This window comes from Talpa occidentalis, unplaced genomic scaffold, assembly GCF_014898055.3.
Source record: "Talpa occidentalis isolate TD23 unplaced genomic scaffold, MPIMG_talOcc4v2.1 talOcc4.5, whole genome shotgun sequence".
NCBI classification, from domain to species: Eukaryota; Metazoa; Chordata; class Mammalia; order Eulipotyphla; family Talpidae; genus Talpa; species Talpa occidentalis.
Window position 1 is genome coordinate 131,887,106 of NW_023604861.1, and position 71,663 is coordinate 131,958,768.

At 48.0% G+C, this 71,663-nt stretch overlaps 1 protein-coding gene across 11 annotated transcripts; it reads right to left on the reverse strand.

Annotated features, from left to right (window-relative positions):
• Positions 1-19,070: 19,070 nt before the first annotated feature.
• Positions 19,071-56,536, reverse strand: KCNS3 (potassium voltage-gated channel modifier subfamily S member 3). 11 transcript variants are annotated; one of them, XR_008554162.1, is made up of 7 exons: positions 55,590-55,635; positions 53,997-54,057; positions 47,049-47,104; positions 40,584-40,688; positions 32,559-32,742; positions 23,583-23,651; positions 19,071-20,260 (listed from the first exon to the last, which is right to left on the reverse strand). XR_008554162.1 is itself a non-coding variant. In XM_054701353.1 (7 exons), the coding sequence occupies exon 7, from the start codon at positions 23,590-23,592 to the stop codon at positions 22,117-22,119; it is 1,476 nt and encodes a 491-aa protein (XP_054557328.1). In that variant the 5' UTR covers positions 23,593-23,651; positions 24,008-24,124; positions 32,559-32,742; positions 40,584-40,688; positions 47,049-47,104; positions 53,997-54,057; positions 55,590-55,635; the 3' UTR covers positions 20,277-22,116. The 11 variants fall into 11 exon arrangements, 10 of the variants coding, with proteins under 10 accessions (XP_054557328.1, XP_054557327.1, XP_037384372.1 ...); XM_054701353.1 differs by lacking the exon at positions 19,071-20,260 and adding an exon at positions 24,008-24,124 and having other exon boundaries at positions 20,277-23,651; XM_054701352.1 differs by lacking the exon at positions 19,071-20,260 and adding an exon at positions 33,526-33,573 and having other exon boundaries at positions 20,277-23,651.
• Positions 56,537-71,663: the final 15,127 nt, after the last annotated feature.

Sequence of the window (71,663 nt, forward strand, 5' to 3'; positions counted from 1 at the left end):
TCCAGCTTTCAGCATGCTATTGGGGTTCCAGATCAGCAGAACTGGTAGGCAGGATGCATTGGCCAATTTCTCTCTCTCTCTCTCTCTCTTTCACCCTGAGTTATTCCTGTCTTCATTTTCCCTTTTTGTAAATAAACCCTTTATTAACCTTTTTGTGTGTGCCTGCAGAGGAGTTGCATTATAAGTCCCTTTTAAGCACGGCGGTAAGGACCCACAGTCAGGCCACCCTATTTCACATTGGATTTGTCCTGTAACAAATACAGAAATCGATACATGGTTTCACCTAACAGGAATTAAGAATCCAAACTGATATAGGGGTACCATATTGTTTTGATTCTTGCTCAAATATCAATGTATAGTGTCTACAATATCTCGAGTTCCCTTAGTTGTGGTGACACATATTTTTCAGTTCAACAGTCTGTGAACAAATTTCTATGTGGTCAAATAGGTACAGAGCTGTAAAAATACCAAGTTGAATGAAAACTGGTGTCAGCTCCTAGGGATCTCACGTTGTTTAGAGAGTAACAGACTAGGGTAAAAGGAAAAGAAAAGTGCGTGTACTCCCACTCCATAGAGTCCCTGTGCTTAACCAGGGCAGACTTGAGCTGTAAGAAACCTGTCAAATTCCAAAGTATCTGCATTTTGATTCTTTTTGCAGCCACGGGTGGAATAAGAATAGATGGCTCTGCTGTCTGGGCGATGTAGCAGCCTCTCCTTTTTTTTTTTTAAGAGTTATTTATGCATACAGGAACTGGGGTGCAGACCAGAGGTGCAGGAGGTAAGATGATTCACCAGAGACAGAGTGGGGAACAGAACAGGCAGAATGACCGAAATACACTGCTGAGGGGAGCAGTGGGTGAGACAGGAGAGGTCTGCTGAGCCATGTGGGTCAGCTCCCTGACTGGGGATGGAACTCGTGCTTCAGTGACTGTCAATATGGTGGCACAAGGGGTTAAGTCTCAGCAGACTGTCATTTCCTATGCACAGAAAGTGTCCTGCATGTGAACCTGGGAGCAGGAGGAAGCGCAGGGAAGGGTGGAAAGCAGCTGCATGGGGTGCTGGAGGATTACTAATCACATCACCTTAGAAAAACAGTTCTCACAGAAAATGTAGAATGAGTGGGAACTACTGAGACATTTGTGTGCCCTGGGGGGAAGGTGGGGGTGTGACCATGCACTGCCTCTTGACTGGAAGACTGAGGAAGAGCCACCTTCTCCTCACGTCAGGAGCTAGAGGAGGCCTCCCAGCAGACTTGGTTTGCCAAGACCATTCCCCGGCACACAACCAAATCTGGGGCATGAACTATTGTTGCCAATAGTTGGTAAGTGTTTGATGTTTAAGTCACCCAGCCTAAAGTAACTCAGAAGGAGGAGACTTAGGACAGAGGCTTGGACAAAACAACTTCTGTGAGCAGAAAATGGTGGTTTCCTTAAACGGGGAAGAGATTTATACTATAAAATGTTGAAGAAAGACTATCTCTGTGAAAAAGGATACAAGACGGGAGAGAAACTCAAGGCAAAGCACAGGGTCATCCTGAGAGGCTCTCTGTGAAGCAATTAACCTTTTTCTCTTCCCACTGGGTGATGGATGCAGTGATATTTAATGCCATTATTTCTTGTGATGATCTCATTATACCAAATGCTTAGCAAACTATTGCAGTGTAGCTTTATATTACTAGTACTGTGAGAAATAAAAGGACAGGGCAATTTAAAAAAAAAGCATCTGACCTATTGGGGCCAGCATGCTGGTGGCACAAGGTATGGAGGGAGAAAGGAGACCCAAGAGGTCTAAGAGATGAAGTAGAAAGTTGTCCCGACCCGCGGGATTCATAGGCACGAAAAGAGAAGGGCTGAGGATTGAAATGAGGGGCTTGAGACAACTTGATGCTAGCGGATGCTTCTTTATTGTTTTCTCTCTCTCTCTCTCTTTCTTCCCTGGCCTTCTTTCTGCTCCTCTCGCCTCGCCTCTCTCCTGGTTCTCCTCTTATATCCTGGTAGCTCCTCCCCCCGTACCTCCCAGTCTCATGTGATTTACAGGAAAAACCTGTGGTTTCTCAGAAGGCAAAACGGTAAAGCAAAACTTAACTGATGGCACGTGTTGCGCAACACTGCGCATGCTCCGGACAGAAAGTGGCCTCAGAAGAATGTGTCACAAAGAAGCAGCTGGTTGTGAATCAACTGGGGAATAGACTTTACTCCCAAATGCACTGGATTTTTGGTCATCCAAGGGACATTCATTGGACGGTGAGAGCAGGGTCATGACAGTTCCAAGAAGTGAATGGCAACAGACAGGAGGAATACCTCACCCAGGGAGGTGTGAGGAATGGTTAGGAAAAGTTGCTGGGGTCGTGGATACCTGAGCTGGGTTTTGAGGGATGAATAGGAGTCTTCCAGAAGAAGAAGGTGGACAGATCATTCTATCATTCTGGGCAATAAAACGAGTATTGTAGATTGATCATCTCATCTCCATCATCAACCACATTTTTCTCTCAGTGACTCTAGAACATCTCTGCCGCTAAGTCCACAGGATGCAATTGCTTGGTGCCATATAACTTAATTTTCCTATTATTTTTCTCTGCTTGAATAACTGTAAAATACTATTGGATCCTTGCTTGTACTCATATACTCTTCTTCACCTTAAGGCACAGGGATTTTGAGGGTAAGATGGTCCAGAATATTCCTAGGGTTAAGCTTTAGAACATCAGAAATTAAGCATAAACTTGAGATCATATTTATTGCATGAACAATACAAGCACAAAGAATTTATGACAGGATTGCTGTTTTCATGTATTCAAATAATTTTTAAATTAAAACAGTTTAATAGGGAGTTGTTGTGAATATTTTCCTTTGAAAAGGGTCTATATATGACTCAACTTGAGAAACATTTTTCCCAGGCTGCTTTGGACATCTAAAGGTGATCCTTAGGGGCCTGCCTTGTGGCGCAAGGGGTTAAGATGCAACCTGTGAAGCAGACTGCAGCCTCTGCAGCACAAGTTCGATCCCCAGCCAGAGAGCAATCCACAAGGTGCAGCAGATCTCTCCTATCTCGCCCACTGCTCCCCTCAGCAGTGTATTTCAGTCAGTCTGCCTGTTCTGTTCTCAGCTCTGTCTCCTACCCCAGGCCCAGCACCTCTGGCCTGTGCCCCAGTTCTTGTGTGTATAAATAATAAATCTTTAAAAAAAATAAAGTTGATCCTTAGATTGTCCCCCAAAACACTAGCCTCCCTCTGGCCTCTCCCCTTATCCACTGTAGCCTCTGAGTCATCTTTTCTCCCTATGTCCCAGCTCACACACCACAATCTCCACAATCTACTAGAATGTAGATCGGGTTATCTCTGTGTGGGTCTGCACAGAAGAATGAGAAAAAGCAGAAGGGGGGAGGCAGAGGGAAGAGAAGGAGGGACAGGACGGAAGGGAGACTCGGAGGAGGGCCTCCTGCTGTCTGCACTGAAGACTAATCCTTTAGAATAAGGCATCTCAGCCGCCCTCAATCAATGGAAAACAAAACTTAGTGCTCTGGTGATTTACACAGGATTACATGATTGCCATAATAATAACATAAAAGAGTATCATTCATTCAAACTGGGATCATGACCCTATACCATGAGAAGTAGACAAATACAGCGGGAAGGTCACCAGCGCAAAGCCAGATGAGGCTGACTCAAATCCAGGCTCTGCCATTTGCCTGCTGTGTGTGTTTCGGGCAAACCACAACCTCTCGGAACCTCCGTTTCCCCATCTAGGAATTTAGAAAACCCAAATAACGGACCAGGAAAAAGGCTAATTATAATAAAGTAAAAATCAAAATCAACAAGCAACTATAAACCAGAGATACACTACAGGGGGGGAGGAGGGAGTAGCATCAAAACAAGGAAGGTGAGAATTATATGGGAACTATAACCAAGATGAAAATGCATACGTTGTGCAAAAATGAAAAATGATGTAAAAAATACAAAAAAAATTTTAAAAATAAAAATTTTTTAAAACGATGGGGTAACAATCTCGGTTTTAGAGACTCTCAAGGATTTTTGAGCGTATTATACACGACAATAAGTGTAAAAATACGTGGCAAGCTGTACAGGTCTCCGCGTATTTGCATGTGTGGGTGACAATGCGGATGGGGTGGGGCTCCGGGCTCCGCCTCCTCGGCACACCCCCACTTCGGGCCAGCCCAGCGGCTCTGCAGGCCCCGGGCTGCTGACTCCACAGACTCGCTCAGCTGCTGGCTCGGCAGACTGGGATGACTCAGGGAACAGCTGAAGTGTTTTCAATTGCACATCCAAATCTCCAGATCCAATCTGCACTAGCCACCTAATTCTTTTGTTGTCTTTCAGTTTGGAGCATGCTAGGAATGGCAATTATGAAATTTTGAAAGCCTCATTGGCACCATTAGAATGAAATTCATCTGCAGAACAAAGAAGACTTGGTTGCTTTTGCATACAAATAAAACCCGCACAAAAGCCTGGGATAACTTCCATTTTTCTCCTTGGCAGAGATTCTGTCCTCTAGAAATACAAGTAATTCTGAGGCAGCCTGCTTTGCAACTTTATTCTTCTTCATTGGCAATCGCCTGGGGAATAGATAGGGTAGATGCTATGCTAAGAATTAGTAGTGCTTGTCAAATGGCAACAATCGCTTGTTCAATGCCTATTATCTTTTGGACAATAATTTTATGAAAAGTATGACTGGCCCTAGTTGATCGGAAAGAACACTGAGGTATGGATAAATGATACTCATTTATCCAAGGAAACAGATTTGACACAGGACTCCTATGTATTCCCAAGACAGTGCTCTTTTCTAAATGCAAATGTGACCTTCCCATGAAAAGACAAGAGGGAAGTTCCTGACATTGCCCCCTGGTGTGCCAAGGTCTTCAGTCCTAAAGTGTCAGAAGTGGCCCGGTGAGGTTTATTCTGAGGCCTCCTGCAAGACTAATCTTGCAAGAACTGACAGAGGAAGCAAAATGAGTCACAAGTGTTGGCGAGGGTGTGGAGGAAAAGGAGCCCACCTACATTGTTGATGGGAATGTAAGCTGTTCATCCCCTATGAAAAACAATATGGGGGCTTCGCAAAAGATTAAAAATAGATCTGCTATATGACCCAGCAATTCTACTCCTCAGTATCTGTGCAAAAAAAAAAAAAAAAAAACTAATTTGAAAAGATGTCTCCTAAGTTCACCATGATGGAGGACAAGAATAGACAAACACAAGGAGGTGGGGGCCAAGGGGAATAACATGACCATTAACACAGCTATAGAGGTCATGACCCTCAGGCAACAGGGCCTTATCACAAGGCATGAGACCCAAGGGTAAAGATATGGAGATTGGGCCTCCCTGGAATCTCTGGTCCCTTCCTGGTTTTGCCTACATATCCCAAATCAGCAACAAGCAGGCCACTCCACAGAGGAGTGACCCCTCCCAAACAGAAAAGGACTATCTCAGTGCAGTCTCTGCACAGGCTTGGGGCAGCACTCAGTCTGCCCACCTGTGACTATGCAGGTGCCTCTTTCACCAACTCTCTCCATCTGCAGGGCAGCAGCCTCCTGCCTGCCCGTGATCTGTACCTGCCAGGGCTTCTCTTCACTGACCTCCCTCAGAAGAGGCCGCTCTCCTCAAGGCCGACTGCCTGTAACTATGCAGGCCTCTCATAGCAAAACCTGTCCCTCTCCCTTTCCGTAATAAACCTGCTCTTTGAATATGACTACCATCTCTGTCTCATGGAGAAACTCACCTGGGAAACTCGCCACGTGTCACTGAAATGGGAACTCTGGTGAAACCTTTCCCAGAGTGAACCCAAGGACCCCGCAACTCTACAAAACTCCACCAATTGCAGCACTATACAAAAGCCAAGCTGTAGAAACAAACTAAATGCCCAACGACAGAGGAGTGGATGAAGATGTGGTAAATACATGCAATGGAATACTACTCAACTGTAAAAAAGGTGAAATCATGCCATTTGTGACAACATGGATGAAACTGGAGGGGATTTTGCTAACAGAAATAAGTCAGAAGGAGAAAGAAAAATACTAAATGATCTCACTCATGTAGAATATAGAGGAACAAAGCAAAGAAACAGAAAAAAATAAAGACGCTTGGAATCTGACTATTGAATGAGGCTACTGGAGGAGTGTAGGGTAAAGAAAATGTCAGGCTTTTCTGCCCTTCCGCCATCAGGATAGATGATGGATCCTTGTCCTGAATGCATGCCTGATGGCGGGCACCTGGAATAGGGTGTGGGCCTAGGTAGATGTGTTTCACCTGGGCTAAGACTGGGCTTTTAAGGGCGGCTTCACGGGGACGCCAGCAGCAGCAGTAGAAGCCGAAGCCGAAAGAGAAGCCGAGAAGCAGCAGAATGAACTCCAGAGAGCCTAGATAGAGTAAAGACTTGCTGGGGGCTGGGAGGCCTCCCAGCCCCCCAGCCAGCACCCCTGCCTGCCATATGCCTGGTGAACCCCAATAAAAGACCTGCAAAAACTCACTAAGGACTCTGACTCCTCCTTTACCCGGTCTGCATGGGATCAGAGAACTTGCACTGTGGCCAGTCCTGCCCTTTACAAGGAGGTTGGGTATGGAAGCAAGTGGTAGAGAGAACCCAATGGACTGTAATGGAAGGTTGTAGCTGAAACATTCCCTGAATGTCCACTAATTCACTGTAGGGTAAGGAAAAATGCCAGGCTTTTCTGCCCTCCCGCCATCAGGATAGGTGATGGATCCTTGCGGTCCTGAATGCATGCCTGATGGCGGCACCTGGAGTAGGGTGTGGGCATAGGTGGATGGGATTCACCTGGGCTGAGACTGGGCTTTTGAGGGCGGCGTCACGGGGACGCCAGCAGAAGTCGAAAGAGAAGCCGAGAAGCAGCAGAACGAACGGAAGAGCAGAGAAGCAGAGAGAGCGCCAGAGAGCCCAGATAGAGTGAGGATTTGCTGGGTGCTGGGAGGCCTGCCAGCCTCCCAGCCTCCCAGCACCCCTGCCTGCCACATGCCTGATGAACCCCAATAAAAGACCTGCAAAAACCCACCGAGGTCTCTCTAGGACTCCTTCTTTACCCGGTCTGCATGGGATCTTAGAAAACCTGCTCAGTGGCCAGTCCTGACCCTACCTTCACCCTTCCCCCTTGGGATCAAGGGTATAATATTTTAGTGTGATATCACTGAAGCCCAAAGCCAAGCAAATAATTCAGAACAGTGGGTGGGCGAACCTATTCTCCTAAAAAATATACAGTGTTACAAACCAATGTTACCTCAACAAAATACATAAAATTACTTCTATGCCCAGGAAAGCAGTATGGAGCTTGAGTGGGAGCCAAGGACAGACTCGCAGTTTCTAGAACAGAGAGGAGATGTCCGCACTGTCCCAGGGCATGTGTTATTTTTACCCACAGACTTGGGCAGAACCAGGATGCAGCAAATGGAACAGTTGACCAAGTTGTTTGCCCTCCTGGAAAGTGTGCTTAGCTAAAAAGATCTCTGGATTTAGGAATCTGACCCATTCACACTCCAGCTCAGCTGTACATTATCCTTGTGACCTTCAGAAGATCACTTACCCTCTCTGAGCCTTAAAAGGGTAAGTCTCCGTCTCAACATGGTATCTAGCTTGTGGGTTACTGAACATAGGATGCCCTGTGGGGATGCATCCTCACCCTGAAGGAGGGAAACCAGGATGCGGAGGGCACTTGGCCCACCCTGCATCTGATTGACCCCAAGAATCTGGCAGCAGAGTGAATGTGAATTTAGAAAAAGGGGTGGTTGAAACATTCCCTCAATGTCCACTGATTTGCCCTTCCTCCTTGGGATGAAGGGTGTGATATTTTAGTGTGATATCCCTGAAGCCTAAAGCCAAGCAAATAATTTAGAACAATAAATAAAAAGCAGCTGATCTCCATTTTACTGTAATGCACAAATTAGACATGACAAAAATATTAGGAGGCACATAAGGCATCTCAGGGACCCTCTACTTCATCTGTCAACTTGACCATCTTTTAAAAACAAAAGCACTGCATTTTTGAGCAAGTCATTCTGGAGAGAGAACCAGCTGCCCATCGCACACATTTCATAGCATCTCCATAGGACTGAAAATGCCACCTAGAGCGAGGGCTGCATACTGTCTTAAGAGTTCAAGGCATTTGAATCTACAATACAAATAGCCAGTGAGTGGGGAAGGACCATAAATCTCTCACACACATGAGAGGAGCCATTAAAATAATGGACCGTTTCCAAGGATGACCTTCACAGACTGAACTGGAGTGTGAGGGAGCAGCGGGCGGGGCAGGCAAACTGTTCTCAGGCTTCCTGCTGCAGGAGTAGGCTCTCCTCAAAGCCTCAGCAGGGATGCAGACATTTGCAACCCTCTGGAGACCCCTGCCTGCAAGGTCAGTCCAACCCTCTTCTCCACGATGCACTTGGCCTCACGATTCAGGTACCCCAGCAGCCATGACCCTCTGTAGGTCCCAGCCCTGACTCATGATGTGAAATCGACTTCCTTATTGCTGCCTTAGCTTTTGATTTTGATTTTAATTCTTATAAATGTTCTACATGCTTTAATTTTATTTTAAAATTTAATTTGGGGGCCTCCCCGGTGGCACACCGGTTGTGCGCTGGGTTGTGAAGCTGACTGCAGCCTCTGCAGCACCGGTTCGATCCCCGATTGCTCCCCCGCCACCGAAGGAGGGTCCCACATGGCGCGCAGACCTCTCCTGCCGCCCGCTGCTCCCCTCAGCAGTGTACTTCGGTCCTTCTGCCTGCTCTGCTCCCCGCTCTGGCTCTGGTGAATTCTCTCACCCTCCCGCGCTTCTGACTGTACCCAGTGCTTGTATAAATAAATAAATAAATAAATATTAAAAAAAGTTGTCTTAAAAAAAAGAGTGAATTTAAAAAAAAAAAAATTTAATTTGGGGCCTTCCTTGTGGCGTAAGTGGTTAAGTCCGAGCACTATGAATATATCCACAGCCATTGCAGCACGGGTTCAATTCCCGGCCTGGAAGATGACCCACATGGTGCAGCAGGCCTCTCCTGTTTCACCTGCTGCTCCCTTCAGCAGTGTATTTTAGTAGATCTGCCTGTTTTGCTCCCCACTCTGTCTCTGTTGATCCCCTCACCCCCTGCACCTCTGGTCAGCACCCCAGCTCCTGTATGCATAAATAAATCCTTTTTAAAAATTTAATTTTAAATTTTAAACCTACAGAAAGAGAAATTGTAGAACTAGTACAGAATAGTTCCCTTCATCCAGCTTGCCCTAATGGAAACATCTTACATAACCACAGAAAAACAAAATCATAAACCAGGCAATGAACATTAGTCCAATGTAACTTAATGACAGACTCACCTTTTGTGATTGCAAGTGATTAGTGAATTGCCAACGCATGCAGCACCGCAGGGAAGAGACTAGTGCCCGCCTATGTTCACAGTGTCGAGACCGCTCACCAGGGTAGATTCCGAGAGCCAGGCTGCTGGACCAAATGGGAAGCACATTTATGGTCCCATCGAAGGTGGCCAGATTCCTCTCCAGGTGGGTTACGGCTCTTTGCAGCCGCCCACCAGCAGTATGTGATAGTACCTACTTCCTGGCAGATGTGCCCACACGAGGTGTTCACTTTTTTAACCATTGCAAACTATACATGCGAAAATTAGCTAGTGCTGTTTTCATTTTGATTTCTCTAGTTAGAAGTAAGTTTGAACACTTTGTACATGGGTGAGGCCATCTACTTTGCTTTCACCAGGATACCTGGAGGCCTGGAAGACAAACCTGGTCAAAGGATAGCAGCTTTGGGCCTCCCTGGTGGTGCAAGGAGTTAAGCACCACACTATGAAGCAATTCGCAGCCTCTGCAGCACGAGAGTTCAATCCCTGGCCAGGGAGCTACCCACATGGCGCATCAGACCTCTCCTGGCTCCCCGCTGCTCCTCTCAGCAGTGTATTTCAGTCAGTCTGCCTGTTCTGTTCCCCGCTCTGTCTCTGGTGAATCCCCTCAGCCCCCGCACCTCTGGCCTGTACTCCAGCTCTTGCATGCACAAATAAATAAACCTTTAAAAAAATTAAAAAGAAAAAAAGTATAGCAGTTTTGTGGGCAGAAAGTCAAGGTCCAAGGCTGTGGACAGAGGCAGACGTCCCCCCGGGCTGGCTCCCTGTCTGGGTGCCTGGAAAGTTACATTACATGACAGGAGCCGCCCTCTCCCCCGGTAAAAGCACGGGCTTGGGGCAGGTGAACCTTGTTCTGCCTGTTCCCCGGCATGTATTTGGGGATGATTTACTTCACCTCCCTGGGTCTGTTTCCTAATTTTTAAACTGGGAATAGATGGAGTCTATCTATTTATATTTCACACAGTTTTTGCAAAAAGGCTCAGGGACGATCCTTGAAGTGAGCCCCCTGATGTTGCCCACTGAAAGCCAAGGCCGGGTCTTAGCCTACCAGTAAGGGCAGGATTAGCCACAGGAGCACAGAGCTGCTTCTCCCACAGGGTCATTGCCGCCAAAGGAATTGGGGAAAGAAAAATACACCGAGAGAGTAACAGCCACAGTGGCCATACAGCTCACCGTGGTGTGTTCCTCACTCAGAGCTGCAGGCCCGAGAGCTTCTGGCTGCTGCTGAGGCCAGAACAGCAGAAGGGAGGGGTGACAGACAGGGCCCACCCTTGTCTGAATAAAGCAGTTAGTACCTGTCGGAGGTCAGGAAGAAGAGTGAAAATAAGATTTACTACCCTTCCTCAGCCTCCCTGATTAGGATAAAGAGCACCTGAGGAAAAGCCCATCAACGTTCAGGGATAGAAAACTGATATCAGGCCGCCCCACTGGGGACTCCTGGACTGGAAATGTCTTCCTGTCCTCAAGAAGGAGGGGCTGGAGGCAGATTTAAGACATGAGTGAGCGAGCACTGACTGCCCTGTGTCACCTCGTCCCAAGGATGACATGAGGGGACAGAAGGTGGCTTCACTCCCACAAACACACAGATTGTAAATGTCAGCTTTCCTAAAGCTGCCTTCTCTGAATCTAATAGTCGCTTCCTGGGGAGATTTTTCTGAATGGAAGAATTCGATGATTATTAAATGTTGCAAAATTGAAATGACTTGCTTTCGTGGGAACAGCATTTCCGGGAAGCAGCCAGCCCTGAAATTAAACAAATAGCTTAAAATGATGGCTAGAAATGGGGGACAGGAAGTTACTGAAAGGAATGTCTAGACCTCAAAGGGAAGATTAATTGTAATTCAAAGTAGTATGCAGACAAGTGGAGAGTAATAAATACTTCATCAACAGAAACCTCTCCTGATGAGCAGGAAAATCTCCTGCGACTCTTCTGAGGGGGTCACTGACAAAGAAAAAATGTGGGGAGCAATGGACAAGGCCAGAGCTCCATGAATCTGGGAAGGCCACTCTACCTGCTTCATCGCTGGTCAGCATCCCTGGTCCCCCTAAGTCTTCCATGGCCTCTGCCCATGAGAACAGGCTCTTAAATAGTTTCAGAGGCTGTGATCTCAAATGCCAGGCCCAGAGTAAGGAATTTTCCTCAGTCTAACTGCTTGACTATATATATAGATATAGATCTCATAAGAAATATATATATCTCATAAGAAATATTCTATTTTACCACATCAAGAACAGGAAGTAGAATACAGGAAAAATTGTGTAAAACCACATTTCACATTGTCTCAGGAAAACATTACGCAAAGAAACTTTTTTCTCTTTTGAAGCTTAAATTCCTCTGTAAAAAACAAAATGGCCTTGCTCTGATTTGTGGTTTTCTAAAAATCCCATTTCACTTTTCCTGGGTCCAAGAGAAAGATGAAAGAATAGATATGAAATCACAAACTACTTTCATTCTAAATTTAAGAAGAAAAAGAGGTGGATAGGTAATAAAAAAAAAAAAAAAAAGCAAAACTCTAAGAAAATTGTAAACACCAAGGACAGGGGACCACAGAACCCATACTGGCCCCTCATAAATCCCGGGGAGCCTCACATGGCCCAGCCTCTGCATGGAGCCACAGTCACAGGAAACATAAATGGAAGCTTATCAGCATTGAAGAAAAATGGCGGGTTTTGCGCATCTCAGCACCCAGAACCTCCCCACAAGCATCTTCACACACGGTGTTCTTGGGCCCCTTGGTGCATGTGGGTCCTGCCACCTTGCTCACCCCTCTCTCCTACTCCCTTCTTCCTTCTATTGGCCTGGCAATTCCCTGGGGTGCCTGCATGCTCATTCCTGGCCTTCAAATCTCAACAATTAATCCTGTGATTCTGATCTAGAAGGGTCAGAAGCTTCTTACCAACCCCTCCCACGTCAACTCTGAGTTGGTGAATTGTTTGTGCCTAAGTGCATTTGAGCAGGTCACAGAATCCTATCTGTATGCATAAGTAAATAAATCTTTAAAAAAAAAATCTTAAAGGAATAAAAAAGTTTTTTAAGATATATTAAAAGCTTATATAAACAAAATAAAAATACAAAAAACTAAGATGTGTATGAACAACTTTCTGTATTTTGCATTTTAAAAGTAAAATGCCCAAATTCTAGTTTTATGTACATTTTCTTGACATTATTTACAAATATTCCCCTAAAGCATTTCTTGTGAGTGGAACCTTAGCAAGCCAGTGCCTTCATCATAACCACGAGTAGATGCACAGTCATTTGTACAAAAGAGAGAACGTGTGGGGCCTCCCTGGTGGCGCAAGGAGTTAAGATGCAACCTATGAAGCTCTCCACAGCTACTGCAGCACAAGTTGGATCCCCAGCCAGGGAGCTGGCCCACATGGTGCAGCAGACCTCTCCTGTCTCCCCACTGCTCCCCTCAGCAGTGTATTTCAGTCTGCGTGTTCTGTTCCCCACTCTGTCTCTGGTGAATCCTCTCATACACACACACACACACACACACACACACATTCCCTGCCCCCACACCTCTAGCCTGCACCCCAGCTCTTCTATGCATAAATAGATAAATCTGTTTTTTTTTTTAAAGTGAGGTGTGATGCCCTGAGTCTCATGTGCACCTTCACCCTGCAGCCTGGGGCCATGATCCTCACTGTCAGCACCCAAATGCCACCTTCACGAGGCAGCTACTCTGAGCCCACGTTGTGTTTAGAATCCCTCAATGTTTGACAAGGCATTATTGGATTCACAAATGTCAGCAAGTCTGTAGTCGCTTAAGGAGGCTCCAGGCAGTGGTCTGCTGTCTCAGGTGTACGATCATCAGGGGATGGAGGACGTCATGCCAGCAACCAGTCAGGGGTGGAGGCTGCCCTTAACCTCAGAGCAAACCAGTATTTAATACCATGTGGTGAGCCAACATGTGTTCCCAGACAAAGGATGAGCAGGATAGATTCAAAATCTGAATCATCTGGTTTGCTGCCCACATGATTCAGAAGCATTAAATAGATGTCAAGTCTTTGATTCATCTTACGGAAGGAAACCTTAGCCAAGCGTGCAATATTAGTTAACACAAAGAGAGAAAAGTAGCATTTATCAAGCATCTACAGTGAGTCCTTAATGTGCATTATCCCAGCCTGGGAAACTGGGCCCTGTTCTCCCGCTTTGAGTAACTGAGAAAACAGAGGCTTGGGAGAGGTTAAGTAGCCTGGTCACGACCTCAGAGCCGGAAGTGGGGAAGCCAGGCCCTGTCGTGCTCCCAGGCTTGTGCTATTGTCCTGCTGTGCCTCGGGCACCACGTTCCCAGGTGTCCCTTCTACTGCACGGTGAGCCTCTTACAAGCAAAACCATGTCTTTTTCACCAATCTACCAAAATGTGTCTACAGTGCAAGGTTGAGTCTTTGATCCATTTTTCTTGAACAAATATAAATGGACACTGGGTAAAATCATAAAAAATAGTCTCGGTCCTTAAGGACAAGCACCAAAGAGCTCTGGAATCCTTGTCTAGTACCTGGGAAGCTGCCACAAATAGCCAGACAGCGCTACCAAATCCTTCACAGATGCACCAAGAGCCACTGGGGCTGACTGATTGGAAGAGAGGACAAAAACACTGGCAGTGACAGGACTGTGCCAGGGAAGGGCGGCCCACTTACCAGCCCATGACATGTCACACAGTGTCTTAGATCTGAGCCGGGCTCCCCGGCTCGTTAATCACTCTTGCTATGAGACGTGGAGTGAAGTCTCACTAGGCTCGCGTCTATTAGCGGAGGTCACAGACTCCAACAGCCTGGGGTGTCCACTCTCTCTCTGCAGCCCTTGCAACAAGTTGGGCAGAGCCCAGGCTGCTTGAGGCTGCGGTTAGCTGGCTGGACTCATCTAGGAAATGGTCTGAAATGAGCAGGAGACACAGACTAAGGTGTGTGCAGACAAACTGGCCTGAAGATCAGAGAAAGCATTCCCAAGACCAAGGGCAGATGGCAAACAAAAGATAAAGCTGGGCATCAGGAGCCAGAGCATACCCAGCTCCATCACAAGCTGGTGGCACTGATGGAAAGGGCCTGGCCGTGCTGTAACCACCACGGGGGACTTGCAGCTCTCACTGCCACGGGTGGCCAGGCAGGCAGTCTAGCCCAGAAGCAAACACGAATCATTGTTGGTCCCGTCTCCAACAAAGTCAACCGACCAGAAAGGATTGAAAAGCCCTGGTCTAGGCAGACCCATCCCCCAGGCAGCGGTGGGGTGAGATGTGTCTGAGATGGCTGGTGAAGCTTCCCTTGCTGGGCACGGAGAGAAATGGAGAAGATCACAGGCGTGCTGACCACTCATGACTCACCTCCTCCAGGACACTGTGGACTGTCCACCCTGACTCCTCCCTGTTGGGAGGACAGGCCCAGCGTCTGACCAAGAGCCTCACTCTCTGCGCTTGCTTACATCTGCACTTGCTGGAATCATCCTCATCCAAGGAGACAACCCCCACAGCAGCGGATTTGCTGATGGAATGTATGAACCCATCACCAGCTCTTCAGAAACAATGAGGCTATTTCTTGCCGGCGCTTGGAGATGAATACATGAGCTGCGCGTGCTGACAAACATCTTTTACAGTTTATAAATACCACCGCGCGCACTCCCTGCTCCGATGGAAATACATCCGGTTGGCCGACTGCAGACAAGGCGCAATTTCATCAGATAATTGCCACTGGAAGGAGCTTGTGTGAGCTTCATACATCTGGCCTCGACGGCACCATGGAAGCGACTCTTTGATAAAATGTGCACTCACATCACTTGTTGGCAGGAATCCTTTGGAAAGAAAGCTGTGTTGTTCTTAAGCTGCATGAAGCTTCAGGAACCAACTGTTCTGTGCAGTGATTTTTTTGTTAACGATGCAATAAAGTTCCTCATAGACACACAAGTAGTTGCTCCTTCTTTTGGTTTTTCTTATCAGGGAAAGACCGTCCCTTGATAGTGTCTCTCCATGAAGGGGAGCACACATGTGAAGCACTTTTCCTGTCCTCGCCACCAGGATCTTACTTCTCCCTTTTCATACATTCAGACCATGGGCTTAGCGAGGGGATGTGGCGTCCCCAGGCCCGTTGAGAGAGAGAGGAACAGATCTAGAACACAAACAGAAGGAATTCTGACCCCAGGTCGAGCGCTCTTCCCGACTTCAAAACCATGGTGTTTCAGTGACATTTTCTGTTTTCCAAAAACCCTTAAAAGTTGCTCCCAAATTAAATCTAACTGTTCTATTTTAGATTCATCTTTCTAACAAGCTGGCAAAATGCAGCACACACAAAATAATCTCAGGCTTTGAAAGCTGTACTGGATACCAGGGGGGCGCGGGGGGCTGGGAGGGCGAGGGCTTGGAGGTGAGAGGGTGGTGGCAGCGGAGCTATGGTGAGGGTGAGGAGGGCGGGTCCACATAGGGAGAGGAGAGAGGAGGCTCTCCCCAAATCCTCCGTGTGTAAACAACTGACAAATCAATAAAATTCAAAAACAGTAGATTCGTCTTTCTTCATTTTAAATCACCTCAGTGACTTTTCACATAATACTTTTTAAATGACCTTTCTATTGTTAAGTCTTAACAATCAAACTGTCCAACACCGAAATCCATGTTCTTCTCCACTCTTCCTTTATCCAACCAATAAGAGGCAGTTCTGTCAGTCTTCTCGGTGGCCATGTGACATAGGTGTACAAGCCTGGTCTCCAGCTCCCCAAGGTATCCCGGCCATAAACCCTGGGACCCATTGCTGGCACTTTCTCCTATAAAATGAACTGGGGATCTTCACATGAGCCCCTGAGACTCACTTTAAACTTCTGGCTTCCAGAACCTTCCAGAATTCTCCCAGAGAGACTAAATCCTGGCTGTTTTAAGCCACCCATTGTGATAACCTGTCATATCCTAACCAGCCCTCAGAGATGAAGACTCTTGGGGAAGGTACACAGGTTCTTCATGGAAGCAAGTGCCTCATTGCAATGTTGTCAAACAGGCTAGCAATTAATATTTTCTCTTTCTTTTCCTACCTTCCTGGAAAGAAAAGGTGAGCAAAGGTTTCAAAACCAGATTCTTCGTAGCAGGAGACCAGGGATTGGGAAGGAAAGGGAATCGCCTGCAGAACAGACATCCCGTCTTTGGGGGAGCCGGTGCTGGTTCTGTCATCAGGGCAACAAGGACAAACAAAACTGAAATGCTGTTGGCAACATGCAGGTTAAATGGAAGCTGTAAGGTGCGTTCCCTGAGCCTATGAGCAGCTTTTATAAGAGAGAAAATAGTTATCTGTCTCAGGTAACTTGAGGGTCTAAGCAGAAATATGTTCAATTACTTTTTGAGGCTCCCGGCTTTCCTGTGACTTCTTAACATAGCATTTATAGAAATTCTTACCTGAACCAGATGTTCAGGGATTGTCAAGTAACTGGAAAGTGATGGTGCAATCGCTTCTAAGACTGGATATTTAATAATGCTGCTAAGAAGTTAGGGTTAATGGCACTGCAATTTTGTTTAGAAAAAAAGGTTATTCTTTTAACTCTATATACTGAGATATGGATTAAATGGTATGACTGAGACTTGCTTCAAAATAAAGTGGGGGACAATGGACCAATGTGGGGGATTATGGGGACTTTGATGGTAGACGTGGTGTGGAAATAAACATCTGAAGAGGTGCAAACCTGTACCGCTAAATCACATACAGTGCTATAAGTCAAGATTCCTCAACAAAAAATAATACAATTTAAGAACAAAAAAAGGCAAAATAACTAAACTGGGGAGAAGGGGGAGTAGTTGGGGAAGAGATGAAATATGTCTCTTAAGCATCAACAACTGTTGAAACTTGGTGTGGCACAAGCAGGCACGTGGTGAATTCTCAAAACTTTCGCATACAATCGAAATTTCTCATGATAAAAACCTAGATAGGAGAGGGGGGATTAAGGGGGAGGAGAGCGAGGCAGGGCAGAAAGGGGGGAATGAAGAGAGGGAGGGGCGTGTTGGGTGTATTCCATTCTGTTGCTCAATGGCCTCCCTCATTTATAAACTGGGGAGACAGGCGGGTGCCTCCCAGGTATCACTGAGCTGTCACAATCCATGGCTCGAAGCGGGCCTAGCCATCCGTCTGCCTTCTTTTCCTCAGCTGGCCCCTGCTCTGTGTTCCTAAATGCTCTGGCATTCTTCCTGGGAAGGACAAAGTTAGCAGATACTGAAAATGGCCAAAGGTTAAGCCACTGAGTGATTTTTGAAGCAGATCAAAAGTAGGTCTCTACTGCTGCTCAAGAGACCTTTGACCTGCATCGCCTTCCAGCACTACAGGAGCCTTCAAAGAGACATAAATAAGTCTTTGCAAATGTTTTTAATAACCTAATAAAAAGCAAGTCAGTTCCCCATGTCCCCAACAAGAAGAAATGGAGCATCCTCAAGCCGTGTACTGCTAAACAATGGAAGAAATATTAGATGGCAGGTTAAACTGGGTCTTGCTATTCAAATTCATAATGTAAACAAAGAGAGGAACTGGACAATTTGGGGGAAGAAAGCAGATTACATAAGTGTCAGAGATAGAAGGGATTTGGATAATTATTATACGCTCGAATCTAAGAAAACAATCTCAGAGAGGTACGGGCTGGCCTCCTGGTCAGACAGCGAGTTAGCCAAGTGCTAATTCTGAGTCCCCGGGTTCCCTGAGGCCCGTGACTTCCTTCATCTAGACAAGGTAGCTAGGACCAGGGGCAAGTCTGTCTAAGAACTTAATACTTGGGCCTCCCTGGTGGCACAAGAGGTTAAGATGCAGCACTATGAAACTGTCCGCAGCCTCTGTAGCACCAGTTCGATCCCCAGCCAGGGAGCTACCCACATGGCGCAGGAGACCTCTCCTGTCTTGCCCACTGCTCCCCTCAGCAGTGTATTTCAGTAGATCTGCCTGTTCTGCTCCCCACTCTGTCTCTGGTGGATCCTTTCACCCCCAACACCTAACACTAAATAGAGTCATATTGGCAAACCTGTTATTCAAGGTCAGTTTCAAAGGGTACAAATCATCCTTTTGTGAATATTACAAAAATCTTCTCCAATAACATTAATCAACCTGTATCAGGGGTGGGGGGAATGAGAAAAGAGAAGTCCCAAAGGCCGAGATCGGCAGTGTCTGTATGAGATCTGTCCAGCTTTATCCTATAACCAGAACTGAACTCATCATACAGCCCTCAGAGACTAAACTCCCAAAGGGCTCTGTTGTCTCCTCCTCCAGGAAGCCTTCATGCATGCATGCATATGAACCAGTTGGCTTATTTACCTCTCCTCGGCCTAGGCTTTCTGAGGCCAAGGGCTGCACCTGATTCTCCTGTTCCCAGGAGCTGTGAGGAGCATCTTTCATAGAAAGATTCAGGAAAAGTCGGTCTCAGTTTTGCTTGGAACAATCTCCATCAGAGGACTGGCTGGAAAGGAAGCAGCCAAGGCTGGAGGGGTAAATCCTTGGGTGAGTCAGCAGCCTTCCAAACCACCATCAAGAACTGCTGCTGGTGGGGCCTCCCCGGTGGCGCAGCGGTTGAGCGCTGGGTTGCGAAGCTGCCCGCAGCCTCTGCGGCGCCGGTTCGATGCCCGGCTGCTCCCCAGCCACCGGAGGAGGGTCCCACATGGCGCGCAGACCTCTCCTGCCGCCCGCTGCTCCCCTCAGCAGTGTACTTCGGTCCTTCTGCCTGCTCTGCTCCCCGCTCTGGCTCTGGTGAATTCTCTCACCCTCCCGCGCTTCTGACTGTACCCAGTACTTGTATAAATAAATAAATAATAAATCTTAAAAAAAAAACTGCTGCTGGAGCCGATAAAACTTACACCTGAGGACATGGAAGACCAGGTCACAGGGCGGGGACAAGAAAGTCGAAAGAATTAAAAGACAAAACTCCCCCAGGGTGTTGGTCCCTCTCAACTGAAACTCAAGACCCAGCACTGATCAACACAGACACAGGCGGTGCAGAGTTGGGGTGGATGACCCCTTCCTCCTCTGCCCTGGGACCCCACCCAGCTCCCCCCACACAGGGGAAGGGGAGGTCGGCTGTGCCCTCAACCTGCAGCAAGAAGGAAGCTGCTGTTCCACATGGGAACAGACCAGGGCTACCTGCATGGATGGTGGGAAAGCGAAAGAGGCACCTTGGGGTGCTAGGAGCCCAGAGATGCCGCACGGGTTTTGAGAAGGATCTCATCTCCTGGAGACGAGAAATTTCTCTGGGAGACAATCCAGCTGGCCAGGCCCAGAGGGAGGCTGCCACCTCCCTGGGTCCTCGGGCACCCACCTCCGGGAACCACTACACTGCGTAGGCAGAAACACGCCCCGCTACCAGGTTCCCTGGTGAATGCTCAGGGCAGAAGGATCCAGGCTGGGAGGATCTCCTGCCCTGGAAAGCCTACCGGCTGAGACACATCCTGAGCTCTTGCAGACCCCCGCCCTTCCAACCTGTCTACCGCTCAGGTCTTCGAGAACGACCCTCAGCACCTACTCCAGCTGCCAAGGCAGTCTGGAAAACTCTGTAAACAAATGTGTCTGCCTGGGGTGGGAAAGGAAGGCGCATGCCCCAGCATTCTCCCCTTTCACCTGCTGGCCGCACCCAAGCCCGACATTGGTCTCTGCCTCTCCCAATGAACTCTGTCCTGGTGGAGGCTTAAACCTGCTCCCAAACACAGCAAAGCAGGGGGCCAATCTGTGAATCATTCCTGGTGTGGACTTAAAACAAGCCACTTTTCCTGTGAGCTGCGGTTTCCTCATCTTAAAATGGAGACGGTAATAAACTCTTCCTGCCAAGGAATAAATGAAGTTGTCCAGGAAATCCACTGGCACGGTGGCTTGTGGTGATCCTGATGGTTGCTGCTGCTGTTATTGCTATTACTTTATCATCCCTATATAAGCAGTCTGCAGATCCTTCACCACTGATTAGGAAATCTTTTTCTAAAAAAAAAAAAAAAAAAAGCATTCTCAAATTCTAAGGTCACGCTTCCAAACTATGTTTACACCAACATCCAAGGCACTGGAATGGGAACTTTTTTTAAATAGGCAAGGATGACACATATACAGGAAATAAATCTCCAGACCTGAAAGTAACCACAAACCCTATCCAGTTAAATCAAAGGTCACAGAAATGCTACGGGGGTGATGAGTCTCTTCCCCTTCATCAGATCACCTGCAGACAGTGACCTTCTCCCAAGAAATACATCCACAAACATACAAGGTGGGGTGATCGATCCATGTAGCTCTTCCATTCAACATATCTCAGGGCCACAGCCCAGGTGATCATAGGAGTTAGAGTCCTGGGCATCTCCAAAATCAAAACTTGAGCCAATTTCTCTCTGCAGGGCACCCACTTCCTCTGCTACTTCCCTGAAAATGTGCACATGTGGCTTCTGCTGGGAGGGGTTTCTGCACACCACACAGACACTACGGTCTTCAGGGCTATTTTAAAATATCGGCTCATTTTATGGTTGCTGGCAGAGCTCTTTTCAGCGATTTAGATTTCACTCCCCTGGCCACAATGAATAACATCTGCGTGTTTGTACAACATGTCTCCTCTCCTCTATTCACTGCCTGGAGCGCTGCCTGTGAGCGGGTAGGTTTCATCTGCTCTGCATAATCTTCAGGTGATGAGGTTTTCTCTTCTCAACGAAAATTATAAAGTATAAAATATAAATAGGAAACAGCAGTAAGGGTGCATTTTTCATCTATCTGTGCCAACGTGAGAATGCCCTAAACATGTGCAGGTTAGTCAGTTGACCCTGGGCAGTACAGGCTGATCAAGTACATGATCCATCTACCTGCCAACCACCACCAACTTGACTGAACGAAAAAACCAGAACTATTGGGTTGTCGGAAAAGTCATGATGCATTTTTGCAATAAAAAACATAGAAAAAAATATGTCATGACTTTCTTTTCCAACAACTCAATATAAGCAAAGTTCAAAAACATATAACAAAAGGCCTCCCTGGTGGCCTAGGGGTTAAGTCTCTGCGCTACCACTGCAACAGTCTGAGTTTAATCCCCTACCAGGGAGCTGACCACATATGGCACAGCAGACCTCTCCTGTTGCACCCACTACTCCCCTCAGCAGTGTATTTCAGTGGATCTGCCTGTTCTGCTCCCCACTCTGTCTCTGGTGAATCCTCTCACCCCCTCACCTCTGGCCTGCACCCCAGTTCTACTACGCAAATATGAATAAATAAAATCCTTTTAAAAATAAAAAAAGTGTTTAAAAAAACATACAGCAAAGACCCTCAATGCTCCAGAAAGACCAATTTCCGTGAGACACAATTTTGCGAGGTACTAACTCAACATAAAAGCATACAACAAAGCCATGAAGCAGTTTATTAGGCTCCTAATTTCCATGTCTAGAACGTGAACATGGATTTACATGCATTGTCTCATTTTGCAGATCTTACATGCATGTAGTCTTCGGTCAGCTGGGCCTTTGATTCTACTTGTCAATAATTAGTTAGCTCAATGTGAGTAAATGACAAACATAGAATGAAACATAAGCCATCGTTCAAAATCCCGCCCCATACCAGTTACTTCTTTTTTTTTTTTTTTCCAAAATCATATTACAACTCTCTCTTGTAAAAAATAAATTTCAGAACAAGGCAATTAATTCACCTCTCTGAGAAAAATAAAGACAATTCTCTCATGTTGGAGTAATGATATGGCTGAAAGGTACACCCTGAGAATTAAATGATCTTAACAAACCCATTGAGGTTTATAAAGCTGTGTTAACCTAACATCGGGAAGGGACATGAGATACAGGCACGAACGCCTCTGCTCATTTTGCCGTGCAGTTCTCCACGGAGGCCATGTTGTAAGCATCCTCGTGGTCTTCGATGCTGGAAGCGTCTGTGGACTCGGGATCGCTCACCACGATCCCCACAGAAGACAGACTGGTGATGAAGGCGTGCATCCGCTGAGCATAAATGTCCCTAATGTTAAAGTAAGGTAGCTCGTGACACTTCTCCGGGGCGTCCTCGCTACACTGGTCCACGTCGATGTCCTTTTGCTTCTGGTAGTACTTGGAGAACTTGTTGAAGATAATGGTGATGGGAAGGGCCACCACCAAGATGCCACAGAGGATGCACGTGCTGGCGATGAGCTTCCCGGCCAGGGTGACTGGGTGAGTGTCTCCATAGCCCACGGTGGTCATGCTGATGGTGGCCCACCACCAGCAGACAGGGATGCTGGTGAGGCTGGACGTATGGTCATCTTTTTCCACAGAGTAGATAAGCACAGAGAAGATCGAGATGCCCACAGACAGGAAGAGAAGCAGCAAGCCCACCTCATGGTAGCTGTGCCTCAGCGTGGCCCCCAGAGAGCGGAGACCCACCGAGTGGCGGGCCAGCTTGAGGATCCGGAAAATCCTCATGAGCCGCAGGATCTGCACCACCTTGCCCATGTTCTCAATGCCATCATTCTCCTCCTCCTGGGTGTCCACAGCCAGCGTGGCATAAAAGGGGATGATGGAGACAAAGTCGATTATGTTCAGAGGCTTTTTCCAGAATTTCTTTTGACAGGGAGCAGCGAATAGCCGGATGGCGAGCTCGCCCGTGAACCAGGTGATGCATGCGACCTCCACCCCTTCCAGCACGGGGTCCTCCACCTCTCCATCCTCGTTCTGGAACTCCGCCATGCTGTGGACGCACATGGCCACGATGGAGGCCAGCACCACGCTCAGGGAGGAGATGGCAATGAACTTGGCTGACAGGCAGGACCCCGGGTTCTCCATGAGAATCCAGATCTTCTTCCGGAGCTGGCCACAGCGCAGCTTGTCAAACTTCTCCAGCTCCTTCTCAAACACGGACGACTCTTCGAAGGAGGAGTCGGAACTCACGTCGTTGCTCTTCTGCTCCCAGTCCTTCTCGTGGCCCTCCTCCTTGCGCTCCTGGTAGCGGTTGCTGCAGCAGGAGTCGATGAAGAGCTCGTTGATGCCCCAGTACTCGATCTCCTGGCAGAAGGAGAACACGCACAGCTCCTCCATGACATGCAGCTTCCCCGTGTAGTAGAAGTTCAGCACGTATCTGAACAAGGACGGGTTCCGGTCGAAGTAGTACTCCTTGTCAGCCACGCTGTAGTCATCGCACAGCTCCAGGATGGCCTCTTCCGAGTGGCAGGTGAGCAGCTTCCCCAGCCTGGTGTGAGGAAACCGCAGGAGGGTGCTTTGGTCCACAGACTGCTTAAAGCCCCCCACGTTCAAGTTGACAAGTTCCTCGTCTTGTCCAGGGCGATGGAAAAACTCACCAAACACCATGGTGGAGACAGGAGGCAGAGAGCTGGCCGGGAAGGGAGACGAGGAAGGTCACGCAGCACCTGAAACCAGCACAGGACAGCAGCGTTAGCCCCGGGGCCGTGCGCCCACGCCAGCCCGTCCACATCCTACCCGCCTGTGCCAGGCCGTTGGGCTACACAGAGAGCAAGGCGGAAATGGACAAAAAAGGAATACACTCCTACACATTTTGACATCAAGAAAATCAATTCAAATGGGTTTTTTATCTGGGATTTATTCCTCGTACACTGCTGGTGGGAGTGTAAATTGGTGCAGCCATTAGGAAGAGGTGTAGGGGGATTCCTCGAAAATTCCATATAATCCAGCTATCCCACTTCTGAGTGTTTTTGCAAAGAATTCTCTAGCAACACAAAAGCAAAGAGGCATTTGAACCACGTACTTGTCTCAGCGTCATTCACAGCAGCCAGGAGCTGGGACAACCCAAGAAGAGATCATGGACAGAGGCTGGATGAGGAAGGGCGGTGCATACACAGGAAAGGAGCCTACTCAGTTATTTCTGGAAAAGAAAGAGGAGACCCTGCCTGTGACAACACCGTGGATGGACCCAGAGGATATTGTGCTCGGTGAAGTGGGTCAGACAGAGAAAGGCCAACACCCAGACACCCGATGATTTCCTTCATGTGTGGAAGATGATGAAACCAAACTAATGAACCAACACAATAAAACAAAAACAAACTCTTAACCTGGAAGAACACGCTAGTGGTTTCCAGAAGCAAAGGGGGGCAGAGAGTGGGTAAATCAGATAAAAGAGCTCAACTGTATGGTGACAGATGGAAACGAGACTTGTGGTGACGAGAATAATGTAGTCTATGCAAATTTCATTTCGGACACTATACACCTAAATCTTACATAACATTATAAATCAATGAATAATAATTCATGATTACTTCAACAGTTTTTTTTACTGGGGCTTATAGCTGCAATTTTTAGGAAAAACAAAAGCCTATGATATGATATTTATGAACCCTGATCCCTATCTTTCTATTTACTAAACATCCCAAATTTACCCCACCCCGAAAATGACGCATTTGGGATCACTCACACGGCGCAAGCATCTCCAGACTCAGCCACGAGGCCCCCACATTTCAGAACGCTCAGCTCAGACGAGACAGGCAAGTTGCCGCCCAGCTTATGGTTCTTCTCTCCCTGTCCCCAGGGCTCGGTCATGCACCCCCAAAACAGCTCTCTCCTCTGCTCTGAACCTCTTTCCCAACTCACTTATCACAGAGGGCTCAGCTCAGCTTCTGTGAAAGACGTGGGGCTCCTCTCATGCTCCTTGTGTCCCCCCTTTAAGAGACAGCCCTACACCCTGGGTTTGCGTCTGGACAATCAAGGTAAGTGCCCTTATCTTAACGATACAGTTACACGCAGGGATGGTGTTTCAAGTACATCCGCATGGAAGAACCTGACTGCAGGAAGCCTTTTTAAGTTAATTGCACTATCAGTTTTCTGACACAAACACACCCTCTCCACCTCCCCCCTCCCTCACTATCAGGCTCCCATCTGTGCCCATACCCACCACGACACCCGCCTAAGTCCATACCAGGCGGCACAGAGCCCGGTCAGTGCTGACACTGACACCAGAATATGCCAGACCCACTGCTCAGAGAGAAGGGAACAGACCTGACCGCCACCCGATACAATGATGCTTCCTCAGAGCTGATGATACCAATAAAAGGAGGACGAGAGACTGCTTCATACTGAGCTCCTGCCGGGCACCATGAGCTGCCTTGTATACACCTGTCATTTCAGCATCCCAACACTGTAAAGTAGATGTTTAGGAAAATGGATACTCTGCAGGGTTGAGTCCAAGATGACAGGATAGGTACGTGGTAGAGCCAGGATCCAAACCCAGGATGAAGTAACCCCAAAGCCCACCATATTTCCACTATACATACCCCCCTCCTGTTTGCTTCCTTATTACAATCCAATAATCCAGTGAGGTCAGTGGTATGACAGAGAGAGTGGAGCACTTTTGGGGTTATTGAGAAAAGAGCAATGACCGGTCTAGAAACTTCCCAGCAGGGGTTGCATTCAGTTCAAAGGTTGAGGGTTCAAGCAGAGCTGACTAGCCCAGAGAAAAGGGCATTCCCAACAGAAGGCACCAGAAGGTGGGCAGGACCTCTTAGGTCCATCCAGCAGAGTCTGGACTTCATTCTATAGGCAAGACCACTAAGTGAGCTTAATCACTGAGGGCACGTGGTTGTGTCTGTGGCCGTGACTTTCAAACGCCCCTGGCAGCACCGTGGCCAAGCGCTGGGGCGGGGGGCCCTGGGGGCTCGACAGGGCTGGACAGGGTGAGGCAGGGTGTGTAGAAGAGACAAACGCAAGGGGAGATGACAAAGGAGAACTGGCAGTATTTGGTGCCGTGTGGAAGGGAGAGATGGGGAAAGGCCAGGGGAGAGTGGCTTTCCACCATGCCTGTGGGGGTGACGGAGACACCGCTAGTGGAGGCGGAAATGTCAGGAAGGAATTTCTTGCCCGTATGTTTATGGAAAGCCAAGGCTGTCAGCGAGACGAGAGACTCCTCCTCTGAGAAGGACACAGCAGAGGACACAGCCTCACAGGCAGCCATCTGCCATCCGCCCCGAGGAAGCCTGGCTCCTGGGAACACAAGGCGCTTGCTCTGCAGACGCCACCTCTGATTGTCTTCCTGGAAAACAAGACTCGCAAGGTCTGACGCATCCTTTGATGGGCTTGCGGACCCCTTCAAAAGGCTTGGTTTTTCTCCGCTGCTGTGTTCTGTGGCCATGGTTTGGTCCAAATATTTATGAAACTTCAGGTCTCTAAAAAAGAGTTCACGCTCCTGGCGAGTATATCCCAGTAAATGGCCTGAGGGCTAGTGTTGGCCAAGAGGTGGACGCTGATGGACCCTAGGGTCTGCTGGATTATTTTTCATCTCCTTGGCGGTACTGGAAACCACTATGAGGGATGGCGGGACACTACCTGCCTGGGCCGGGCCACGAGCAGAAGAGTCCATCCCCACTCGACCTGCAGCCACTGGTCTAAAGAGCACTGAGGCCCTCCACAATCGGTCTGTCCTCCTTGCTTTTTATTCACTCCATGACAGTGAAGAGAGCCCATTGGGAAGTCCATTCTTTCCACAAAGTCTAATCATAAAGGCAACATGCATCATAACACCAGGGATCTCTTGTCTTGGGGCTTTGAGAAAAGAGAGGAAGGAAGCAGATACCCCACACATTGCAAAGGAAAGAGAACCCTTTGGCAGGAGGATCTGGTGAGACCTAGCAAAACTGAATAGGTATGTGTCCTTTGACCCAGCAACCCCTCTTCTAGAAGCCTCTCCTGAAGAGAGACAGGCCAAACTTGAAGACTTCTGCATAACTAGAAGCAACCCAAATATTCATCAATAAAGGATTGGCTCAATGAACTGGTCTCTCTCCCCCTCCTATCCACATACTCATTTATGTACATAAAGACAGCCCCTAAAATTGCACTTATTGTATGTCAAGTTACTCACTAATCTCAGAGAAGTGAATTATCTCAAATTACAACATAATAATGCGGCAGGCCGCACCTCCCATGCTGTCTCTTGACAAGGTCGGGGCATTGGGGGGGACTCCCAAGAAGCGGGGAGTTCCTGTGCTCCCCCGAAGGGGGAAAGTTGTACTTCCCAGAAGAAGGAAGTTCTTGCACTTCCCAAAGAAGATCTGAACTAGGGAGTCTCCATGGCAACGCCTGCTAATGCTCTCCTCTTTGTTCTTGGTTAATGCTGAAGTAAGTTAGTTATTAACTGGCATGTGAAAACCTAATTCGGACCCAGGTGACAATTGGCTTACTGTTCTTATGCATGAACTATCACAAAAGAAGTAAAAAATTGTTTAAGGTATAGTTAGGAAAGAAATATTTTGGCCCTGAGAACTATGGAGAACAAGCTGCCCTGAACCAGCTGTGCTTGGAAACCATCGCCTAACATGGGAGGTCCCTGTTTGTGGCAACAATACATTTCCTGGTATATGAGGTCAGTAATTCGCAGGCCGTGTGGAGGTTAGGAATTTCTAGTTAAGAGTTAGACTTCAGTAGAACTTACATGGATCTGATGAATTGTTTTAAACCACTTTGAAGTAATTAATATATTAACCAAGTTATTTGAGTGCTAGGAAATAGATTGATTTTAGTAATTGAATAGAGAATAGGAACTTTACACGCACCTTTGTAATTGGGAAAGTTTAAATGTTGCCAAATGTTGTGCTGTTGATCATGCTAGTAAATGAGCTGTACCTAGGAAACTAATTGTTCTTAGGTTACCAAAAAAATGGCCTACAGGTGTAAGGCCAAGGGAGTCTTTACATGATCATGTAAAGATCATGTAAAGATCATTACATACAGAAAATATGTATTGTCTCTGCTCTGCTTCAATGCTTACACTGATGTAATCCCACCGCTCGCCTTAAGGTATACATAAAGACCCGCTGAGACCCTCAGTAGGAGATACTTGCACGAACTAAGGTATCCGTGTCTACCTCACTTCTACCTCGCTCCACTTCCCCTCAGCCCTCCGAGAGAAAACTTTCACCGACTCCGTCCTCTCCTTTCTGAGATCCCTGACACGACGTCTAGCTGGGGCTGGTCTCCAGCATAATAATTTGACTATCTCCCTAGTGTATATACCCAAGGACAAATAAACTGCAGAAATCGTAAAATATTTTTGTTCTTTAGGATATAATTGTACTGAAACTTTTATGCTCATCCACACACAACACAGGGTAAAGCCAACAAAGGATTATTATGCAACTGCCAATAGGAACCTCTACGACTTGGGGTAAAAAATAAAAGAAAACGAACGTAAATAAGAAAGGAAATAAAACCCAGTAATCTTGAATATGAAATGGAAATATCAATATAGACTGCTGTTTTTTTTTAAAAGGAAACTTTCTTGGGCCTCCCCTGGTGGCGCAACAGTTGAGCGCTGGGCTGTGAAGCTGCCCGCAGCCTCTGCAGCGCCGGTTCGAACCCCCGCCGCACACAAGGGTCCCACATGACACACAGACCTCTCCTGTCTCTCCCGCTGCTCCCCTCAGCAGTGTATTTCTTCAGTCTGCCTGTTCTGCTCCCCGCTCTGGCTCTGGTGAATTCTCTCACCCTCCCACGCTTCTAACTGTACCCAGTGCTTGTATAAATAAATAAATACATCTTTGGGGAAAAAAAAAAGGAAACTTTCTTTCCACTGAAAAGTCCTAGAACAAAAAAATTACCAACAATAGCAGTTGCTATGGAGTATCCCCTTCAGAACCGAGGCTTCAGAACTGAGGCCCTCATTCTTACACCTGCCGGGAGTGTTAATAGGTAAGGGTTCTCAGCTAAGTTCCTCTTGGGAACTCATCTGCAGCCAAAGGCCTGTCTTGCCCCAGATCGCACTGTCTCCCCAGGCCAGATCACGGGCAATGACTCGTCTATAAGAGGGCTACAGAGACCCAGTATCCCTTCCTCAAGTTAGGTGACCCAGATCCAGAGCTCCCCAAAGGCTCAGCTGAGGTGTCTGCTGCAACCTTGTCACAGTCAACCCTCTTCCTTCCCTTCCCACAGGAGTTGCTCCCCAGGACACCCTCCACAAACTTCCTGCACATAAACCTCTGTCTCAGTCCACTTCCCCAGGGGAGCCCAGCTGAAGACACCAGCTGAGGAGCAAAGAGCATTCTCGGTCTGTGCAGATGGAGGCATCAAAAAACCAATCTCACTAAACAGAACCAGGGCTCCTGTGAGAAATAGCCAATGCCAGGTCTGGAGCAAAAACCATAAGAGATAAGCCTTGAGTTTGTTGTTCTAGCTGGAAGCAAGGAAGCCGGGACCACAGGCAAAGAGTCAAAATGACGCAGCATGAAGGTAAGGAGATTCCCGCTCATCAAAAATGGGGAATATGTACATCAAAAAGGAAAACAAATCTCTGATGGACTGGAACACACTGAGTTTGTTAAAATGTCTGCGGTCATAGTCATCTTTTTAAATAAGAGCGGAAGGCATACATTGGTGACCTTTGGAGGGTGCTAGAATGCCAACTCATTATTCTGGAATATGAGAAACAGAGAAAAATCAACATTTATCCTGCCTTCCTGCATGAATTATCCCAGAGGAGAACAATATGAGGGGTTCAAGACTTCCGTGGAGGAAGTAACTGCAGATGTGCCATGTGGAAATGGCAAGAGAATTAGCAGTGAAGTCTGAAGATGGGATTGAAATGCTGAAATCTCATGATCAAACTTTAACAGGTGAATTTGCTTCTTATGGATGAGCAAACAAAGTGGTTTCTTGAGATGAAATCTCCTCCCAGTAAAGAGGCTGTGAACACTGTTGACAAGACAAGGGAATATTCCCTAAACGTAGCTGGTGAAAAAGCGCAGTGTAGACAAGATAGAGCCCAATTTTGAAATCATTTCTGTGGGTAAAACGCTACCAAATAGCATCACACGCTAGAGAGGAAGAATGAAAGGAAGAATCAATCAATGCAGCAAATTTCACTGCTGTTTTATTTTAAGAAATTGCCATTGTCACCTCAAACTTCAGCCACCACCATCCAGGCAAGACCCTCCACCAGCAAAAAGATCAGACTCATCAAGGACCCAGAAGACAGCAGTTTCTAACAATGAAGTATTTTTTTAATTAATTAAATATGTGCATTGTTTTCACACATAACGCTATTACACATTTACTAGACTACAGTATAGTGCAAACACAATTTTTATATGCATGGGGAAACCAAAAACCGGTGTGACTTGCTTTATTGTGATATTCACTTTTTGGGGATGGTCTAGAACCAAACCCGCAATGCCTCCAAGATGCGCTTGTCCCCTTTGGGTGACGATTTGGTGTTAGGCATGCGGAGGGCACGTGGGGTCTCCAGGCAGGCACATCTGTGGGTGCAAAGGGCTGAGATAGAAAAATCAACTGCCATTTTCATGCTCCTCCTCAAGAATTGCGTAGGCTTCCTGTATCAATATCCCTGCTGACCATCAAGCCAAATTACCCATGGCAGAAACAGTATTTGACCACTATGTGTTTCCTGATGTTTGTGAGATTGAAAAGGAAGACAAAGATGTCAAAAATCCAAGATAGTCACTGGAAGCTTGAAAGAAGAACTACATTGATCCACTTCTCTCCGTAAAGCCGTTAGAAACCATTAACCTCTTACCTCTCTCTTTGCTTCCTACTCTCAAATTCACTTAAAAAATACTCTCAAGAAGGCGGCCACATACACATGCACACACAAGCATGAGTGGCTTTGAAAATGCACTTGCCTTGCTCGGAAAAGTAACAAAAGTAGAATGAACACAATTCAGTTATTTCATTGGGAAGAATCACCTTTTGAAAATCAATTTCATCAAAGAAAATGAAAACCAAGATTCCTTTTCCCTCCCTGCTTATCCAAAATCTACATTAGTTCTTTCATCAAAGTGGGACAAGAGCGTTTTTGAGCATTAATACTGCTGTATTTGTGGTACATTCTACAAAAAGCTATTCTATTCCATTCTAGAAATGAAAAAACATTTTTTTAAAAATTCTATTTCTGGCCATGCCATGTAAGACCATTCCAAATAAAGCCAAGCAAATGTAAATAATTAAAAATCTAAACTCCACTCTCACCCATTGATTAAGCATCTCCCACCAGGCAAGTTCCCTCAGCTCATCTCTGACAACAAGCTCCTGGCCACCGGTGGTGAGGAGGACACGGAAGGAAGACAAGATCAAAAGTCAGTCTTGATGGCTTGCTTTGCTGGGAGATGTGGTGCGGTAACGTACATCTGAAGAGGTGTGAACCCATACTCTTAAACCATCTACAGCGTCACAAACCAATGTTACCTCAACTAAAAAATTAAACTAAAAAAGTCAATTTTGGCCCAGAGAGTATGAGGATATTTCAATGGCTTTGCATAGTTCAGGCTCAGTGTGGATTTAAATGGAGGGAGAGGTTAGTGGTCCTTGACTCAAGTCTTACAAATCAAGGAGTTTTTACAGGAGCTAAAATAGTGCAATCCTAAGAAACAAGTTACTGATTGTGAGACTTCTGGAAGGGCATGCCTTGTGTCACAGTGCAGAACACAGTGATCTTCAAAGAGCCTTCTGAAGTTGGGTCCCTGTTTCCAGAACCAACATTCCCTGGGCCTCCAGGAGCCCCTACCTGGAGCCAGTTCATCTAGTAATTCCAGCCCTTCTGTTAAGACTACTGCAGTCTAAGGAAAGATACTCACTTTGATCTGGAAGAAGTAACCTAGGTGTCATGTTTTTGCCAAAAAGCTAGCAAAAGGATTTCAACAAGGCAGAGCAAAATGAAAGGCCTCCTGTGGTCAAAGGAGTATGTTAAACAAATGAAGGGGTTGGCTGGGCACTGTGATCAGGAGCTTCTCTTAGAGGCAGAGGCTACTGGTGCCCTTTGCGGGAACAGAAGTATCTTAGTGTTCCAGGAGTACTTGGAAATTCTGATTCTCCTGTGGGAGAGCTCAAGTTTAATTTGAATTGAGGTACCATGTTTGCAACACTATGTGGCTCTAACAAAAATGCATCTCCTTGCCCAGGGTCTTCCAATAAGCCCCCATCTGCTCCCGAGCCCAGTTCCTCAGCACCCGTGGATGCCAGAAAGACTCAAATGGGCACCAGTGGGAGCTTGTCACATTAACTATATGCAGTCTTACTCCCCCAAATCTGAACTATAAGTGGGAATTGGGGGGTGGGCAATGTGGACTAAGAATCTTCCAAAGTTGGCCTGCCACATCCCCTACTACAACTCCAATTGAATCCCAGGCTACAACTCCACCCCATCCCAGGCTGAAACTGTCCCTTTCTCCTATACTTATCAGCCCAACTGCCCAGTGGATTTTCACCCAGAATAGTCTCCCTTCATGCAGGCACTCATAGTAAGGCTGCCTTCCTTTGATGCATAAAGGTGCCAGAGACAAGGTTGGAGAGATGGCTCTTACCCTTGTGGTGTCGATGTCACACACTCTGCCTTCATCCTGCCAGGTGCAATGTCCATCATCAACCAAGAAGCTCTGCCCATCTTCTGGAAGGATGTGTGGTGCGCATAGGCATTTAGTGGCCAACAAGAAGAGAAGATTCCTGCACTCTGGTTGTGCCGGCCAAAGTCACCGGGGAGTCACTCTCCTGCAGGAGAAACATCCATCAAGTTGTAACTCCAAGAAGAAACATACCCAAGACACTGTCAACTTAGACCCAGCACATGTGGCTGACCAGCCTCCTGCCTTACAGCCTCATCTAACCCCTTGGAGGTTGGGGGGACCCCTCCTGATCACACTTGTGGGCGGGGAGGTATCACACAGCTATAGGCATAAGAACTTCAGATTTTTTTTTTAATTCTTTCCCTTTTTTTATTTATTTATACATACATGAGCTGGGGTGTGGGCCAGAGGTGCAGGGGGGTGAGAAAATTCACCAGAGACAAAGTGGGGAGCTGAACAGGCAGATTGACTGAAATACACTGCTGAGGGGAGCACTAGGCAAGACAAGAGAGGTCTGCTGCGTCATATGGGTAGCTCCCTGGCCGGAGATGGAACCCATGCTGCAGTAGCTGCGGATAGCATGATAGTGCTGAGACTTAACACATACACCACTGTGGAAACCCAGAGTTCAGATCTTGATGTTAGTGGACACCTGTGTTACCGGAATGTTGGTCTCTATTCCCTTGGCCAATAGACGGAAACAAAGTTTGGGTTGAAGGGAAGTAGTCTAATTTGTGAGCAAATTGAGGAGGGCAGACTAGTGCCTGAAAGACCACCCCCCTGCTCTTTGGCAGAGGGCAGGGTATTTATCCAGAGTTGCAGGGAATAGAAGGGGGCGTGGGCAGAGGTCAGTGTGTCCATCCTTGCAACACAAGCGTCTAGAGGTTGTGGCTGATGCCATCTTGATTGCTGATGCCATCATTCTCACTTGGTGGTCAGCAGTTCTGATATCATCTTCTTAGATTCTCTTTTCCCTCTGGATGTAAGGAAACAAAGTTAAGCCTAGAAGGTAAATACAGGCAATGGGAGAGCTTGTCTGGTGCACAAAGAGAGACATACACTTTGTTGTTCTCCACTAAACCCAAGACCTGGGGCATCTCCACGGACCCCCAAGACCAATAAAAAATTCAAAAATGAAAAGAGGCTCTAGAATTAGGAAGGCGATCACTCACCCCACACACAGTGTCTACTAGGAGCCATATTTTCCTAACTGATCTATCAAAGATATACATATATACCTCCAAATGAACACACTGTCATCCGCATTTGAGACCAGGTTCTGAGTGTGACCCTAACAGAAGGGACACTGCTGCTCTCACTTGAATCCATAGGTCTCAAAAGTCAAATCCAAGTATTATATCTCACAGATCAGAAGTGATCGTGTGGACCAGATCAGAGACTTCTGATTAATACCATTCATACCGTGGCTGGCAGGCGGAGGGTGGGAGGACATCTTAAGTTTATATCAAACTAAAGGACAGATTTCAAATTATTTTTCTGAATTTTTCTCCTCCTCCCAGCAGAATCTTTTAAATGGCAAAAAAGTTTTCCATTCCCAACAATCAGCCTTGTTTCTTGGTGATGCATTCGCATAGATTTGTGCTGGTATCTCAGCATCCATTCATTGATTTTCATGTTTTCCAATCAATGCAAGAGACAAGCTTTGCAGGGAAGAGGTGAGGCAGGTTGGGGAGAGACACAAGATTGATTCTGAGCCTCAGAAAGGAAGTGAAAGTGGCTCCAGCTAAGGCACTGTAGAGTCCTTAGTGGCTTTTTGCAGGTCTTTTTATTGGGATTTACCCCCGGTACACAGCAGGTAAGGGTGCTGGGGGGCCGGGAGGCTGGCAGCCCTCCCAGCCCCCAGGAAGTCTTCATTCTATCTGGGCTCTCCGGCCTTCTCTCAGCTTCTGCTTCTCTTGCTTCTCTCTCGGCTTCTGCCGCTGTGACACCGGCCTTAAAAGCACAGTCTTAGCCCAGGTGAATCCCATCTACATCTGCCCACACCCTACTCCAGGAGCCCGCCATCAGGCATGCATTCAGGACTGCAAGGATCCATCATCTATCCTGATGGCAGGAGGGCAGAAAAGCCTGACATTTTTCTTTACCCTACAGGCACCCATTAAACGAACCTTCTCCAAGTTTTGGATCACCAGGCTTTACCCCAGAATTTGACATTACAAACAAGATGCAGACCCTTCCCCCTTCTTATGCCCCCCAAAACTGAATAAGCATAGAGCCCCAAAAGTGAATAAGCAAGTAAATGTGTCCTCATGGGGGGAGGGAGCGGGAGTAAAGCAAGAGTTTTCAAGCTGATTCCACCACTGAATTTCAGTGAATTTCCACTTGTAATAGAGGCGATAGTAAGGAAAGATCCAGAAAAAAAAATGCAGCTCCACTCAAACTGAACTTCTAACACAGGACTCTTGAGAGACACGTAGAAAAATCTCAAAAGGGATAAATAAAATAAAAACAGGAGTTAAACCCCCTCCCTTTCCTCCTTACTTGCCCCTCTCTCCTCCTCCACCCCCCTCCTCCCAGTAGAATCTCTGGGTCAGCCTCAGATCTCTGCATTCCAGCAAAACACAGAAATGCTAAATCCTTTTAAAAGGCGCTTTTTTTAAAAGGCTTTTTAGCTCACTAGTCCTTTTCCCTATCAAAAATGCCTTTCCAAATGCAGTGCATTTTAGAGGAAAGTAAAATTAATCTGGCTGGGAGATAATTAACTGCAAACAGCTTTGGTATCTCTCTTAATTACTGTAGAACAAAATAAACAAAGTAGTTAGGCTCTTTGCACTGAGCAGGAGGCCAGACTGTGAGGTTAGCCCAAGGATCTCCCTTAGAGAATCAGTGGGTCCCCCACCAACATCATCCCGGAACATCATCTCACCTGTCCCCTGGGCTCTCCTTCTACCCTAAAGCAGAATTCCTGTGCCTTGCCACCGCCCTGACTCATATCTGAAAACCTGGATTGGGAGCGGGGATGTTATACCAGCCGCCCCCTTTAGGGCATTGTAAGGTCAGGAATGGACCAGTGCAGGTTTTCTATGATCCAGCAGACCGGGTAAAGGAGGAGTCAGAGTCCTCAGTGGTTTTTGCAGGTTTTTTATTGGGGTTCACCAAGCATACAGCAGGCAGGGGTGCTGGGGGGCTGGCAGTCCTCCCACCCCCCAGCAAATCCTCACTCTATCTGGGCTCTCTGGTGCTCTCTGCCTCTGCTTCTGCTTCTCTTTCAGCTTCTACTGGCGTCCCCATGACGCCACCCTTAAAAGCACAGTCTCAGCCCAGGTGAATCCCATCTACCTAGGCCCACACCCTACTCCAGGTGCCGCCATCAGGCATGCATTCAGGACCGCAAGGATCCATCATCTGATGGCGGGAGGGCAGAAAAGCCTGATACTTTTTACCTTACCCTACAGGCATTCAGACATTTGAAGTGTGATCTCTGCACATAGAATGACAACTAGCATTTTCTGAGCTCCTGCGACTCTAGGAGCCTCCCTAGGAGTTTCCCATGAGTCATGTCTGTGCTGTCTGAATACTAAGTGCTGTTTCGCATTTTCTAGGTGGGATAGCAGCCCTCGGGGCTATTTGCTCAAAGCCCCACACCTGCTGTGTGCCAGAGTCAGGATTCAAACTCGTGCTGGATTTCAACTAGCAAGGAAAATCAAATTACCAATCTTAGCGGCTGGGGAGAGTTGGGGAGTTGGCGGCGGGTGGTGATAGGGGTGCTGCAAGAGGGGCAGAACAGGGGCCCTATGCAGCAGGCCTGGGGAAGAAAACAGCATACATCCAAAGCTCTGGGGGGGGGGCTGCTTTACCACCCACCAAGCGCTCCTTTCTCTCTAAATTTCCATCACCCCATGGGTGTGGTTCAAAGGAAGAGAAGAGGAGGGTGTGTGGCATGAGTCTCCAGCAGGTTCCTGACTTCAGAGGGACTCAGCAGGATCTGGGCAAAAAAGAGCTCTCCCCAAGGGCGCCCTGCACCCTCCTCCTCTCAACAACCAGAGGGGCCTCAGCATCCTCCTAGGGCATCCCTCTGGCCTGGCTGTGTGTGCTGGCGTTTGATTGCCACACACGGAAATGCGTGCACGACTCCCTCTCACCGCAGGGAAGAGGGAGGGAGAAGCCGTGCTGGACCCCGCACCTGCCAGAGACCTGACAGCCACTTCGAACTGACTGAGGAAAAGAAGGGGAGGAGCAGTCCCCAGGCGTGATAGTGGCTCCCTGCGTCCTTCTCGAAGGGCTCAGAATCATAGGAATAAGCCGCTCTCTCAAAATTGACTGCAAAGACCGTGCTGAGACATCAAAGCAGACACAAAGTGGCACTACGGCGCTGCCCCGCGTCTTGCACGCACCTGGAATACTGAGCCTACCCGTGGCCGCCCCATCAAGGGCCTCGGAAATGCTGTCACCTCGGTGCCACCCACGAGGCTGAGAAAGCCTCCGGTTAGGGACAGAGTCCCGCATCCATCTTCATATTAATTATCCCAGTTGCATGGTGGTGCTTGACACATTTTTATTGAACCAATTCCTCTCTTCCAAGCCGACATGACCAAAGAGTAAATTAATTAAAAGAATCGAGATGGGTAAGAAAAGGCAGTGGGGCAGCCATGGAAGCAGAGGAGAGCTAAATGTAAAAGACCCAAATTGGTTCTAAGACCCATCCAGCACTTTCTAAAGAAGAGTTTTTTCTCCAAGAAGCAGCCTCTCCCACCCCAAGAGAAACATCTTCAATGGCATTTTAAGCATCCAGACCCCTCCCCCTAAATCCTCCCTTTGTTGCTGCCTGCAACACCTCCCAGAGATTTCAGTTTCTGGGCACCTTGCCAACAGAGGGCATATGAGCTATGTGGCCAACGGTCATTCTGTTCCTTCTATTTATTAGTGGGACTTAAGGCAGGAAGAGGTCTATCCACCCAGTTTTCTGTGAATTTCTACTCGAGTCAGTCTCCTAGAGTTTGAGCAGCTCTGGGATATCTGAAAGTGAGTTTTGGGAGCAGCCAGGCTGACAGAGCCCATCCCTCACCTATGACAAAGTCACCAAGTAAATGGCAGCTTTGAGGCCATTCTTGGCAGCCAGCCAGCCGCCCTGGCAAAGTCCTGACCTTGCAAGCTTCTGCAGCCAGTTTCTCAGCTTCTGCATATTGACATTTCCAGGCTGGGTAATTCCCATGTGTGAGGAGCTGTCCTGTGAGTGGGATGTGTCCTGGGATCCCGACTCTACATCAAAGATGCCAGTAGCCCATCTTCTCCCTGCCACCAAGGGTTAAGGCCATCAAAAATGTCTCCAGAGATAGCCGATGTCTCCCCAGAGAATCAAACTGTCCCCACTTGTGAATCACAGCTCCACAAGCAAGCAGGTAAGAGAGGTCAGACCCCTGCCAGGGGGCTGGTCATGGGAAGCTCAGAAGGATGGAATGCATGCGTATATCTCCTGCTGACCAGGTCTGGGGCTCTCCCCAAGCACTTGCCCTTGAAGAATTCTGCCATTGCATTTCTGGTGATGGACAAGCAAAATTTGCAAACAAGGAAAGACAAAGCGAGGTTAAGCTTCTGTTGAAACACAAAGCATGTTTCATGCAGTTGGAGTTTGGAGTAAAGATTTGCGGTTTTCTCCAAGCCCGTGCTGGCTGCTACCGTTTTTGGTCCCAGGGCCACGCACACAAGAGCAAGCACACTTGTGGAGTTTCAAAGATGAGGCTGCCACAGCGACCTGCCACAGAGCTCCAGCTGCCCACCCCCTCTCCTGACCAAAACTTCCATCCTGTGGCAATTCATTGATGTTCCAGAAAAAAATGCAAATACGTGTTAGTTTTGTAATCTTGCTTCTGTTTATCAATCCCAGACCAATTTTCCATAAAATCTGAAAATAATGAAATCATAGGCATAACAATGAAAGGTGACATCCACCCCTACCTTCATCTTGCTTAACTAATGAGAATTGTGGTCCGGGGTTTTGCATAAATGAAATTAAAATATCACAATTAGATTGCTGTAATTGGATTTAGTGCACCAGGAAAAAAAAAAAACTGTAATTGTATTTAAATCCTATAATCCAAAGCAATGCACATAATACAACTTCCACTTGATTCAAACAGCAATTTACTAAGAATATCCCTAAACCACTTACTTTTTCCAAAGTATCCAATTTCAAGGAGCAACTTAAGTTCATATGAGAAAGCCCTGAATAAATGATGATTATTTCTCTGTAGGTTGCTCTGTTGTCCCAAGAAGGAGATGAAAACATCTCAGGCTATAATATATACAGGGATTTAAAAATAAATATATGGAAGTCCTGATTTTCACAGAGAAAATCTAGTAAGTGCTTTCAAAAGCAAAGTCTCTAAATTATATTTTGAAATTATAAATCTAAATTATAAATTTGACTCCACTCGGCCATTCATAATGAGTGAGTGGGATGGGATGCCATCTCCAGAGACCCCCAAAGGCTCAAGGTGAGGTGGCTGAACACCGCCTTCCTTTTGGGGTTCTGGGACAAGACAAGGTCCCCATGGGAACACAGGGAGCAGCAGCTGCCACTGAGTCACCACTGAAGACAATCATCGACGGAAAAACTGCGGAAGGATGTGCAACACCAACCAAAAAGAAGCAAAACTACACAGAACTCACCCCAGCAGGGACATCCCCACATGTTGACAGGACTCTGGAGCCACCAAATGGCCCACAGGCTGTTGTCACCCACTGACCCCAGCAGGAACTGCCCTGCGCCCACCTTGCCAGACACCCCCACCAGCCTGGCCAGCTGAAAGCCAGGGTTGGACTGCAGCCATGACAGTCAGGCTCATAGGCCCACCTGGGGGCTCTAGTCATTTCCATGGCTCATGCATCCAGCATCTGCACCAACACCATGATCAAGAGGAACGCTAAGCAAGCTTTTGGGAGGGTGTGGGGAGAATATGTGTCATGCAATGAAAATAGTTCAACAGGTCAAAGGACACCTTCGCAGAACATGGTCACGATGCATATCACATTTTGGAATATATCCTGAGGAAAGAAATCAGACAAGTGTGCAAGGATGTGTGTACAAGGGGGCTCGCTGCATCATTGATGATTCCCAAGAGTAACAAGTCAAGCCCACCTAAATAGCCATCAATAGGGGATAGTTCCACAGAGGAGGAGCTTGCCAGCCATGGATACTCGGGCCACTGAAACACTGAAATGGTAGTTGTGAGATGCCTCTTAATGAGTCTGAACCCATTTAATCCTCATGACTATTATGCTTATTGGATTCACGCTACAGAGGGAGAACCTGGTAAACAGAGAAGGTAACTAACTCTCCAGGTCAACAGCTACTATGTGATAATAATCATGGTTTGAGGGGCCTCCCTGGTGGTACAGGGGTCAAAGACAGTGCCATCAAGCTATCGCCAGCCACTGCAGCACAAGTTCGATCCCAGGCCAACGAGCTACCCACATGGCACAGCAGACCTCTCCTGTCTCACCCACTGCTCCCCTCAGCCGTGTATTCCAGTAGATCCGCCTGTTCTGCTCCCCACTCTGTCCCTGGTGAATCCTATCACCCCCTACACCTCTGGCTTACACCCCAGTTCTTGTATGCATAAATAAATATTTTTTTTTATAAATCATGGTTTGAATTAAAATGAGAGTATGCCAAAGTCATTTTCTTAGCCACTGGGCTTTGCTATTTTTAGACTCACGAAAAGTTAGTCACAATACGCTTTGTCAGAAAGAATAATAATTCTAATACAATATATGGCATGATCTGATCTTTACAAAATATGTCTAACTTTAGAAGGGGGGAAACTCTAAGAATATATACACCAAAATGTTCACTGCATTCTCCTGGATGGTGGGGTGATTCTTGCTTTCTACTATGCAACGCTCAACACTTTATTGAGACAAATACTAGAAAACATGTAGGGAAATAGTTATTTCTCCTTGCAAAAATAAAAGGCCATAAGCAATCTTGGTCAGGATCGTGCATAGAGAGAGTAAAGAACTTACAGATTTGGGAGAAATGGAGTCGGATGCGCTACAGGCTCCTTTACAGGAAAGATGAGTTTCTGCTGTTCATGCGCATCAGCTGCAGGGCAGGCACGGTCCTGGGAACTGTGGAGAAGAAAAGACAGCGTGGCATAGCCCGATGAGCTCACAGGAGGCTGGGGGTGAGGGTGCACAGGAAACAACAACAGAAGCAGAAGTTGTTGGGGAAGATGAAGACAGAAGAAGCAGGAGCCACAGAAAGTTACAGGAGGTAAAGGATCCCGGCCGGGACAGGGAGTGGGGACAATTACAGGAACTTCAGCTGGACCTTGAGGGTCAGTTCTGATGTGAACAAGTAAAGAGTGGACAGGTTAGAGAAAGAAGATCTTCCTCAAGGGGAGGAAAGTTTCTGTGTAAAGACGTGGGACCAGAAAGCTCTTGGTTTGTACCAAGAGCAGAAAATGGTTGAGCTTGGTGCAGATGGAGCCCTGTGACCTACAGATATTTATACAGATTATTTCTTCTTTGAATATAAAGACCTCTGACTGTACTAGACATGCCTTTGTGAGTTAGGAAAACAGCCGTGAGAGAGCTCCAGGGAAGGGAACAGATCGGCGTGACCATGCAAAGAATCTTCCAGCAAAGCTCTCCATCCCCCTCTCTCCCAAACGATTTTGCTACAAGGAGCTAGTCACAGGTACACTATTAAAAAACCTCCTAGAGTTATCACTGCTCTTAGAACATCTGAAAACTTAGAGGCAGATGGGCCTCCCTCGTGGCGCAGGGGTTAAAGACACAGTGCTATCAAGCTATCGGCAGCCACTGCAACATGAATTCGATCCCCAGCCAGGGAGCTGACCCATATGGTACAGCAGACCTCTCCTGTCTTGACTGCTGTTCCCCTCAGCAGTTATTTCAGTAGATCTTCCTGTTCTGCTCTCCACTCTGTCTCTGGTGAATCCTCTTCCCCCCCTCCCATACACACCTCTGGCCTACACCCCAATTCTTATATACATAAAAAAAAAAAAATCTTAAAAAAAAATTTTAGAGGCAGCCACTGGGCACTGCCACCCACCAGCAAATGCAGGGATCTGAAATGGCAAGAGGGAGTTGCAGCAACGCGAAGAGACAAACCAGAAGTATCAGTGACCTTTCCTTACATCATTCCAATTAAAAGGACCCCATTTAATCGAGTCTTTGCCTAACAGCACAAGGGGCAGTAGAGAGAAATCAGGAGATCCTCAAACTCAAATGAAAAAAAAAAACCTTGTCACTAACCTTTGATTGAAATTTAGCAATGCCTCCCATTAAAAATGCAAGGTGGTGGTCCAGACAGTTTACTAATACCTCTGAATCTGACCCAATCAAGATTCCAGATAATTTCACATCATATCAGAATTGATACAGAGCTCTCAAAGTATCACATGTGCTCACTAGTATTACTCTGAAAGCACAGTAGTTACAACCCACTGACAGATCTTCAAGGAATTAGAAGAAGCACATATATTGCTAAATCATAAATTGGTTTAGTTTAATAACTGTATTTCCATACAATCGGATCCATTTATTTCCTATTTTTGTATTTAAAAAGAGTATTCTGATCACTTCAATAAATTGTGCTGGACAACCCACATATAAAGGAATGTAACTAGATCACTGTCTTACACCATATACTACAATCAACTCAAAAATGGATTAAATATTTGAATGCAAAAGTTGAAACCTGAAAATACGTAAAAGAAAATGTAGGTGATAAGCTCTTTGACATGGGTCTTAGTGATGTCGTTGTGGATTTGTCTTCAACGGCAAGAGAAACAAACGGGAATATAAACAAATGAGACCACATCAAACTAAAATGTTTTTGTACAGAAAAAATCAGGCATGGTTTAAAAGAAAACAGCTTAACTGAGTGGGGAGAGATACTTGCAGACAACAGTTAATGTCCAAAATACATAAACAGCTCATACAGCTCAACAATTGGAAAAAAAATAACACCCTATTAAAAAATGGGCAGAGAATCTAAGAAGACATTTCACCAAAGACAAGAAGATGGCCAACAGGCACTGGAAAAAATGTCCTTTCTTTCTTATCTTTAGAGAAATGCAAATAAAAACTACAGTGAGCTTTAGCCTCACACCAGTTAGAATGACTTGTCCAAAAAATCAATAAGTGCTGGTGAAGATGTGAGGGAAAAGGACTCTTCATGCACTGTTGATGGGAATGTAAATTGGTGCAGGCACTATGGAAAACAACATGGCGGCTCCTCAAAAAAAATTAACTGCTTTATACCCCATATTCCGATTGCCCAAAACCTCATCTGACCTCAGTGAGTTTTAGACATTATTTGAATTTATTAGTTGCTTGACACTTATCATGTATTTTGGCTACTACCGGCTGCTTCCATTTCACATCGAATGCTTGAGTCTCTCTTGCCCACCACATTATGGAAGAAAAGAAAAATTGCAGCAAGTACGTTTTTGGAATTGTGGTCATCATAGAAGAAAAGATGCTCATTTATCAGCCACTGCAGAAAGGAGATACAATTTCCTCAATAAAAAGAGTTTCCATCAAAGATAAGATTAATAAGGGCCTCCCTGCTGGCGCAGCAGTTGGGCACTGGGCTGCGAAGCTGCCCGCAGCCTCTGCAGTGCCAGTTCGATCCCCGGCCACCAGCAAGGGTCCCACATGGCGCGAAAGACCTCTCCTGCCGCCCGCTGCTCCCCTCAGCAGTGTATTTCATCGGTCTGCCTGCTCTGCTCCCCACTCTGGCTCTGGTGAATTCTCTCACCCTCCCACGCTTCTGACTGTACCCAGTGCTTGTATAAATAAATAAATCAATCTTAAAAAAAAAAATTAATAAAAATGTTTAAAAAAAAAGATTAATAAGTTCTTACACAGAGAGCAAGTTATTGGGTCAGCTGGAGCATAAAACAAACACCAGAGAGTCCATGGAAAAAGAGGAATTTGGTATGAATGTAATAAAACTCCAAATTACAATAGAAATGATGCTGGAACCCATACATTCCAGCTGGCAAGTGATCAGTGGAAATGGAAGTCTATAAACACTTGAGAAAATTCAAGTAACAGATCTTCATGTGGGCACCTCTTGACTTAACCTGCCATTGTTCAAACATAGACTTACCCATTTCAGGTACTACTGCTTACATGTTAAGAGAGAAAAAATGCATTTAACACTGGCAAGGCCTGAAGTTGTCATCACAGACATAGAAACCACCTTTCTCCGTTCTATGCCGTAGGAGTGCTCTGCTTTGATCAAAACAGCCAAAGCTAACTGGACCCGTTGTAGTTACAACATGTAAGTTGCTGGCAAATAAAGGAAAAACTCTGCAATCACATGCATCCTTATGTTAATATGCTCAACTCACATATTCAAAACTAACAAAATGAAATCAAGTCTCCCACCCCCAAATTCCTCTCTGCAACACAGCTTCTTTTTTTTGTAAAGATTTATTTATATATGCTTACAAGAACGGGGGTACAGGCCAGAGGTGTGGGGGTAAGGAGATTCACCAGAGACAGAGTGGGGAACAGAAGAGACAGATCCACTGAAATACACTGCAGAGAGGAGAGGCCTGCTGTGCCATGTCTGTCAGCTCCCTGGCTGGGGATCGAACTTGTGCTGCAGTGGCTGCAGATAGCTTCTTAGTGCTGTGCTTAACCCCTTGTGCCACCAGGGAGGCCCCTGCAACACAGCTTCTTGACATCCATTTCTGCACTCATGCTTCTTCGTTCTCCCATCATTCTTGCCCCAACACTCCATTCGGTGTCTTTGTGGGCACCTCCAGATGACCAAACCCAAAGGTCACTTCTCATCTGCCCATGACTCACCTGCCCAAGACACCTGTCACTGCTGACCTCTGGTCCCTGGTGTCCCGGAAGCCACTTGTCAGCCCACTCATCATCCTTGGTTTCCTGAGAAACTCTGCTTACACTTTGCACACCTCAAGTCTGGGGTCACAAAGTAAAATAGCTGCAGGGGCCAGGCAGGGCCCAGAATGACAAAGAAGAACACCTGGCCCCCGTGACAAGCTGGGGTGCTGGCCCTGCATAAAGGAGGCCGCTGCCCCTCATGTCCTGGTGTCAGGTGGTTGATCACCCAAGTTGTAAAAAAACACTCATGGTATTTTTATGGAAACTTGTCCTTTTTTTAAATGTTGGCAACTATCTTTTAAATGTTTTAGTCCTGTAATCCAAGTCACACATATCTCAGCTGAGACACACTCCACAGGCCTGGAGTTGGCGTGGGCATCTCCCCACTTCACCCCACCCCACGCTCTTTGCCCCTCTGATCTTCTCCCTGGGGATTTCATCGCATTCTGGAGCCCAGACATGTGTCTCCACTCACATCTCCATCCCACCTTCAGACTCACATAACTGCCAACTGGACACGTCCATCTGACATTTCTATTCTCAATTCATTCTTCACGCCAAGCTAAAGTCACCTTCCAACATGCACAGACTTAAAGTTCTCTGAGGGCACTTGTGGTCTTAGTAAAAACTGTGGATCCAGATGGCCCGAGTCGAAATCCTGGCTTCACCACTTAACTTGTTGAGTGACCTTGGACAAGTCATTTCAGTTCTTTGAGTCTCCGTTTCCTCATTCCTTTCAGCAAGTACCATCCTGGGCTCACCATCTGATCCCTTTTCAAGCCCAGGAGAAAAGCTTTTGAGACTAGGCTGTAAGCTCTGAAGTAAGGCCCTCAGATATTGTCCATTTCTGTCAGATAAAAGCAACAGCTACTGGCGTGGCTGAGCAAACATGGTTCTCTGAAGCTCCTAAGATCAAAAAAAAAGTCTAAAGAACCACACCAGGAAACAGGCAAGATGCAGAAACAAGTTCTAAAAGAGCAGACTGCTCAAGGCACCCCTGTGGCCTCCTCAATCCTCCAGTCACCTACTGTCCCTGGGCTGTGCTGGGATGGAAGTTGCCTCCAGGCACACCCTTAGCATTCATCTTCCAATAAGACAGCATGCAAACAGGGCAGGGCAGTTGCCCCAAGGAAACCCAAGAGGCTTAGGAAGAGGCCAGAATTTCCATTCAACTTTTCCAGAGAGATCTCCATTCTTAACTTTAAATTATATGGGGGAGCAGAGGGAGAAGTGGGGAGGAATTTCAGGCATCAAGGAACAGACCAAATTAACTTCAGGCAGGACAGAGACCCCTCTCCAGTGCTCCCAAATCTGCACACAAACCCCTTCCCTCTTCACCAGTGACCCTGCTGAGGGACTAGTTTGTGTACGCTGCGTGGCCGACAGAGTTCTGACTCATCCTCCTGGGATGTCAAGCAAGGACATCCCTGCTGGCCTTGCTGGCCTTGGCACCCACCAATCTGCTCCGAACACCCCCTCCGCCACGTCACATGATTGCCCACTCCAGCCTCATGGTGCACTGCCATTCCCAGACCTCGTGGAAGCGGCTTTCTCTGTTGCTTCTTTTCCTGTTCATTCCACATATCATCTCCTCCAGGACAACGTATTTTTGCTGTACACACACACACACACACACATTTCCCCCCCACACTTGTACTCCAGAGGCCTGTTTCTTAGCAATACCGCTGATTCACAAGACATCAGCAACAGCCACACAGCAGACAAGTGGGAGAAGCCTGGTAGAAGGATGGTAAATGAATTTTCTGCTTCAGGCTAAAAGACAAGGGGTTTCCCTCTCAAAATAGAGTGGAGAAGGCTGCTCCGGAGGCAGCTCCCTGTCAGCTACCTTGCCTGGGGCTCCAGGACACCAGGATGAGAAGGCCTGACCACACTCTTGTTTTCTGCAACAGTATGAGCTGCTGACACTTTATGGCATTTCCAAAAGGTTCTAGAATGCTTACTGCTGCTCAAAGAAACAGAGTGCTGTTGCCAGACCATAAATCCTCAGCATAGTTACAACAGAGCTTGCAGAGAACCAAGTGTCTACAGCTGTAGCCGTTCACCACAGCCACTTCAGGGGGCGAGAAAAGTTTCACTTGACTTTTTAAAGACTATAATAAAATAAATATGATGCTTACATGGCATCTAATCCATTATTCGGAAGGTAGAAAAAATGTTTTTATGCTTCATGGACTCAGCTCCTGGAAGCCATCCTGGGAGGATTTTTTTTTTCATGCTTTGCCCAGAACTATCTGCGATGACTAATTCCACACTTCATAAACATGAAAGAAATTATAAAATAATGAGATCCCCAGGCAATGCAAGTCCAAAATGTTTTCAATTTTACTTATTAAAATTAATTCTCACACTGCTTCTTTCCCCAATCCACCTTCTAAATGCACGCACCTCTCTGCGTTTCCAAGTTCTCCATATGAGGAAGGAGGAGGTGCTAGAGAAAGGGGAACTTCAGGGGACACCCGTGACCCCACGCGCACAGCAGTGAGATGGGACAGCTCAGAGCAAGCCCTCAGAGACAGTTTTAGACAGGCGGACAGACGGACAGGCAGACAGGCACACGCAGACAGAAGTCCTGACCTGGCCAAGCCTGGAGATACAGGCCTTCCTCCAGAGATGTCGATGGAGTCCTCACTCTGGAATAAATCGGAATGATAAAAATCGGAATGCTGGAAACCACCAAACTTCATGTACCATGACTTTCTTTACCTGATTCTTACATTCAAATTTTCCCATGTCCAAGAGTTTTCTACTCAAGTTAGTTGAGCAAGAAAAATTCAAAGTAATTTCACACTTAACCAGATGAGCAGCAGCTTAAAAAAAATTCATTTAAAAATAGTGCAAATTTTGGAGGATTTGGGGGGATTGCTGCTGTTGTTTCATGTAAACTTGAAAAGATAACATGGTATTTTTTAAAGAACCCATCTAGTTCTTTTATTTGAAATCTTAGATAAGCAATATATTGAATTGCTAAAGTTCAAATTCAAATCATATTCGATAAAAAGCTAAAACAAATAACGTAACAAAAAATCAACTTGGCTGAAGATTTAGTCCATAGCAGCAGTTCTGTAAGTTAGGGGGGTGGGGGTGCTCTGGGATTCATAAAAGCCTGTTCAAGGGCTCATAAAATCAAAACTATTTTCATAATAAACTAAGATTTTACTATTTTACTCTCATTCTCTCACACGTGTCAATGGAATTTTCCAGAGATCAAGCAAGACTAAACAGAGAAGCAAATCTAAGATTCCCACTGTCTTCTATGAACTAGACACTAAATTAATTTGTGAAAATGTAAAAAATGCCACTCACAAATTTTTGTTTTGAAAAATGATTATTTTTCATAAAAAAGGGCATTTAGTCAATTGAATTTATTCAATTCAATTACTGCTATTGTTAAATGAATTAGTTACTTTAAAATTTCTCTATTTTTGGGCCTCCCCGGTGGCGCAGCGGTTGAGCACTGGGTTGCGAAGCTGCCCGCAGCCTCTGCAGCACCGGTTCGATCCCCGGCTGCTCCCCGGCCACCGGAGGAGGGTCCCGCATGGCGCGCAGACCACTCCTGCCTCGCCTGCTGCTCCCCTCAGCAGTGTACTTCGGTCCTTCTGCCTGCTCTGCTCCCCGCTCTGGCTCTGGTGAATTCTCTCACCCTCCCGCGCTTCTGACTGTACCCAGTGCATGTATAAACAAACAAATAAATAAATAAAATAAATAAATAAAACATGCCTCTATTAAAAAAAAAAACAAAAAACCTTGCAGTGGAGGGCAGTGAGGATTCTCAATTTTTGAGCATGTAAAGGTGGAGAGACCAAACATTTTAGAATACCATCTTATAGTATTGGAAACTTTGTTTCCCCCCTTTTTTTTATTGTGGCAAAATACACATGACATAAACATTACCATCTTAATAACCTTTAAGAGTAGAATTCAGAGGTGTTAAATGCACTCATAATGTGGTTCAGCCCTCACCACCACCCAGCTCCAAAGTCTTTCCATCATCTAAAGTGTCAACTCTGTACCCAACACCCTGCTGTTTGTGGCTTGCCTGCTTCTTCCCAATCAGCCAAGCAGCCCGCCTACAGAGCCCTCTCTCCCTGTTTCTTCCACACCACCCAGCCCTGGTGTTCCAGTCTCAAAACTATCAAACTCCCCAAAACTCATGACCTAACTCTGCATTTGTGGGGCCATCTGAAACCTATCTCGTACCAGTTAAGTGGGAATGATTTCAGATTTGCCGATACTAACTTACACATGGATTTATTTGTGCGTTCTTCACTGTTGACGTGGGTGCTACCATGTCATAGAAAAGGCACTAGGGGCTTCCCTGGTGGTGCAGGAGTTAAGTCTAGCGCTATCAAGTTATTGACAGCCACTGCAACATGAGTTCGATCCCCGGCAAGGGAGCTACCCACATGGCGCAGCAGACCTCTCCTGTCTCACCAGCTGCTCCCCTCAGCAGTGTATTTCAGTCAGTCTGCCTGTTCTGTTCCCCACTCTGTCTCTGGTGAATCCTCTCACCCCTGAACCTCTGGTCTACACCCCAGTTCTTGTATGCATAAATAAATGAAAATAATTTTTTTTTTAAGGCACTAAATGAGAAGGCAAAGGATGCTGCCGCGTCACAGCGTACATCTGGGAGACACAGAGAGCAACTCAGTGCTCGTCACCATCTGACACCACTATGGCATGTGACTTCTAGTTAGATCAAGAAGTCCAGGGAAACTAAAGTTCACGGGTATCCATGAACTTTCATGAGATTTCTAACTTTACAGATCCAGAGAGTTTGCACTGTAGGATTAGTGGCTTAATGAGATAAAGATATGATTCTGGGGATACTGATACCTTACTAAGCTTCAGCAAAGATGGATGGATGGATAGATTGGATGGACGGATGGATGGATGGATAGATGGACAGAGATATAGAAAGACACAGCCACATAAAGGCACTGTTCATTTCTATGAGCTTCACTAAGGAAGCTCACCCCTCAAAGAGACTGGGGACTAGACCTTGGCCAGGCAAAGTCTAATCCCCAATGGGAGGACAGAGGTCAAAGGTCTGATTTCAGTGGCTTCATGAAGGAACCACCCATAGAAAACTAGGATCTTAAAAACCCACAAGAAAAACACTGCCCATAAATTATGATATATTGACCTCAAAGACAAGAATGTTGAAATACCCTTGCCAGAACCCAGACAACTCCTCTCAATCCAAAGCTACAGACCACAATCTTTAACCACGAAGTTCTCCCATCTCTGGCCAATTAGATTCTTTACCTTAAGTAAATTGTAGGAAATGCTATTAGGTTCATGTGGCATCTTAGCCAGGGTCTGGGAAGGCCAACCAGTTCACAGAAGAATGACGTATAGGCAAGTTCAAGCCCCCAATTTAGTCTGCTGACATGCTTTTATCTCAGCAAACTAATTATTTGACAGCATGGAATCAGAGACCTGAAAGACATCTTCAAAAATCAGGCTAGTCTCTGGAATAACTTTCAATTCTATGGCCTTATTTACACTGTTATTCCCTATGACTGTAAACTGATCACAGGGTTCTCTGTCCCCTCTTAAAGGCCCCATCAGGTTATCTGTGATGTTCATAACTGATCTGGAAGCCACATATTCTGCTAAGCCTGGGTCTCCCTATGACAGACCAGATGAGCCCCTGGGGCATCTTTCACAAGATCACATGAAGAGTCTCTGTGATGAGGGAGACCAGTAGGGAAAACTCCACCGAGACACAGAGAGCAGCTGAGAGCCACGCACTGGGCTTTCCATTCTCTGCAGACACCTGGGACAGGCTTGGCAAGTCCTCACCACCACACTTGTCACCAGAATTTTCCACTTAAGTCCATTCCAAAGCAGCTTATCTATGGTCATCTTAGAAAACAGCTCAGAATCTCACCACAAATGTTCCCAAATACCACTCAGAGCTCTCGTCATTCAATTTATAAAAATGATCCAAATTAACACATATAAACGATGTCACTAAAGAAGACAATTCATTAAAAAAAAACCCATAAAATTCCCAACTATAAAGAAAAATAAAAACCCAGAGAAGAACAAGTTGTATGCTCAAATTTACCCAACAATTAGACAAAAAGTCACTTTGGATTCACATTTCTCATCTTCTAGAAGGACTTGCACAGAGACTGTATGTGCTGATTTACTGAGGAGCTGGACTTGGCTCCCCAACCTCAGCCCACTCACCTTCCCAGTAAACAAGCACACGCCCTCTCCGACCCCACAGTCCGTTTCCTTTCATAATCAACCTGCGCTGTGTGGTCTCCACTCCCTCGCCTCCACTCATTTTCAACTCAGTGTGTTCTGGTTCTAGGCTCCCCATTTCCAGCCCACCTCCCAACTAGACACCAAGGGCCATGCTTGAACTTCTCCACTCCTTTTGTCTCCAATCTAGTCTTCGCAAGCTCCACAGGTCTCTCTTAGACATCTTCGTGCAGTCGAAACTCCCCTGATACAAATCCATTACTTCCTTCCCAGAGCCCCAGGAGAATCTCTCAGATCCTGAATTTGACTAAAGTGTACAGAGTGATCCGCCACTCACCTCCTGTCCAGCCTCCTCCTAGCCACCCAAGCCTTTGTCCTGGAGTCCCTCCATCACCAGATGCTCATCCTTGACTTAGGAAGCTCACTTTCCAGCAGCCTAGAATTCCTTTTCTCTCATTTTGCACTGACAAATTTCTATCTAGCCCTCAATGAAATCTCATCCTAGCTCCCCCATATAAACTGATGCCCTCTCCACCCATACCCCCCTCCATCCACAAAGGTCTTTAGAGCTCTTTCCACTGCTTAAATGTTTGCATTTATTTGTGTAAGATCTGTCTCCAAATTCTCTTTCCTTTACCCCCACATAACCAGCACTAGCACAGTTCATAACAGTGAGTAAATACTCAACTGTTGAATGAAAGCTTGCACATATTTGTATATGCAAACCCTGTATTTTTATTTGTATAAATGTATGTATATGTATGTATCTATGGAAGTTAATCATTAAGTCAACATTGATAAGCATCTGCTAGTTGCTGGGTTGAGCTCAGTGGACCTGCTCAGGATGATCAGCAGGGTCTCCATTCACTGGGGACTTCAGCAAGCATGTCATGCCCTACCATCACCACCAACTGCTTATCTGTGAAATTTTTAGTTAAAAGCAGGTCTTGGCTTTTTATCATTCAACACTTAGGCAATTAAAGACAATTTTATAGGGTATCTACTTCAAGCAAATGACGGTGGAAGATTCTGTAGGATCTCATCCAGAAGGAGACCCCCTACCCAAAGGAGGACTATTACAACCTAGTCTAGTAACTTTAGAGCAGAGCAAGAGGAGATCACTTTTGAAGGGGTAGGAGTGCCTGCATTGCAAAATCTCAAAAGGTGATCTAGAGAAATGATAAGACAGGATGGAACTTTTTCTAAATCAGCTTGAAGATTTCATTGCACATCTTAAACATGTGATTGTGCTCCGCATAATTGGACGGTCTCACCCTTCACGGAGCTTTACATTCCAGGTCCTTGAAAGCAAAAATAAAACAACAGAAAAAAATACTTTCCCCTCATCCCCTGTCCTCACCGAGCATCCTGGTGAGTCCAGACCAGTAGCCAAACACCACTTTCAGGATGAAATTCATGCACAGTCACCTCCAGGGATGCTCTGCAGCTCAATGCCCTCCTCGTGAGGCAGCAAGATGATAGGCTGGAGTCAGAAGACCCCTAGCCACAGCCAAGTACAAGGTCACCGTGCCTTATTTTCTTCATCTGCAACATGGGCCTTTTACCATCCACCCTGCCTATGTCTTACCACAGCAAGTCACTAAGAGAACTGAAATAAGATAACTCTGTGACTGTTTCTGCAAATTACAGTAGGTTATACAAGGGTGACACCATCGTGATGATTTTTTACAAGGATACTAAGACTTACATCTTACTGTCCTGCTTGCATTTGCTAATTTTGAGTCCCCAGGTCCACCATAAATTGGTGCTCGAAGAACACGTCTTAGATACCGCATCACAGACACAGAGTACCCACATAATAAAGGCTTGCAGGTTCATCACTGGTTGGTTTTATGATGGATTTAACTCCGACTACAGTGTTCTGTACCCTGGAACGCACACTGTCTTGAAAAGCAGTAATGTTTACCAAGCCTGCGATCTTTATGATCTGTCTTACTTTTTCCTAATCAGCTGGGCAGAATTCCATTGAAAAGAAGATTATTTTGGCAAAAACAAAAAGAACCTTTTTCTAGGGCAATTTTTAAGACCACTTGTGAGCATGAGACAGGGGGCCATAAAGTCTCTGATGACAGCAAGCCACCCCCACATGGCATCAGTTAGCAACAGGTATCTGAGTTCTAGTAAGTGCAAGACACAGCACTGGGACCACAGGGACAAGCAAGGAGAACACAGTCTCACCAAGGCTCAGCTTATGTGACTCTGCATGAGCTACCCAGTTGTCCTCTTTCCCCTCAACTGAAGTAGGGTAGCAGTAGAGGCCATGTTGTCATCAGGATGAAAGGAGTTAAAGCATCAAAAGCTTTTAGTACAGAGTCTAGAGCAGGGTAACAACAAATATTAGTCATCTAGATCCTTGCTGAGACTAGATTATGGCCCGAAACAGACTGAGACTCAGAGAAGTGAGTTAAGTCAAGTCAAGGATCCACAAAGAGGTAGAAATCAGGCAAGAACCCAGGTCCCCAGTCCTTATCTGTTCTCTGTGATGACTCCTGATGGGTACTTCACACAACTGGTGCTTTGGAAGCACACCTCTGACACCTGATAAGCAAAGGTAATAAACACAGCCACTCTCCCCTCTCCCTCAACTCCACCCCCCCATGCCTGCTGGGGAGACCTAAGGCCAGGCCATCCTTGTGGCCTCCCCTGCACCTGGAGGGACTCCCTTTGCTGCTCCTGCCCCCCCCCCCCACAGAGACACAGCCTGAAGAACCCAGCCTCATTCCTCATGGGTTTGTTCTGAAGATTAAATGAGATAATGCCTGGAAAAGCGCCCAGCAGAGTAGCTGGCATATGGTATGCAGCCAATAAATGTTATCTATTAAAAATAAAAGGAGGAGGTGGAAAAGCCTGTGGTGCCTGCTCTCTGGAAGCTGACAGTTTCCAACCCCAAATGCCAGACACGGGGAAGATGGACATCTCTGGAAGAACAGGGGGATGCAGGGTCTGGGAAGCATTGCAGAGAAGGGCAAAATTCACTGAAGACAGAAGAGATAGCTGAAGTCCCCACTTTTAGCCTTCTTTCTTTAAAAAATACAGGAAAGAAGAAAAATACTTGGTGCTTTGCTGGAAACCCAACCTTCAGAGCAGAAGATTTGTAATATTTAATATTTCAGAACAGAACAGAGACTACTTCCAACCTCCCATTTTCCTCTCGTACATTTGCTCAGCAAATGCTTAGCTTTGCAGCATTCATTAATGGCTTTATTTGGAGTGATTTTCCAGAATAAAGGCTCTGACACATGATTGAATTAAGCAGATCCCACAGATCTTCCTTAGAATACTCACAACATCTTTGGGTTCAGAGTTCTTAAGCACTTCAGTACCCCCATCATGACCATTCCTAGTTCTGAAATGACAAATTCCGTATTAGAACAGAAGAAGGAAAGAATCTGGTGGGAGAAAAAAGAACAGGGACAAGACTAGGAGCAAAAACTTCCTTTTGCCCTGTGTATCCCCCAGCAGAGCCCACCTTGGTCTGGGAGGCTGGATGCAAATTCAGGGCACGATGTCCTGGAGGGGTTACCAGCCCTGTAAGGGGTGAGACCTGCACTTCACCCCAAGTTCATCCACCCTAAGCAAGGCCACCCTGACAGCACGTGATCTGAGAAGCACTGGGGCATCTGCCTTTGGCACAGGGGCAGGTGCTCAGGAAAATGCTTGCTTCCTGTTTACCTGGGCAGGTATTTGCAAGCAGTCTAAAAGGGGGGACCAGCTGGGGGTCACGTATACATTTCTAAGCGAATGGTTATGCAAATGGATAAGCAAATACATGAACAGGGACCGGAAAGGTTTCTCATCTGGTTTTCCTCTCCTGCCCCACTGTTCAGAAAAACCAAGCGTCGGAACCGCACATCTCTCCACCAGGACCCCAAGGAGCACCCCCGCGCCCACCCCTCACGCCCCAGCATCAAACCAGGGCTGGGGGTGTCCCTAGGGCGAGCGAGGTAATTCTCTGCAGCCCCGCATCCTGGCCGCCGGCTGCCAGAGTTAGACTACCGGCTCGGTCTCCAAAGAAGAAGAAGGAACAGACCGGGCATTAAGGGGACGCAAGGGAGAGGCACGGAGAGGCGGGGGAGACGCGCGAACTGAAGCAGCCCTGCAATGCGAAAGGCGCCCGCGCGTCGCGGCCCCTGCGGGCAGGTCTGGCCGGCTCGCCGGGCCGTGCTCCCGAGGTCGGGCAGCTGCGCCCGGGGGACGTTTCCAAGCCCAGGACGCCCCTCCCGCACCGTTCCCCAGTCCAGCCTCGGAGTCCGCCGGCCTCTCCCGCCCGGAGCGCGCCGGGCCCCGCGCAGCGCCGCAGCAGGACGCGGGTCGGGGCGCGCCTCCCGCAGCTGTCGCGGGGCGCCGGGCGTGGCGCGGGGCAGGGGTGGGGGAGGCAGGGGAGGGCGGAGCGGGAGCCCGGGGCGCACTGGCCTGCGCCGGGAAAGCGCCTCCTCTCGAGGAAGCGCAGGACCCGCTTCCCGGCCGCGGAAACGCCCCAGGGCTGCCCCCCCCCCCCGCGAAGTGTCGCCCCGCCGGCGCCTCGACTCCCCGGCCTCGGGGCGCCCTCCCCGCACACAGCCCGATCCAGTCCACACCTGAAGTTGATGCCAGATCCCCTCCCGGGCCTCCGGGGAGCCCGCGCCCCGCGCCGGGTGCCCGCAGCTCGCGCAACAGGCGAACCCCTGGGGCACCAGCGACGGCGGGCTCTGGAGACCGCAGGGTGGGGGCGCTCCTGCAGGCAGGCGCCCCGCGGGGTGCAAAGTCACTGGCGGGCGCATCCCGGCGGGGTCTGCCCCCGAGGCCTGGACTGACCGCGCGACCGGCGCAGCAAAGGACGGGAAAGTTGCCGGGTCGCCCCGAGCCGCCTCCGGAACGCGCGGGGGTGCAAGCAGGTACCTGCGGGAGTCGGGGCGCCTCTACTGGCTGCGCTCTGCGGCGCCGCGGGTCGCGCTGCGGGGATCAGGCCTCTCCGCGCCGCCCCGCGCCCGCCGCGGCACCGGAGCGGGGCCCGCGTGGGTCCGTCGTGGGTCCCCGCGGCGGGAGCGCGGCGCCGGCACCCGGGGCGGGCGGGGCGGCGGGCGGGGCGGGGCGGGGCCGGCCTCTCGGCCGCCGCCCGGTGGGTCCCGGCTCCGCCCGCCGCCTCGCGCTCCCCGGCAGCCCGCGCTCCCCGGGCCGAGGGCGCAGCGCTTGGTCTCGGGCAGCTGCCGGGGGTCCCGCGCGACCTCCGGACGGATGGACGCAGAGGCTGCCCGCTGGGGCGAGCGCCCCGGTCCAGACCTAAGCGCCGGGCCCCCCCGGGAGCCACGCGCCGGGTGCGAATAGCAGCAGGAGCGCGCCCCGCGCCGCCCACCCGCGCGCCCTCTCGGGCTGCGGGCACCCGGCCCCGCGGGGCACAGACGACCTTCCCCGACGCTCGGGCGGCCGGGGCCACGGCCTCCCGCGGCTGGGTCCTCGCGACCGTCTGCAACTTGCGGGATTTTCACAGCAAGTCGCGAGGCACCAAGTTGTTTTAAAACAAAGTGCGAAGGAGGAACCAGCTCCAGCTCCTGCCTGTTTACCAGCGGCCGCGCTGCCCGGAGCGTCAGGCGGGTGCAGAACGAATTGTTTTACACGCGCCTTTCCTGGACTTACCAAGCAGAATGCGTGGCGGACATATGCCCCGAGCGGAAGGGGCGCGAGGGGGATCCGTCCTGGAGGATGCAAGAGGGGGTCCGGGAGCGCCCTCCTGCCGAGGTGGAGGGTGGAGGCCAGTTCAGGACCTCAGCCAGGGCGGCCTGTGGTCCAGAAGGCGTCGCCGGCCCCTCTGCAGTGAGCGAGAGCGCTCAGCAACCGCCTGGAGGGGAAAAGGGACGCTTGGGGACCCACCCCCGCGCTCACCCTCCCGCCCCCAAATTGCAGATTTTAAGTTGTGCAGACTTGCAATAATTCCTCAGAGCCAGCTGCTCCAAGCTGTGGGCGCGCAGGGCTCCCGGGTGCCCGCCCCACACGCTGCAGTCCGCAAGCAGCCCCCACGCCCGCGCCGGGTGACCCCTGGACTCCCAGGAGCGGTCAGCAAGACCCCCCACAATTCAGTTCCAGGCCCCCAGCCGGGCACCTAAGGAAAAGATTAAGACACTTTTTCTGACCTCATGCAAGTAGGCTGGGGCTTTGTAATTGCTTTTTGTCTGATTAAAAACCCACAAGGAGAGTCAGCGAAAAGGGAGCCAGGCCGGCAGAATTTGGTGGGCTTTGAAGAGGAGGGGAAACTTGACCTTGAGGGGAGGTTTGGCTAAAGGAAAGGGTAGTAGAAAGGAAGAACTGACTGAAGCCCTAATGCGCCACCTTTCCCAGACCCCAGAATTTTCATTTGACTTGTGAAAGACAAGGTGGAAGTGCAGGGGCTAGGAGCAGGTGTTGGGGGCCCTCTGCCTCTAATCCCACAGCCCTTTGGCTTCCCCAGGCCTGTTCCCCTCTCTCCAATGGAAGAGGATCCAATGATCTGTCTATACTGCTCTTTACAAGTAGCTGAAGAAGGTAATTTTTGTACACAATTCCTCATCGTTAGGCTGTTATCTAAGATTATGCTCTAAATATGTTTACATCTTATCAGCACCTGAGAATGCTCCCAGATCTCTCCCGCAGTTAGCTATTTAATCATTTTTAAATCACCAAGTTTATTCCAAAAGTCCACACTGTTTATCAGAGAATGAAACATGTTCAGAATGTCCAGAGCTGCAGAGGCCTCTGCGGCACAGATTCTGGGGGTGAGGGTCTCCCTGGGCCTGGATGGCACAGGGGAGCTGGGGCCGGAATGAGGTCACAAGAAGCCCCCACCTGGCACCTGTGAAAGCTGGGGACAGAAAGGACAGGCCTTCACTATGCACACATCGGGGTGGGGATCGGGGATTGAACCCACACAGATTTGACAGACTGGGGTTCTCCTGCGGTTTCCTGTAGGGAGCCCTGTGAGGAAGTCACTTAACCCTTCAGCCCTGGCTTCATCTGTAGGAGAAATTCCTCCCTCACCTGGAGATCATGTGATGTTAATGAAAAATAAACAGGAGCATGGCATAGGGGCCATCAAAGCCTGGCTCTTCCTACAAAGTTCACCACTAAAATAGCCCAAGGTTGAGCCCCGCAAAGCAGTGACCCGGGGCAGCAGGCCCACAGATGGGCACATGCACACTCAGACCCTCAGCTCCCACCCTGTGTCTACAGCTCCTTCCTCTGACCTCTGTCTCCATGGCCACGGCCTCCTAACTGCTTGCTGCCTCCCACACGCCCACGTCCTACCCCATGAACACCACTTCTCATCATTAACGGTGCCCAGAGGTGAGCATCGAGATGAGCTTCCCCGTGACCTGGAGGGATTCATCAGCTGTGCCCACTCCTCCGTGATTTGGAGAACTCCAGAGCAGTAGTGGGCAGCAACCACGCGAGGCCTGGATCCTGCAGTTTGCCCTGGGTCTCCATGTCTCCTCGCTCTGGACACTTCCTGATTTCCAGTCCTCTCTCTCCCTCTGGCTCACCCACTTATGCACACGTAGGCCCGTCATGAATGCCTTCCCTCTCCCCACCCAAATGGTCCTGGACCTTCATTCTTACCAAAATCCAAGAGACAAAAATCCAGCTAGGGGCCCGCCCTGGAGTCAAGGGAAGCGCTCATTAGCTTTTTAAATCCGGACAGGTCTACAGGTGAAAATGAAGAAGGTCTCATCTCTGGGAGGAAGGTAGAGTGGAGGGGGTCATTTGTAATCCTGGAGAGCATTTATTCTTTGGTGTCTCTTATATTCTGCTCTTCACCCAGCAGCCTGCATGTCTCTCCAGCCAGCTGGAGCAAGTCCCCAAACCCACCAGGCTTTTTCACGCTCCTTGCTTTGCCAGTGACCCGCCCTCTGCTGACAACACCCTTCCCAACCACCAAGCTCTTTGCTCAGTGAACACCACACAATTGATAACAGTCCCCTCCTGGAAAGCCTCTCTCCTCTCCGTGCCCCCCAAACACTCTTGGCTTCCCTCTTTCAAAGCATCCACCATATTGGATGTTAACTCTTCGTCTTCAACCAGACTGATTTCCAGGGACCCTTTATGAGTTCTGCATGTTTGTGAAGTTAATGACCAAAGACTCTGCCACAGGGCTGCTTAGCAACATCTGCTCATAGTGGGAACTGATAGCCTTTATTTCTCCTGAACTTCTAGCAGGTCAAAACAAAATGTACAAACCTCCATGATCTCTTTGCTTGCATGTCAAGCTCAACACTAAGTCTACTTCATTAACTACAGTGAATTTTAGATTGTTGCTAAAACAATCACTTTTCTTTCACAAATTATTTGTATGCTTATTGTAAATGTCCTGTTTTATATATACATATATTTATTTATATATTTTTAATAAATTATATTAATTAAATTAAATTTAAATTTAAATTAATTATATATATATATGTTTGAAAATCCAAACATTTGAATTCTGATTCATCTCTACCCCTCATCAGTTTCAGTATTATCTACTCTCAGATTCTCTCTTTGTGTTTGAACTCCATGATCTCCAAGGCCCTTTCCACCTCTAAAAGCTTTACAATCCTGCAGATTAAAAAGACACCATTGATCAATTATTAAAGAAAGAAGTGCCTGTAACAGACTATGGCCAAGTGTCCAGGCACGAAGGGGCACTCTCCTCCGGTACATGGAGTGTCCTCAAGGACCCTGGCGCACTTCCCAAGATGAGCTCCATCAAACACCTGAGCCAGGGCCAAAAGCCTTGGGCAAGCGGTACACATGGCGCTCGTCAAAACTCTCATCCCCTTTAGGGTGGCGAAGATTCAGCTTGATAAATCAGGTCACAAAAGTACTTCCGCTTCTACCTTTTGATGGTTCCCTGAGCTCCACCTCCGGTTCTAATCTGGTCCTCTGAGAGTATTCTGGGCAGTGCCCTGTATACTAAGCACCTCAGAATAACACAAAGACCAAGAAATATCGTCTCTGTTCTCCAGAAAGGAACACCCCATCAGATAATCAAGAAATCAATATCTGTAACAGTGTATGTAGTTAGTTGCAGGGGGTGACACAAATCTAAAATGGCACTTACTACCTAAGGAACCTTGAAAAATTCCAAGCTATCTCATGTAGGACTCAAGAAGAATAACTCCCCTCACAAATGATTTAAGGATCCCTTCTGGTGCTCAGAAAATCATTAATTTTTTTATACTTAATTTTTTTCAGCATTTCCACCGGAACCCCATCCCAATCTTCTCCATTTGAATTCCTGGAATATCTCTCTTCTAACTCAACCCCCAGGTCTCATCCCTACCAGATATTCTGGCCACCCACCTACTAGATGATGGAGACCACAGGACACGTGTCCCCTTTCATCTTGTCCACCTTGCAGACTCCGAGGCTTCATGCATCTTCCTTGTTTCTCCTGCTTTGAGGAAGATGTGTGTACCCCAATAATTTGGGGGAATCAAAATAAGATGACCAAGAGTCCTAAGACTAGAGAGGAAGAGGGTTCTGATAAGTGATCACCAAGGAACCAGTTATAATCCTAGAATACACATCACAGCAAAATGGGAATCTCATGTTTTAGGGCTGTGTCCAAGCCCCGCCACTCACCTTCTGCATAACCTTGAACGTGGGACTCAGTTTCATCTATTAATCTCTTCAACCAACATTTGGAGGCCTACAGTTTTAACCTTTATAAAAGGGTGATCTTAATACTCCCTTAAAAATTTGTCTTGGGCCTCCCCAGTGGCGCAACAGGTTGAGTGCAGCGCTGTGAAGCTGTCCACAACTTCTGCAGTGTGGGTTCGATCCCGGCCCCTTGGCGAGATTCCCACACGGCGTGGCAGACCTCTCCTGTCTCGCCGGCTGCTCCCCTCAGCCGTGTATATCTGTTGTCTGCCTGTTCTGCCCCCTGCTCTGTCTGTGGTGAATCTTCTCACCCTCCCGCGCCTCTGGCCTATACCCCAGGTTTTGTATAAAAAAAATAATAATAAAAATTTGTCTTGAGATTTGGTTGCCCCACCTCACACAAGAAGATGAAGTAAAGGTGAATTATCTTGCCCCTGCCTTCCTGACCCTTCGAACCCACACTCCTTTTCTGCATATAAAGAGGAATTTTTCATAAACAAAGTAAATTCCTAGTTGGACAATGAGGACCATCAATATACATCCCACAAAGATTTCAAAGCACTCCCGTCCTTTCTCACAATAATGTCCTAGGTTGTGAGGCGCTGGTTGAACTGAATTCTCAACCTGAACATGTAAAGCATCCCAAGGCAGGGTCTCCAAGTCCTGCTAAACATGACAGGCAGGTCCCGGTCATCGAGACTGTTGTCACCGTGACTTCCAAATGTGTCCTCCCTGACCATCAGAGGAGCGGTGCTGTCACTCATGTATCCCCCAGATGACAAATGTTTTCTGAACACTGCAGCCTACCTGCTCAGGACAAAGAACTGGGAGGATTGAATGCAAATGTATAGGACTCAGATTCAGGGATGAACATTTTTATTCTCCTTATTTCTCTGTCACTGACTTAGCTCTTGAGAACTCACTTGTGCATGGCAGCAAAAAACACATGGGCAAGCGGTACCTGGGGATTCCAGGTAAATCTGGTGAGTTCTAGAGATAAACAATCATTTCAGGCTCCTCCATCTTCTGAAGGACCTGTGGCCTGTGCAGGGTTTTCTCACCTCAGCAGTGGGGGGATGTGAGTAAAGTCTCACAATGGACCTCAGCTGGGATTCCGCTCTCCACCATCACTTGTCACCAACACCCACATTTTCCTGGGGCTACGCGTTTCCTCTTGAATGCACTATTTTCTTATGGGCCTGACCGCAGGACTTTTGTGCCATCATCCCACTTATAATAATTCTGCAATATCTCTGCAGGTCACAGAAACCCTCAGCCCCTTCTCCTGCACTGCATGGGGCGGAGGCAGCCTGTAAGAGCACTTAGGCCCCATTCCCGGAAGCTCTTTCAGTTGCCACTGCCCGTTGCCTGGGAAGCCGAGCAGGGAGCAGAGACTTCCACATGGTTTGCAAACATGGTTGCTGTTACCTACGTTATTACCTTTGCTCTGGAAATCCTCCTTTGCCTGAGATTCCCACCATCATGCTCCCCTTCCCAGGGCCTCCACCAGCTCCCTCAAATCGAAATCACAGTTGTCTTCCCACCATCTCAAATCTTGCTCCATCAACTCCGTGAGGGAAAGCTGCTTCTTCCTCTACTCTCTTCCCATCCCACGTTTGGTCCAGAACCTCCAGTTCTTGAGCTTCTATAACAAATCCCTTTCTCTGAAGGTCATTGTTATGGGTTCCAAGAATCTGTTTTGTGAGTCAAAAGTGAGGCTCTGAAGTTCCATTATCTTGTCAAGTGGCCAACCCTGCCACTTGGTGAAAACACCGCCATGACTGGAGCTTCTCCAGGGCAGGGGCCATGCGTGATCAAAAGTATAGTGAGGTTATTTAAAATGTGGGAGGAATGTAGAGGAACCAAATAAAGGATCAGGAAAAAAATAACTATAATAAAGTAAAATTCAAAATCAACAGGCAGCCATAGACCAGAGACTTTCTGTCGGGGAGGAGGGAGAGGGATCAGGACAGGGAGGGAAGCGCACGAGGGGTTAAGGCGATGGAGCATGGGGGAATGTAGGGTGGGAATTTCACGGGAGATCATACGTTGTACAAAAATGAAGGCTGGCGTAATAAATATATATGTAAAAATAAAATAAAATGTGAATCAGAGTTCCCCCTTCCACATTTTTGTATCTGGTGTCCCCCTAATTATTTCTCAAAGCCTAATTATCTCCCCAAGACCCTAATTCTTCATATCATCACATTGGAGACTGGATCTCCCCAGAACTCCTACTACTGTTTGCACACAAGCAGTGTAGACAGACAGACAGACAAACGGAGAGGCAGGCAGATAGAGACTGTGTTGAATAGGCTTTTTTTTTCTAAACATGGTACCCGCTCTCCTCTCTGTGCATCCCCCGGATGTGCATCCCCCAGCCTCCGGGCTGCTCTGAATCACTTCTTGAGGTTCCAGTGCTCTCCCCTATAAAGAGGTGATTAGAGAAAATGTTCTTTTCCTTCTGTAACATTAACAAGAGATGCCTTCTTGTGAATCTCTCTCTCTCTCTCTCTCTCTCTCTCTCTCTCTCTCACACACACACACACACAGGCACGTGCTCCACAAAATCTCATTAGTGGTCACAGAGGTTGACAAGTCACACTCCTCACAATGTACAGAGAAGAGAGGACCGAAGTTGGGGCGCTGGAGGGGAGATTTGCAGCAGGCACCTTGTGCTAAGAGGAGATTTGGAATAAGAGTCTGCAAAGATCTGTGACTTCCTGTCTTCTGCCCTCTCCTCCCCCTCACACACACACTTGAGCGGTTCCCACAGGAAACAGTTTGCAGAGATACCCAGGCCTGTATTTATGGATCAACATAATTCTGAAGGGATGGTGGAAGGCAGGGGTCTGTAAACCAGAGCTGCAAGCTAAGAGTGCTTGAGAAAAATCAAGGGAATGATACTCCAGAGCTCAAGGAAATTACAAGAAATTCAAATGCTATTGTCCATAAATAAAACTCAAATTGGAACCCGGCCACACTCGTTCATGGTGTGTTTCCCACGGCTTCTTCTAAACTGCAAAGGCAGAGTCAAATATTACAAATATTTGACATGATCCACCAAAGCCTGAGACATCTCCCCTCTGGCCTGCGCAGAGTAAACGCCAGCATTTCTGCTCCTGCTCTGGACCTGTGGACGCCTCCTCTTAAGTGGGATTTGCAATCCCTTTTCTTCTGGGATTCTGAAGAACTACCCCTTAGGTCCCACAAGCCCCAGAGAAACGCTGTTGGAGTGTTTTTGCTGAAAGTGCTCAGACCCTGGGAGGGAGAGGGGCCTGCCTCTGCCAGCAGGGGCCTGTGCCTTGTTCACCTGGGCTGTCCCCTCTTTAGCATCAGCCACAGCCGGGAGAGCTCTGGGCAACCCTGCTCTCTTGCTAAAGAAGAGAAAAGAAAGGCTTGTCCATCGGCCTCAGCTCCAGAATAGATCTGGAGAGGATTTCTTCCCCATCGTTGATTGCAACCACGTCTTGTCAAATGGCCGTTTTTTTGCCTGAGGGACACCTGGCAGGTACCTAAGTCAGGTCGTTTTGGTTGTTAAAAGGTAGGATATTGCTTCATAGTGCGGTGCTCAACCCCTTGCGCAACCCCTGCAGCACGAGTTCTATCCCTGGCCGGCCAGGGAGCTACCCACATGGCGCAGCAGACCTCTCCTGTCTCCCCACTGCTGCCCTCCTCAGTGTATTTCAGTCAGTCTGCCTGTTCTCTTTCCCACTCTGTCTCTGGTGGATCCTCTCACCCCCCGCATCTCTGGCCTGTACCCCAGCTCTTGTATGCATAAATAAATAAATCTTTTTTTTTAAAAAAAAAGGTAGGATATTGTGAAATCAAAGTTCATGTGCCAATAATTCAACAGTCCAGTGCCACGGCCACCGTCCCCAGGGCTGGGTGGTCTCGTGGCTGAGGGGCCTGGTCCACCTGGTCCACCCTTGGGGCTCCTGGAGTGCAGGGGATCCTGTTCCTCCCGCCCCTCTTCCTTCTCTATACCTTTCCAGCATACTAGGGACAGGAAGAGAAAGAGGATAAAAAAACAAGCATTTTGTGGCCTGCCTGCCACACACACACACACACACACACACACACACACACACACACACACACACACACACACCCCCAGGCCCAGGGAAAACACCCCTTCCTCGCCAGGCGGGAGCCTGCTCAGGACGCCCCTGCTCTTCATCTCCCCAGCCTCCTGCTCAGGGCGCCCCTCACTCCCTCTGGCCTTTGCGCTTTCACTTCAGTTCACTTTGACTTGGGATCCCGGGGGAGGCGACGTGGTGGGGGGCACCAAGGACAAGCGCCCCCACACAACAAAGCAGGGCCAGGCCTGGCCTCCCGACCTCACCCGGGCCCCCCACCACCCTCTTGAGACCCCAGAATTTCCCTCTCCGTCCTGGCCTCCCGCCGGGCTTCCCCGCCCGCGGAGGGCGAGGCTGGGGCAGGCGATGCCGCCGCGCGCTGGGGGTGCGGGGCGGGCGTTTCGGGGTCCGGGAGCGCCCGGGCTTCCCCTGCGCTCAGCGGCGGGGTTCGCGGCGTCATCAGAGGGGGGTGGGCGCCACCCTGTGGCGGGCTCCCGACACGCGCCTGTCTGGGATGGCGGCGTTCAAAACTCCACTCTGGCAGCGCCCCACTTGCAGAAGGAGCATCACCCCGTTCTGCCGTGTTCACTCCCTGAGCACAGTAAGGCTGCTACAGGGCGGCCCCGATATGGAGCGGGCTCCTGGCTGTGGGGCCTCACCCGCGCGCTTACAAGGGACTTACGAATACTCCACTGCAGGCGCCCACAAAAGGTTCATACAAGGTTTATTGACAAGGGAAAGGGAATTAAGGAAATGGACAACTCAGGGAGAAAATAGGGAAATAAAGTCTTTCATGCGTCCTCCCCGATCCGCCGACCTGGAAACCCAAAGGCACTCTCCGAGCTGGCCGGACGCTGTGAGCTGGCCGAGAGTCAAAATGGGGGGGAACCCCCCCAAGCCCACGTGTCTGGCTTTATATCCACCTGGCTGCTGAACCCCACCCTCAGGTCCCAGCCCCCTTCCCTTGGGTGGTGATGGGATTTGGGGTTCCCAGTGTCTTTGGCTTTGGCCTGGGGTGGGGGTGGAGTCCACAAAGCCTGTGTGGAATTAGCTCTGGGACAGCCTTTTCCCCCTAACAATTACACAAATTTATATCCTTTTTAATTTAACTGCCCAAGACAGTTTCGCTCGCTACTTGTGGGCATTATTTTAACATAGGAAAAATTTCCCCTCTCCTCTCCCCTCCCTCTGTTAGAAAATCTTGAGGAGTTGGGGGGTGAAAGGAGAAAAGGCACTTTCTTACATATTTTTCTGCGTGTGTGCAGAATTTTCCAGGGTGCTTTTTAAACAGAAAAAAAATCAAGGAAAAACAGGAAATCCCTACTTTACAGATAAAGAAACTACTTCAGAAAAGGTAAGTAGCTTTCTCAAGGTCACACAGCGAATGTCAAGGTCAGGAATAAACACCCTCTGTTAGGATGCTGGAGTCCTGTGATCTTGAGATGCTGGACCTGTCAAGCTACAGCTTCCTCTCACCCCTGGAAGTGGACTCATCCACTGACATCTTTTGGGGCAGCTTCCAGAGTTTTCTCTGGTCAGTTTTATACCTTCAACCAGAGGTCTGCAGGTGCTCCTATTGATCCCAGGGTCATTCCTGGGTCGCTCTCTCCTGTCCCAATAAACGCTCCTTGGTGGGTTCAGGGATGACCCAGCCCCTAGGAATTCCCTCCCGGGTCATACTTTAGTCTCTGTTCCAGCCCATGTGACCATCTGCAGCCAGGAAGTCCCACAGAGTGAGGAAGCCCCTCTTGTTCTGTGGCGGCTCCTGAGAGCAATGTTACAATTGCCACAATCTCGCATCACTAATGGGTGGCTGTGCTGTCTTGGCACAATGCTCTCTGCCCCTGTGAGCTGGACTGGACAGTCAATGACGGGTAAGATCAGGAAGTGAGTCCTGACAACCTAAGACAGACGCAGTCCCCGAGGGGATTTTGGTTCCCACCTGTTCATCCGTGTAAAACAACAGGAACAAACAGGCCTGTGAATGATTGAGGCACCACTTAAATATGTTGCCAGTAACTAAGCTCATAATAAAGGAATGTAACCATGGAAACAGACTATAATGCGTGTAGTAAACAAAATAATCAAATATAGAAATAAATATAAGCTAAAAAGATATTAATAATAGAAAATATATAATCATAATAATGAATCAGAAGATCTAGAACACATTTCCAGCAGGGAAAATAACAGTATAAAATGTTCTTGATTTATATGATTTTGTGAAAGATAATAAGCAATATGTAATGATATGTGTTACGGTGATTACGTATACTTTGATAATGATTAACCAGATTTTGTGCAAAAACAATAAAAGTAATTATAGAGAAAATGTATAAAAAGGAAAGATTGCCTTCAATAAATTGCACTCAGATTTTCACTCTCCCTTGAGTGTGTCTGTGTGTCATTCTTTCTTGTCCCTCGCCCTAAGTCCTTCGACCACCTTTAGCTCATTCTCCATCCACCCTGAGATTGTCTCAATCTCCCGCCACCGCTGGGCTGGTCCGCGGCATTGTTCCCCAGTGGTCCCTGAGACTCTTCCACAGGCAGCCGACCTTGCCTGATCTCTGTCCCAGAGGTCACAGCTCAGTGACCACAGCCCTCAAAACCCTTAACAATTCCTTGACTGAGAAATCACCAAGTGCCCGGGGGCATGGGTCTCAGAGATCAACCCCTTTTGTTCATTTTATTTATGGGGACACTGTAGGGTAAGGTAAAAAGCATCAGGCTTTTCTGCCCTCCCGCCATCAGGATAGATGATGGATCCTTGTGGTCATGAATGCATGCCTGATGGCGGGCTCCTGGAGTAGGGTGTGGGCCTATGGAGATGGGATTCACCTGGGCTAAGACTGGGCTTTTAAGGGCAGCATCACGGGGACGCCGCGCAGAGAAGCAGAACCACAGGAGAAGCAGGGAAGAGCAGAGAAGCGGAGACCACCAAAAAAGGCCGGAGAGCCCAGATAGAGTGAAGACTTGCTGGGGGCTGGAAGGCCTGCCAGCCTCTCGGCCCCCCGGCACCCCTGCCTGCCAAGTACCTGGTAAATCCCAATAAAAGCCTGCAAAAGCCACCGAGGGCTCCAGGACTCTCTCCTCTTTTACTCCGTCTGCTCGGGTCATAGAAAACCTGCTCTGTGACCATTCCTGCCGTTAGAGACACCCGTGTCCAAAGAGAGGGGCCTCACCCAAACAGCCAAGAGGTGAGGGGCAGGCACAGCCCTGCAGCTAAGTCTGACTCCTAGGAGAATCTCGTAGATGGGGGACAGAGCAAAACTTCCAGCGTTTGGCCCACCACTGGCAGCCAGTCAAAAACCCTTACCACTAGTCAGGTCAGGCTCTCCCACATCCTCGACACAACTGTGGGAAGAGAACAGGGCGAGGACTGCTCATTGTGCCTCCCCTGAGCACGGGGTGTCCCCACTTAGCAGCAAAGACCATCAGCCACCAGTGCTGCCCCTGAGTGTCCCGGGAGCTCGGCCTAGGACTCAGTTACCCGGGGAGGAAAACACTGACCGTCAGCAGAGGAGCAGACTTACCCACCCCGCTATCCTCGTCTCTAGCACAGCCCCTGGGAAATAGTAGGTCCTCATTAAAAGCATTTTGCTCCATGACCTACTCCTGCCGTGCAGAAGTTCCCATTCTAGAAAGTAGAGCGATGCCTTTGATGTGCACAAGCGCATTCAGGTTTACGGGCTGACTTCACTGAGTGCTGGCCAAACAGCTAACAGGCACTGCTCCACACCAAAGCTGGTAGAGCAAACGATTGTAATTGGGGAAATGGATAGACATACTCTTGCTCATCCTAAAGTTATTCTTTTCTGCACAACAAAACCCACACCTTTGCAGTAGGAGAACCAAGTTAAGAGAAAAAAAATACGGGATGCCCAGTGACATTGAATTTCAGATTGTGAGGAGACCTCGGACTGTTGACCACCTGGGTGACCCTGAAGGAACTTCACCTCTGACCCTGACTTTCCCCATAAGTTGGGCTAATGCCACATGGTTTGTGGAGGCAAGTGGGGTGAATGGATGAAGGGATATTTGTCAAGGGCCCAGCAGAGCCCCACTTCTTCATAGTAATTATCCCTCAACAGCCACCATTTCCATTTCCACACCCCCAGGTACTTGCTGGAGATGGGAGTCAATGGACAGACCAGTAAAAATTAAGACAAATCTGGGCAGGCAGGCCTGGCTCAGTCGCTGGCTTCACCTCCTGGCACCAGGTGCTCTGCTGTGAGATCTAGGTGCTCTGCTGTGAGATCTAAGGTTTCCCCATCCCACAGGTGGGCAGGTGGACCTGCCCCTAGAGCTGAGTGGGCTGAAGGTCTGGGAAGAGACCGGCTTAGCGCCTGTATGGACCAGTCTGGGTCAGGAAGCAGACAGATGAGGCCCTGGCTTGAAGTGTGGCTCCAGCACCTTCTTGGACCCCTGGGGCTGTAGGGACTCAGTGTTTCTCCTCACCTGCTGCCAGGTGAGTGCTCCAGGCCCTAGGGGCAGTGACTCAAGGCTTGGCTTTGGGCTCATCCCTGGAAACCTTGCCATTGGCTTCCCCAGTCCCTTGCTTTGGGACAACCGTTGAGTGGACACAGTCACTGCTCTGGCTGGAATTGTACCCCCTCCCTGCAAGGGACTCTTCCAAGTCCAATCTCAAGCCTCATAAGTACTGCATCTCAGTGATGAGTCATCAGAGCCACATGTGGGGGGTCAGGTCCTCTTCACATAGAGCCCCAGGGGAGGGGGCTTTGCAGGTGCTGCTGGTGGTTTGACGCTGAGTAAATAAACCAGCTTAACTGCAGGGAAATTAATACAATCTCCCCAAGGACTGTCAAGCTCAGTTGCTCTAAACTTTCTGAGATGTTCAGACCCCTCCAGCTTGCCCAAAGCTTCTGTTAGTCTTCACATCTATTTTTTTAAAGATTTATTTATTTATGCATACAAGAGCTGGGGTACAGGCCAGAGGTGCGGGGGGTGAGAGGATTCACCAGAGACAGAGTGGGGAGCAGAACAGGCAGACGACAGAAATACACTGCTGAGGGGAGCAGTGGGCGAAACAGGAGAGGTCTGCTGCGCCATGTGGGTATCTCCCTGGCCGGGGATTGAACTCGTGCTGCAGAGGCTGCAGATTGCTTCATAGTGCTGTGCTTAATACCTTGCACCACTAGGGAGGCCCAGTCTTCACATCTAGAAGGTAAGTTACTCCCAGGACCCCCTAAGTGTGTGTGCGCGTGGCGGGGGGAAACTGTCTTGTGGTTTCAGATTGTTGGGGCACCAGGCCCTGTCTTGGGTGCCAGGGATAAGGCAATGAACTGTTTACGTTCATGTGTGACAGAAGGGAAAAGTGTGAAATCCAGTGAAAGCAAATGACAGAAAGCTGATCAAATTCGGTTCAGTTAACGCCTCCAACATGAGTCGCAGGCCTTCAAGTGGAAAATCAGGATGCAGCTATGACAAGCCAGCATCCTCTGCAGAGACACGCCAACTTAGTCCCAAACCGCGTGTTGATGTGGCCATGGAGCCCGCTGGAGACGCCCTCTGCTGGCCAAGCAAGGCGGGGCCCACGCAGCTCTCTGGAAGTGGTTAGAACTGAAGCAGTCTCTAGCTACTTCTTACCCCTTTCTTTTGCTCTCAAAGTAGTCAACTAGCTTCATAGAGCCATCAGCTAGTGATATTGCCACGTCCGTGTCCCTATTCACTTCCCCGCTGCTCTCTCTAGTCCATCTCAGCAATAGAGGACTTTGAAATGCTCCAACACAGGGGCTTCCCTGGTGGCACAAGGGGTTAAGTCTTAGTACTATGAAGCTCTCCTCAGCCACTGCAGTATGAGTTTGATCACCCACCAGGGAGCTACCCACATGGCACAGCAGACCTCTCCTGACTTGCCCGCAGTTCCCCTCAGCAGTGTATTTCACTAGATCTGCTTGTCCTGCTCCCCACTCTGTCTCTGGTGAATCCTCTCACCCCCTGCACCTCTGGCCTGTACCCCAGTTCTTGTATGCATAAATAAATATATTTTTTAAAAATGCTCCAACACACAGATGACACGCAAGACCCAGGAAGAGCTCCGGAAGGCGTCTGCGAGGGTCACATTCATGTGCCATGGAGGAGCTTGATCGATCTCTGTAGTGTTCTGTGATGCCCTCTGGCTGTCCTGACAGCTAGAGGTGATTCCTTTCAACTTCTGTTTATTGAACCTTGAATACATGACTGACACTGCAACAGCATCACAAGCACCAGCTCTTGTAATCTCAGTCCTAAAATAGACCCCACTGAACAAGTGAGGGAAGGAAGTAATTTGAACTTATCTTTGAAATTTCTATTTCCTGACCTAGTCATACCCTTTAAAACATAAAACATATATGAAATTTTGTATCCATAAATATTATGGTATCTACGAGAGCTTGAAATCTCAATCTCTTAAGTAGAAGATTGTTTAAGCTATGTCTCTTCACCATTAAATAGTCATTAAAATACTATTTGTTCAGTGGCTTTTAAATTACATTGGGGAGGCGGGGGTCCTACTTGCAAGTAGTAATGAGAGTTTTATTTCCCATCAAATTCTAAGGACTAAATTTTGCATAGAAAATACATGGAGTTGTTTTGTAACTACTCAGTAGCGGAGGTTAGATATCACAGAGACAAACTTCAAAAGAAATTGTCAGACTCCTAATATGTGATTCCTGGCAGACTCAAAGCACTGCTTTTTATACTGTCAGGTCAACTACATTCTATGGGCAGCACTGGATGATACTGATGGTGGAAGTGAAGGGTTCAGGGAGCAGCACCCCACCTGCGGCACAAGTTCAGTCACCCAGGGGTTCTTGGTGTCATCAGTGACCCTGCACATCACAGGGAGGGGAGCAAAGCAAAGCCTAGACAAGGGAAACAGGAAGATCTTTCTGGATGAACTGGACTACTAAGAATGGAACCTCACAAGTAACTCTCCTAAAGGCCTTTTCAACTTTGTTTAAAGTTGAATACCAATCTCTTCCAGCCTTTAGCTTTAAGTGGAATTTGCTACCTGCTCCAAAAGGTAATTCCCAGTTATAGTAAGTACTCAGCTAAATGCATGAAATTCCCCTTTTAGGAGCCTCAGCCTCTGCCTTCCAAGACAAAGAACTCTGGGATGGAGACTTTGGGGGAGAGTATGTTCCAGATTTTATTTTAATTTCTTCCATCTGTTAGTGAAATTATTCTGTGGTGTTTGACTGCTCTGTGGTTTTTCCTTTTGTGTTATGTTCACTAGACTTTGGCATTCACCTTATTCTCATTGTAAAATGAATTTGGG

Excerpts from the sequence above, each read along its gene's own strand:
- KCNS3 (XM_037528484.2), bottom strand. The coding sequence starts at position 23,592 with ATGGTGTTTGGTGAGTTTTTCCATCGCCCTGGACAAGACGAGGAACTT.